At 37.7% G+C, this 72089-nt stretch overlaps 1 protein-coding gene across 1 annotated transcript; it reads right to left on the reverse strand.

The window, feature by feature from the left end:
- Positions 1 to 24602: 24602 nt before the first annotated feature.
- CAVIN2 (caveolae associated protein 2) lies at positions 24603 to 37841 on the reverse strand. The gene is made up of 2 exons (XM_019740759.2): positions 36913 to 37841; positions 24603 to 27006 (listed from the first exon to the last, which is right to left on the reverse strand). The coding sequence occupies exons 1-2, from the start codon at positions 37393 to 37395 to the stop codon at positions 26215 to 26217; spliced, it is 1275 nt and encodes a 424-aa protein (XP_019596318.2). The 5' UTR covers positions 37396 to 37841; the 3' UTR covers positions 24603 to 26214.
- Between the last annotated feature and the right edge of the window lie 34248 nt (positions 37842 to 72089).

The raw sequence follows: 72089 nt of genomic DNA on the forward strand, positions 1-72089 counted from the left end.
TACCATTGGTTTATCCATATTTAGTCACTTTCTGTCTTTCATGGGCCTAAGGAGTGATTTGATAAACACATTTCTTATAATCTAGCATAGTGCCTGCCTGGAGTATGTACTAAAAAATTTTGCTGGTAGATTAAGTTCAATTTAATCACAATTACTATGCTGTAGACTATAATCTAATGAAGGCCTTATGTATATGATGGAAATCCAAGCATGGGGGTGGTGGTAAGACAAATGGGAATTATAACTAAATAATTTACATATTAATCTCAAAAGCTGAATTGCCCAAGTCTTGGAGAACAGATTTTTTTTTTCTTTTAATTACTGAAATTTGGGAATTTGGGGTTAATTCAGAGGCATTTTCTATCTTAAAGCATGACACTTTATGACTGTGTGAATTTCGTCTGCATGATCTACCTTCAAAAAGTGTATCTTACATAAGAAAAACTCCAGTCATTGAAAGAGGAGATCCTACATGTTCTCATGAGTATTTTATGCTATAAGCTCTAGTATCAAGACTAGTATTCTGACTTAATAAATCCATTTCTAGTTTTAGTTGGAGAGAACATTTTTGTATATCTTGTTTGCGTTTAAAACAGCAGTATTCAAACAAGGGTCCATACAAACCTGGAATTATACAAGACTACAGGAACACAAAGTCATGAATGAATACCTTTAAGAGAAACAATTTTCAGATCTTCAGCCTCTATGTGGACTCTTTCCTAAAACTAATCTCCCAGAGAGAATGGCTGTGGTGGGCCAGTTATCCTTCCCCACTGTCTTTCACAATCACTCTATTCAATATAAGAAAATCATGCCTCTAACCCATCTCTAATCTTACCATAGTGAATAACAGTGATATTTGAAACTGCATTGGCTCCTGTAAGAGCAAAGCAGAGAAAATGCTGATAAGAATTACAGATGCATGCTGTACCTTATTTCCATATCTTTCCAGTAACAAATTCATGTTTTTCTGTCTGAGTCTATCTCACAAGGAATTTTAATTTATAGGTAAGGAAGGACGAGATGTGATTTATCATGCTTATTAAAATAAAAATGAAAGTCAGACCGTTTTCTGTTAGAAAGTTAGTCTGATTTGGTTGATTGGTTTGATAGTGACGACAAGCTTTGCCAATTAGTTCTATGGCAGACATTTTCTATAAATTTTATAAATTAAATTTTCAGTTTCCAAGTTTTGACAAATATATGTTTAAAGCATGTATCAATATAAAATATGTTGGTAAATGCATCATATTATAATTTAAACTAATAGTAAAAGTTTTAGAAGTTAATTTAAAAATATAAGAGAGGATACATAGTTTCTCAAAAGCTCATGAATTTAAAATGTTAGCTGATGGAAATACTAAGAGAATGTGTGGCAGTCTAGTTAATGAAAGGAGTATTCCAAACCTCTCACTTGAAAAATGATTTACAACGAATGAAATACTTTAAACATTAAGTAAATAGGTTCCATGGACAATAATTATATATATATATATATATATATATATATATATATATGTATATGTATATGTGTGTATATATATGTACATATATATAAAATTATATACATGTATATATAATTATATATATTTGTGTATATATAGATATATATTATATACATATACACATTATACAGTATATTTATATTTATATATATAAACACACATGAGTATATATACTTCACAATTGTTCAGGGGACAAATTATGGATTCGTTGAGTTTTTCATTGACAATCTGCTCTTTATCTAGTGAGCATAGGCTATCTTCTTCAGCAAAGTTGTCTCCCAAGCATTGAAAAACAAATCTATCATTTAAATTTTTTAATACTCTGGAGCCCCAGCCAAGAGAATAGTGTTTTAACTCCAGATTAACTACTCAAAGGTGTATTGTTTTCACTATAAAAGTAACATTTGTTGTAAAAATTTTTGAAAATACCAAAAAGCATAAGGAACATAAAACCATCAATGCATTGTCTTTAGATGTATGTCCTTCTACTCATTTTTCTATGTATAGAAATTACTCTCCCCTTTCTTGTTTAACCTTAGAATATTTCTGTTACACTTTGTAACTATTTTTAATTTTATCTATAAATCCTGACTCATTTTCCTATTTTGTTAAAGGTTATTCTACATCATTTCTAATGATTGAATAGTATTTTACCAGAAGGAGGTACCATACTTAATTAACTCTGTATTTCTCAGACTTGAGAAAATATATGGATCTTTTTCAAAGGAAAACTAAACTCTCATGCTCTTTGCAGAGTTGACTTATATTATTTTTATTATGTTGTTACTCCTCTATGTAGAAATATAAAGTTAGGATTAATTCTTTATGATCCTAACTTGTGGGCAGCTATAAAACCAACACAATTTACATTTAAATTTAGATGTAAAATCAATATAATCAAAATGCCAAAAGTCATTTAAGATGATAGTTGATGTTTAATAGTAGGATGATAAATGTTTTATATTTCTTTATGGGCATGGTTCATTTGATTTTGAGCCTGATGGGCCATCAACTGCATCATCTTGATTATCATCATCGTTATTTTTCCTTTTAATAATAAACTCATTTTAAACCAGTGATCTATTATTTTCATGGGTCAGTCAGTTTAATGGTGCACCTCAAAATACAATACCAACAAAAGTTTAAACAGAAATTCTTTACTGCTAAACTTATTCTTGTTATACGCAAAGATGGTTCCTCACAGTGTGAATGTGACATTGACAGCTTTTTGCCAAGTGATAACTCAGTCCTCCCACAAGTCTTCTCTGAACTGCCCAGTTATCTTTGTTGTTAGAGTATTTCATGGAGTTAGCCTTCAGTTGGCACTATTAAGATGACTATAAGCACAAATACAAACTTGGACATTGAAATCGTAGCTTAGCTGTTAGTTATAAATGGGTATACGAGATAGTCCAGAATGTCTTTACACTGACCCTTTTTAGATTATCATCAAAATAAAAACACTGCATTAAAAAAAAAAGCAACAAAAAAACCTTCTTTTATAACTCAGACCCTCAAGTATTAGTCTTTTGGAGGCCTACATTAACCACATTCTCTATTGCTTGATATCTGGTATATTAGTTTTCTATTGTTGCTGTAACAAATGACCACAAACTTAGTCTCTTAAAACAACACAGGGTTTTAAATATTAGAGTTCTGATGGTCTAAAGTCCTAAAATAATGGCGTTATCACAGCTACATTCCTTTTGGGGGCTCTAGGGGGGAAATTCTGTTTCCTAACTTTTTCCAGCTTCTAGAAACCACATTACTTGACTCATGGCCCCATCCTCCATCTTCAAAGACTTGACTCATGGCCCCATCCTCCATCACTCTATCTCATGTATCCATTATCTCATCACCTTCTATGTTGTTGACCCACTTGCCTCCATTCTAGCATAATCTCAAGATCCTTAACATAATGCCAAGGTCCTTAACATAGTCATATCTGTAAAATCCTTTTTACCATGTACAGTAAGTAACATAGTCAGAGGTTCTGGGGATACGGATGTGGAAACCTTGGGGGAGGCTGTTATTCACCTACCATATCTGAATACTAGCAACTTTCCTTATTATAAACAAGGCTGTGGTATTGCATGTTGTATTCATCAGCCATGATTAGTCTTTTAGGATAAATTTCTAGTGCTGGAATGTATAAGCCACAGGGTATGTACATTTAAAAAAAAACACAACATTTTTTTGATAAATAATGCTAAATTACTCTCGGAAGGTTGTACCAAATTATACTCCTGACAGTAGTGCATAGAGTAATTTTTCCTGTCCCTTGACCACAATGGGTATTATTATTTTTAAATTCCTTTACTATTTGATAAGAAAAAAAATCATTATTATTTTATTTTAGGGTGTTTGATGTTAATTATTTTGATAACATTGAACACTGAAAAATATATTCACTCGTCATTTGTACACAAGAATTAATTTAAATGGAAATTTTAGCCAAGGCTATATTGCTTATAAGGGTTTACTTAGCTATATAGAAATCACCTAACCTATAAATGATATCTTTCTGAAATTGCAGCATCAGAAAGAAAATGTAGAATGCCTTTGAACTAAAGTTCACATTTTGGAATGTTTTGGAAAGTGAGCTAATTATTTAGATAGACGCAAGGATGATACTGTTCAGGGAGGAATTGAAGTCAGCCCGGTGTGTTTTGTGTATAGAGTCATTAGGCCCTTTTAACTGAGACAGCCTGGTCATACCTAGATGCATGTCAGAGCTACAGAGTGTCACTTGTTACTGCTGCACTAGGCTGCAGTCTTCTTTCCAGAGAAAACATCTTGAGATGTTTTTACATTGTTGATAAATAAGGACTAGCTATTTTATCTGAGAGCACTATAACTTATTTGTGACTGTAAAAATGTGAGTGACAGAAAAACTTTTTAAATAGATAAAAATTTAAAGGATTTTTATAAATTGTTCATTACACGCTATTACATGCTCATTCAATAAAAACTTTAAATTCAGGTAAGCAAAAGGAAAAAAAACACACAACAGTCATGGTGAAAGAAGAATGCTTCTTAAAGGATGGTTGGAAAGCCAGAGGCCTGGGAAGTCAGTAAGACAGAGTCTAAAATGATAAGGCTGAACACAGATAAAATGTGTAGGGCTTTATAAATGGCTAGATTTTATGTACCATAAAGACTCTATCCTTTCTCCCTCCAAATAATTTCTAACTGGATTCCAACTTAGGAAAAATTGGTTCAATGCAAGATATTTAACCCTGTGGAAATCATGCTAAAATATTGCTATCAGAGTTTTGAAAGCCTACGATAGATATCCTTTCTTGTTGACTCTTACTGGGGCTTTGCTTTCCTTGAAGAAAAGTGTCAATGGTTTTCTTCCTTTAAGAGCTCCAGGAGAAGGCTGTTTTTAGCTGAAGGCTGCTGCTTTGCCTATCACTGCAGTGCTGTGTAGGATGCTTGGTAGAGAAGGCAGCTGGAGAAAAGGAAGTCGGAAAGTGAATGTGTGTAAGGAGAGAGCTCTGGAATAAAAAGAGAATGTGCTAGGACTTCCGCACTCAGCAAGTGCAGCTTTTTCAGGCACAGCAGACCAGGGCATCTCTAAGCAATTTCATTTGTTTGGTGTTGTAGGAAGACCTGATTTATTTGTACAATTTCAATTATATTGTGAGGTTAAAAATATGTTTCCTTGTGCATAGTAATTAACAACAGTCTCTGCAGAGTGGAATATTCCAGGACTTAGAGAATGTTAAGCATTTTATCAGCTGCAGCCAGCAGATGGTGATAGTGTACCATAAAAAGGCAAATAAATTGGGCTTGGTGAAGCTGGGAGGTTCAGTTTTGTTTTGCTTTGTTATTATTTAAGCCTGACAATACCCATCTATATATTCTGCGGGTGCAGTGTGTTTGAGCCCAGTCTGATCTTCAACTTGTTTTATGATGATATCATTATTTTTTACTGCTACAAATTAACTGTTGGTTTCAATCTACCCCATGATTCAGCTGCCTTCGGGTATCATCTTGTCAGTTATGCAGCTTTCTAGTTTTATGGCTGAGATCAAGAATGATTCCTTAAGGCACATGAGAAACACAATGTGTCTTTAGAATGAAATGTGGGAAACTGGATATAAGCTTTGCTACTAAGGGCAACTAAGGCCCCAGTTCAGTTGGAAATTTGAATGTCTTGACATTTACTCAGGTACATCATTCATGAAAGTATTGATAGTGAGCTACTATCAATGGAGTGAAATGGAGTCAGGTGAGTTCCAATATTATCTTACAGAGTTACATTCAAACATGTGAAAATGTAAAGAGGAACTTGTGGGAAACAGCAATGCTTCCAGATCCATAGGAAATTCTTTTACTAGGATGTAAAGCATCACATGATGTCATTCATTCCTTTTTCCTTACATCTAATGTTTTTTGAGTTTCTGCCAGGTGCCCGGTCTTGTTCCAGGTGCTGAAAAGTTCTTGTGAACTTAGCGGGCAGGAACTTGATTGCTCCTAATCTTTTCTTGAAGCATAAGGGCAAAAAGAGATTAAGATCCTCTTTACAGAGTTGGCAGAGCACCATTGATTGATGGTAAACTTGAAGGAGAAAGGGGTCATATTCCAGCTTGTCCCAGTCAAAGATTTCCATCAGCAATGCACTGTCATAAATCTGTCACTGAATTCTACTACCAGCTAGCACACTGTCCGAGGATATACCGAGAGACAGGAAGAAATCCCGAAAGCCAATAAAACAGGCCAGCCTGTTTTTCAAATGTTGAATGGATAGAGTGAGCATGGGTTCAAACTGCCTGCCAAATTATCTGGAGCCTACAAAATGTTTGTTCCTGTAGCTTCTTAAGTAATAGGATACCCGTTCCTGGAATTTGCTGATTTTTATCAGAATTAAATGTTATAGCATGCTCAATATGAGCCAGACCCTTTCCAGGTAGTATTTCAAACTTTATAACACTTATTCAAGAGAGGCATTATTACACTCTTTTTACATGTAAGATCAGTGGCACTTAAAAATGTTGATTAATTTGCCTGGTAAATTGCCAACTCTGGAATTTAAGAAAAGTCTGTGTGTCCATGTTCTTCCCACTATACCATAACGCCCTATCTGTTGAAGCAGTGTTTCCTTGTAACACTGTGCTATTGGCTAGAACAGATATGGAAGAGAGATAAAGGCAGCAATCCCAAGATTTGTGCTGAGAGCATGACAGATGTAAAGGTGTCAGGCAGAAGATACAATATTCAGGGCCCTGAGTGGTCCCATCATATGGTCCGCAGAGCTTTGCAATGTTGGGAAACAAAATCAGCCGACATGGCCTGGAGGTTCACCAGCAGAAATGAAGTGGCTTGTTCTGAGCAAAGGCTTCAGAGCAGCAGACAGACTGTGGAGTTAAAGGCAGGGAAACAAAGTGTAGTTATAACTACCACAGCAGGAAAATCTTTGCTTGAATACATGGTATAGAGGGTGGATAGCACTGCATCCATCTTTTTAGCTCCATTTTTAGGCGAGGATAACAACACGACTGGCAGAAGCATATTGGAACTCAGACAGCCACCAGTATTTATTTATAGAGAGAAAGTGCGCAAGGTGGGATAAACGCACAGAAACCCTTTGAACACTAACGTAGTGCAAATGGGTCCACTATTGATTCTTAGCGGAAGTGTTCATGTCTACCTCGTGAGCAAATACTACTCCTGAGACCACCTTTAACAAAATATTTAGTCTGACCTCTCCAGACTATATTTATAAGCTCATTTCTCTTTATGTTTTAGGGCTTTGCACTGAGTTGTAAGTAGTCTCTGTGCAGCAGTCCCAGAAGACTTTGGAAAGAGAGATTTAGACAATAGAAAATAATCCTAGGTGATTGTGCAGTGGGTTTCCATTGAAAGTTATAGAAATGCGGTAGGAGAAGAATGAGAAATTATAGGAAGTTAACATAAAGGGACATAAAAGGACATTAGGGTATAAAATTAGCTGGTGTGGCAGACCTTGAAATTCCAGGAAGTAAACTTGTCAGACATTTCCCAACTTGACTCCTTTTCCATATGCAGATGATAAATCCATTGTTACTATGGACATAGCCAAGTGTGGCGAACTACTTAGGGCAGTTTAAGAATCCATTAAAATCATTAGATTTCTTCTGAGCTAGCCAGAGTAATCAAATTTATGTCCAAGCGGAAACTAGTTCAGCTGCCCGTCTTACTTACTTTTCATAAGAATTTTTTTGAAAAAAAAAAATTATGCAAGGTCCACTCACAAATGCCTTCTAATGGTTCTTTAAAAAAATTCTACTCATCTCCAGTTAAAAATGGCTTCATGTTTATGTTACTGAAGGCCGTTTAGAAAAATGTGTTGTGACTTCATTAGAATAGTTTGTGAACTCAGATTACCCACAGAAAGGAATTGAGTCATCTGTGACTATACCATAAGTGATGTAAAAAAAAAAAAAAAATCAAGCTGCATATTTATTTGATTGCTCCAAGTTCTCAGTGCATTATCTGGATTGCTTGTCCATTTCTGTCTGGGTTAGTGTCAGAAGTTTTCAATTGCAAGTCCCTCCAGGGCAGGACTGATGTCATCTCCATCATTTTGAGAGCCCCAGGCTCCTCATCCAATAAGCATTTCTTGAGTGCCCATTAAGAGACAGGAGTTCTGTACTGGTGCACACACAGTGCTCTTCCATTTAGAGATGGCAGTGAAGACATTTTTTTTCCTCCATAAATAAACATATGCAGAGTTTGTTTGTTTGTTTTTTTTTGTTTTGTTTTTTTCTTTCTGTAAGCTTGTCTTTCCCGTTTCCTATCTGTAGAGGGTGGAGGAAGGAAAAAAATCAGGCCTGTTGTTATTTGAATCTTGAGGGTTCAATTCAAAGCTAAGGCTGATGATGTTAGTACAACTGGCTCAGTCCTAAGGGGCTTGCTGTTGTGTGCTGTGTGGCAGACATTTGTTGTGTTTGATTTTTCTTCTTTTTTTTTCTTTTTTTCTTTTGCTTTAATTTCCTTGCAGTCAGGAAACAAACACAAAGCATTATCTCAAAAAACACACCTCCTACAAACCACTGCAGCTCTTTTATACCTCGGGGACACCCACTGACATCAGGGAGGCACTTTTGGTCATTGAGCTGTCTTGAGCCTGTAAATCACATGATATTTGCAGCAGATTTAGGAGAACAGGAACCCAGATATATCAATAGCTGTCTTTATTTAGATACCAAAGGTCTATCAATCTTGGGCGCCTCATATGTTCAAAACTCTGTCTCTGTGGAAATGTTGTTGGTATGGTTATACGGACCGTTGGAGTTTTACCTTTTGATATAAATCATTTGTATTTGTAAAAACTGTTGTAGTTTTAGATCACTTAATCATCTATTCTGGACAATGTTGCCCTAGATGTTGCCAGATGAAGTACAGTCATCCCTCTCTATCCAAGGGGGATTGGTTCCAGGACAGCCACCACCCATAGATACCAAAATTTGAGGATGTTCAAGTCCCTTATATAAAATGGAGTAGTAATTGCATATAACCTATGCATATCCTCCTGTGTACTTTAAATCATCTCTAGATTATTTATAATACCAAATACAACCAGCCTTTGTAGTGACTGGTACTGCTATTCTATTCTCAGACTCATGGTCTGCCACAAGCTCTTGGCCAGAAATACCCATCATCTCATTTCTGCGCTCCTCTGCCATGTTAGAAAGGGCCAAGTTCAAACAACACTGGGGAATGTGTTTGTCAGAGAGATGTTAAGGTTTGCTACTTAAGCACATGGACTTTGTAGATGGATCACCTGGATTCAAATCCTCGCTTTGCCTGTTATTTATTGTGTGACCTTGAGAAAATTCTTTAACCTTTAAACCTCCCTTTTTCATCTGTAGCAAGTGGATTATACCTAGTAATAGCCAACATTTATTTAAACTGTTTCCATGTGCCAGATTCTATGCTCAGTGTTTAACATCTACTAACTCATTTAATCTTATACAACCTCTGAGGTGGGAATTATTTCTAACACTGATTTTATAAATGGGAAAACACAAACAAAACAAACAAACAGAAAAAATACACAGAAATACATTTTCTGGGAGTACTTAGCTAGTTAACGTTCTAGCTGGCCTTCAATCCCACTGACTAGCTTGTGTTCTAGAAGTGATAATACTTCATACTAGCGTTACATTCTTAACAGAACCTGGCACCTTTAAACACAAAATAAATGTCAGTTAATTCTATTAGCAAGGACGCAATTCCTCTGGATTTAGTGCCTTTGTCCGCCTAGTTTGTAATTTGCTCAGTTGAATTTCTGAAGAGATAAATTCTCTGTTATAAGACTGAACTCAGGCTCATCAAAGAGGTAAATTTGTATTAGTGCTAATCTAGAAAACTAGTCTAATCTTAGACTCCTGTAAATGCTGGAAATTTTTAGTAAGTTTTTACCCCTTCCCTTCTTCTCCACATTCCTCTTCTCACTTATTTTATGAATGCATTTTATAAATGTATTTGCTGATTCTCACCAAATACATATAAATATTGAAAGTAAAATCTTACTCTCTTGCACCAATAATACAGCCAAGAGCTGCCCTTTACTCTCACAAATCAAAATTCTAATCCCCAGAGATGATATACTTGTATAAATTTGATCTGAGTATGAACGAAACTGTACTGACCCCCAGTACTCCCTCTAGAGAAGGTCAGGTCACAATTGTAGCCACAAGAATGGCCACTGAGCCCCAATATAAATAGCAGTAAATTGGATAGGCTGACTGACAGCTTCTATTGCCTCTAGGCTAAATGATGTTTGGAGCAGGGTCAATGAAAGCTAATTATAACGTGAGGGTCTTGCGTTTGTTATACGTCGCCAGGGTTAGAAGACCTTGCAAGGTGGAATTTTGTTTACTTTGGGGAAATCATTTCTTTATGCATGTGGATGGAGCAGCGGAATAAGGGAGGAGGCCAGAGAGCGCCTTGTAATGGTTTATACCGGTCCTTTAACCGGAAGTCAATTTGCCATTTTCCTCTTATCCTCTAGGTCTTGTTTTGTGATATTTTTCTCACTGCAGCAAGTATTCTGCCTCTTCCCTGTCACAGAAAATGTGACTTTCCTTATCTGTAAGGTGTCTTAATTTAGTGGAAAATAGAATTGAGTCCACAGCCCACTCCCTGTTCCGGGAATGTTTTTCTCAAAATAGGAAATATATAATATGTAGGCTGGGTAGCTAGAATTAGGTTGGATCAGTATGAAACAGGGAGATTTGTTTGCTTCAGAAAAAAAATCTCCCACTGCCTTATCTGGCTGCTGAATTCAGGACAAATATCTGGACTCAGAGGTGTAAAAATCAAGCCATTCTGGGTGGATTATTATAATGATGAACCTCCCCATGGATTCCTACATGCCCTTTAACAAAGCCTTTTGTGGTGTAACTTGCATTTCTGGTTAAGATTTTGAAACCATTATATTTAATACCTTCTCTTCTTGATTAGGTCAAAAGAGAAAGAAATGGACTTTCCTATGGAGATAGGCAAATCTTTTCATTCTTTCCTTGTTTTTATAATGAACTCCAGTATAAAGCTGTCTGTTCTCTAGACATCCAGGTGAAATTAATCACCTTAAAATGGAGAGGAGGAAAGTTAGAAGTGCAAAATTTTATGGCTGATTTGTGTGTGTGTGTGTGTGTGTGTGTGTGTGTGTGTGTGTGGCTTCAAAACATCCATCTGGGTGAAGACTACCAAATTTATTGCTCTCCAGCCTAGGATTCTGATTTTCAATCTACCTGTTCGACAATAAAAGCCCAGATTTGTTCTGGCTGTTTCAGTACACCACAGAGCAACAATGAAAACGTGCATCACTCTATCTCCAGCACAATGTCTGGGAGAAAAGAAGGGAACATGACTCACAGCATGTTTGGAATTTCTAGTACCCCTAATCGAGAAATGTGTGTGTTGGGGGGTCACAAACCACAGTAAAGTATATTTTCTTACTGGGTGAGGGGTTTCCATGTAACAGCCTCATGGAATTCCAATAAAACTTGTACCTTAGGGAAAGACACTTCTTTCTACTTCCCCAAATCTCTCAATCGAAAACTTCACTCTTCCATTAAAAAATAACTGTGCTTTGTGATTTATAAAGTCTATTCACTTTTGCTTCAAGTTGAATGTTAAGGTTCTGCCTTGTGCCCTTAACTTAATGGATATTCTCAAAACTGGCAGCTTTTCTTTCATGCGGGAAGAAGGAATAATTCTGAATTAAGAGCACCAAAATAGGTTAAGAATACATTATGTCGGAGGCTGTAGATTGTTAACAAGCAAAGGAAGCACAAGTCATAGAGTATAATACAATTAAAGGCAACTGGGTAGGATTGCCAGCTATTCCATCCCCATCACTTCCCTTGCTGATGCCAGGGTGTCTCTTTCTAGTCGGTCTAATACTGACAGAGTCCTAGGTGTTTTTCTAATTTCTGAGTGAATCACAATTAGCGAGTATAGTAGATGCTGTGGGTGCCCTGCCTGGATCCCTTTACCAGGCCCATGCACTCCAGCTGCTGTGGGTATTGATTGGTAATGACCCACAACCAGGCCCCCACCCCCTTTCCAGAGAATAGCTGATGGAAGCTGCATCTCTCTAGAGATTATGATCCTTCAACTAGGGTCAGGCAATGATTGATGGATATGGGGCTACAAATGGCTGGCTCCCTTGCATCAAAGGAGTCATAATTAATTTTGTGTGATCCCAGGGATCAGGCCAAGACCAGCCTGTATATGGGCCACATCCTTGCTCAGCCCTTTCCTCTTCCTCTCCTGCTCGTCAGACCTTCCCTTAGGAGCTTTCCCTGAAGAGTACGCCTTTAATAAACTTCACGCATCAGAACTACTGTCTTAGACTTTGAGTCCAGGGTGTCCAGACCTATGACAGTGAGTTTGCCTATATATTTTAACCTTTTTTCTCCTGATAAACAATACAATAGCATTGTTAACAAGAATTCCACTGGAAAACAATAAACTGTTCTCTCCAAAATGTTGAAGTTTGTTCTACTGACCCGCAATAAGCCTTTGTGATGGAAGAAGAAAAGTTCCGTTAGTTCAGTAGTGTTCTCTATGCAGCCTTTCTCCATCAGCTTGCACAGAAGAAGCACGGTTGGCAAAGCTTCAAAGACATAAAGGTTGGAAATTCGAATTCAATGACTGATTCCTACTCTCTTCCTTCCAATTTTAGGTAGTTCATTTAGTATTAACTCGATTCATAATATTCCTTCGAAAAGCTTGGCTTTTAAAATTAGAATGATGTTCTGCCACAATAGGAGTAATTATTATGGCCTTAGTTTGTGGTAGTCATCTGGGTGACACAATAAAAGATCTTCACTTAGAATCAAACAGTCCATCCAAGTCTGAAATGGTGTGCATTTTCAGGGTCCTCTGTAATTAGAAATGTGATTGTGTAAATGTCTGAAAATCTGTACTCATTTTTGAAAAATTGGCCTGGAGCCCATTCTAATCCAGACAAAAAAATTTGCAAAATTTGAAGGTCTCCTTGTATCACTACCAGCTAGTGGCATGAAGGTGGGCTGATTCAGCAATTGGAAGAATAGTGATTCTAGCTGACAGGTGCAGTCCTGGAGGAAATGTCAGGTTGACCCTGCTGCTTACAGAAACAGAGCATACATAGAGGTGATGAGAAAGGACATAGGGAAAACATATTTTAACGACATTCTTTCTGTTGGGTGGGGCAATGTACATGATTCTACAGTGGAAGTTTGAAACCTTTACAGACACTAAAACTGTGCTTTGCACCAAACATATTGTCCAAATATGCTGACTGATGCACCAAATTATATATTATTGATTCTCAATATAATATTTTGGTCTAAAGAAATCAGCTCTTTGTTTCTACCATGTTATTGCTTACTTATAATCAATGTCTTGTAATGAAATCTAAAACATTATTTTTAAAGCAAGCAGGTGCTTGCTATTTTCTATCTAGCCATTTGATTTCATTTTGGTTTATTTTTTTCATGTTCACAAGTTATTTATTTTTTGCTGGATTAAGAGGATGTAAAGTTGTTGGCATTTAATCTTTGAATAGGATGCATCCATTTGAAGGTCACTACTGAAAAGTCAGGTAATTGTTTTTAATATTATATAATTTATTGTTTATTTGTGAAAATTACAGAATTTTACATTCTAAAACTATTCCACCAGGGATTCTGTTTCAAAAAGGCCACTGCTTTTTAAGGAAATAAAAACACATTTTGCTGTTGAATTTCCAGACAAAAAAGCTTGTAACTTGCTATTCATTGCTAAGAAAGTAGAGGTAATTATTATCGTCACTAATGCTCTTATTCAAAATCCTTTCTCACTTGCCATATGATTATCATGCCACTTGAAAGGGTTAGATAACTTAAGAAGCATCTCTGAAAGTTAAGTACTTCTTATTCTGTTCCATAGAAGGAAAGCAAGACTTTGGGAGTCAAAAGAAAAAGAATTACTTTGGAAAATCTGAATAATTCTCTACTATTTTTCCTATGGCTTTAATGCATTTTCTAACCACTTCTCTCTAAATGAAAAATCTGTTAAAGTTTTGAAAACAAGAATGGTGGTACTATTTGTCTTTAAGTTTTATTATCAGACAAAAATTGGGAATATAAAAGTGAACTTCAAATTTCATATTTTAATGTACTATGTTATTAGAATGTTGCTTTAAGTTTTATGTTTGTAAGATTTATTAAAAAGAAAGTCAATGGAATTAGAAATTTTAAAATCTCATGAGAATAAAATGTTAGCTTTGATTAGCTTATGTATCTCTAGTAACATTTTTCTAGGTCAGACTCTATCAGGGTAAAAAAATTAGTGGGTAAGAGGGAGGACACATACTTATAGACAATATCATCTCTGAGTGGGTTTAATATATTGGTTTAAAATTTAACGTTTTCCTTCAATTTTCTTTTTCTAATTCTTTCTTGCCCATTTCTACAAATAAACTATGATTTTTTTTTTAAACTGGAGCTAGAATTCTACTATCAACCTCTTTCAGTAGTTTGACTAAGTAATTGTTTGACCAGACTAATAATTTTTGTTATTAAGGCAGATTAATCAGCTGTGAATAAATAATTATTTTTGTAGATACAAATATGGGTGATGTATGGATAAATAGACCATTGATACAATAGAAGACTTAAAATAGTTAAGCCCCAATAATATATGGCCATGAAAATTTTTGGCAAAGATAATCCAAGAGATAGGTACTTCAGAAATAACTTGATAATATTAACATGCATTTATATGACTCTTAGAGCAGATTTTCTTCCATAATTAAAACTTTTGAGGCTAACGTAAAAATTAATTTGTATTCTCTGAGTTTCTACCAATTAATGACATAGTGAGGTCATCTAGAAATACTCAGTGTTGGAAGTCAGACAATCTAGCAGTGAAACTTTAAGTTTATGCAATTAATTTACTAAATGAATAAGCCACATCTGAGTAATTAAAAATTATATTCAAGTAGGAAAAAATACAAAAACAAAATAGCTACAAAAAAGTTGCAAATCTCCAAGTCTTTGTAACATGTAATGGTAATTACTTCATTGTGTATATAAAATATTTGTTAAATTAAGTCATATAGATTCCCAACAATGTAATGTAAAGTCTACTGCAGCTGTACTGAAAAAATGTGAAATTGTGTGTTGGCAAGTTACCTGCTACCGTTCCTCAGTTTTCCCCAGGGGCATCCCTAGGATGTACAGGGCTCCAGGGAAATCTTTTTTGTAGGGTCTATGTCTGTATAAAAAATTTGATTTAAAGAAAGTGTTGTAAAATTCATGGGCCTTTGTAAGGTATGGTAATTTTCAATAAAGTTTCAGAATAATGGATAAAGGAGAGCTATTTACACATTTGTTTATTGTCCAATCATTGCACGTAAAGATTCTTCTTAGTAACTAGTAGCTAAGCACTGCATCTTCTTGTTTTTTATTGTCAAATGCATGGTTCCTGGCTAATTTCATATCTCTCAAAATGTGAGAAAAAGGTAGCAATGCTGTTATTATTCACAATGCCATAGCTCTTCAGATCCTATTTGAATTGAAACAATATAGATCTTCTTGCCTCTGTAGTTTCTAACACCATTCATTTAATGCTGGTTATATCATTACTCATGAGTCTGTATCATCCATCATGCCATGAACACTGGTTTTCCATGACTGTCTCAAAGGTTGTTATTGTGCTTTGTTGATGATGGCCACAAATGCAAGCCTTATCCAATATATGCAGGAAGATGTTAACAATAAATTGTTTCTAGTTATGTCAAATTTAGTATTCAGAATTTTATAGAATCAACAGAGAATGATACATCTTCCAGTTATGTCTTCTCCCAAGCTATTTAGGCGGTGACCACAGCATTCCTAGAATATTATGTATGTCAATGTTGGCTTTATCCCTGCCTTCCACCACTTCCACCAGGAAGATAGGTGAGAACCATGGGGGACAAGGAGAATGGTCCCATTTGTTCAAGAAATGTCCATTCGTTGTCCAGCATGGCTTAAGACAAGCCTGGCAAAGAATGACATCAACATGTGATATAAGGCAAGAGAGGACATAGATTGGAAGAATCACTGGACATAGGGGAACAAAGATCTCTAAAGCTTTTGGAGGAGATGTGTGAGGTAACCCTGGAAAACAGCCTGACGTGTGATATGGAACCTGAGGAGAAAGTGGAATGACAGCCCTGGGAAAACCTGCATCTACCTTGCTCTGGTGGTACTATAGACTAGAGGTGGCATCTCTGTCCGAAGAACTCTTATATCAGCCCACATGCATGGGTCAAACCCAGGGGTTGGCAGTATACCATTGGTATTCCAGAGTCCTGAACTTGTCCTGTGTCCCTCAGAAATGTGAGTTTCCCTAAATCAGCATGCCAGCACCATTCCTGAGGCTCGATCTCATCCAGACTCTCATGGCTTTATAAAAAAATACTCTGTTGGCTAGCAGGGTATTTCTTGCTGAAGACTCATTGGGACATCTGGTTTACCCCTTGTATGGCATACAGACGTAGAGCTCTGAAAAGGAAAAATGGAGACTGGGGCCTGCAGGGTCCTGAGTTGATCTGAGTCTACTTGTCCAACGACACCTCCAGCCTTGGCTGGTCCCAGGCATTAGAAGGGAACTTAGAAAATTTCTTGGAAGGTACTTTAGAACATGGGGCTCCCTGAGGAGCAAACACAGGACAGGGTCCCTGCTTGTCTGGGATTTGCTCATAGCTTCTCTGTTGCAATTTGTCTCACTAGCAATTACCTCATACAATCGTGGGATTGGTTTTTAAATTGCTGCTAAGTTACTACTAAAGTGTCTTCCTCCATGTCCCAGTAGGCAACCTTTAGAGACGTGTATTTAGGATATTGTCCTGTAATAGAGAAGAGGAATTCTAAGATTTTAAGAGCAAATCACCCGTGCTTCTAGTATAAATTCATAAATTCATAAGCATTCATATTATGTTTAATAGTTCATGTTCATTTCAGAATAGTGAACCAAGCTCTGAAGAGAAACTTTCAGCTCATGGACTCCTCACACAGAGAAAACACTCATGGAAATTGGGGCCATTATTATTGCTTACTGTATTTTCATTGAAATTGATGAAAGTAGAGCAACTTGTCACTTCAGTAGAAAAAAAATGAATATATGTACTTTGTGGGAGCTTCAGAAGTTGCAAGTTATGACTAGTAATGTAAGCCTATTTTTTAATGTCTAGTCCCATTCAAAGAACAATGAAAGGTAATGGAAGTCTCTTTGTCTTTTTGTACTTAGAAGAAACAGATATGAAAAATTGGTATTCTAAAGCCATAGACCAAACACTATAGTTTAAGAATTTAGAATGACAATAATTAGAAAGAAATGCATCTTTTGTGGAAAAAAATGCATCTTTTGTGGAAGAAATAAAAGGTATTTTATTTCTTTGATGTTGCTATGGAGAAAAGATGTGGTAATGGTCAGAGGGTGGAACTTTATTCCTGTTCTGAAGTATAGATGAATTTCTGACTTCATTTTAGTTTTACTTGATTTATTTTGCTTTTTTATTTTCTTCCTCGTCTTTCTCTTCCTACCCTTCCCTCCCCCCTTCTTTTCCTCATCTTCTTATTTTTTGGTACCTTTCCTTCACATGTGAGGAATTTATGTTAAAATCCTTTTGTGTCTAAATAGATCACTTCCTCCATAAATTATTATTTAAATTTACTTTGGAGAAAAAATTAGTTGACACTCTTCCAAAACAGGGACTCCTGGAGAACCTATCTATTCTAATAGAAGGGAGTGTCTCAGGTAGAACAATGGGTCTAATGGAAACTCTCTCCGTAATTTAACAATCCTTGGAATAATGAATAATATCTTGGTTTTAGGGATAATTGGTTGCTGATCTCTTTGCTTATTCTATGTAACTATTAGAGAAATAAAATGCTATTCCTATGTAGCTGTGATAAAGAATAATGTAGATTTGCTACTAAGGAAGGAGCACCAAAAAGAGTAAATGAGAAAAGCTAGGTGCAGTAAGATCCTGGTTACTTAAATAGGAAATATCTCTCTCTCTCTCTCTCTCTCTCTCTCTCTCTCTCTATCTATCTATCTATCTATCTATCTATCTTTTATATATTTTTCTGGAAGGATATGTAAGAAAAATGTTGACCATCGCTACCACTGGGGTATGGTGTTGAAAGAAGTGGGTGAGGATTAACTTCAATTGTCATTTATTACCTTTCTGTATCATTCGAATATCCTTACCATGTTGTATTATGTGTTAGGCAAAATTATAAGATGTACCCAAGATTTCCCATCTCCTTGGAGTACATGCCCTGCGTAATCCCCATATCTGTGAATATGATGGATTTCACTCTTGTGATTTTATTATGTTATATGATATCATTTACTTTAAGAAAGATTATGCAAGTGTACTTGACCTAATCACAGAAGCCCTTTAAAGGCAGCATTTTCTGTGGCTGTTTGGAGGAAGAGGAGGAAGAGTAGGTAAAAGAGAAGTAGTAGTACTAGTACTAGTAGTACTAGTACTACTACTACTACTACTACTAGTAGTAGTAGTAGTAGAATAGTAATTATAGTCGTCATTGTCAGAGATTCAAAACACAAGAAGGATGGGCTGTGCCACGGCTGGCTTGAAGATAGAGGGGACCACCTGGTAGGGAATGTGAGCAGCCTCCAGCAGCTGAGAAAAGTCCCTGGTTGATGGCTAGCAAGGAAATGGGGACCTCCATCCTACAACTGCAGAGAACTGAATTCTGCTAAGGAGAATGAGCTGGGAGGCAGATTTTCCTCCAGAGCCTCAGACGAGATTTCAGTCCAGCCAATACCTTGTGACACACTGAGCAGAGAACCCAGCCACACCTTGCTGGGTCTCTGACCTCCAGAACTGTGGGTGCTGTTTAATGCTGCTAAGTTTGTGGTGATTTGTCAGACGGTAATAGAAAACTACTGCTAGTTTTCTGTGTTATTTTTAAGAAAATGAACAATTATAGCAGAGAGTATCTGGGCAAGAGGATTATGGGCCAGTTTTTCCCCCTACTTAAATACTTTTTGCTGAAATAGAGAACCACAATAAATGTTATTTTAAGAAACCAAACTCTTATTGTAAGGATAAGATGTACTCGTACAAAGTTGAATATAACATTATTGTACCTAAAGAAAGTCAAATTTTCTCAGTGATTTCCATTGTATATTTTTATTTATTCAACCCTGTCTTATTCTAGGGAAGATATTATGTAACATTATAAACTAGGAATGTGTTTTCATGAGGGAAAATTCCCTAAAATCAAACAAGCAAAACAAAACCAATTTGAAAACGTTTGTCGACAGAGTGACTAAACTGGCAATATATTCCAGGGCATGCTGGGACTACAAGAGGGAAGAGCACGTCTGTTTGGCTTGTCCCTGTCTATCCAGTGAATCAAGTATCTCTCACAGGTCTTGATATACAGTATGTGCTCCATATTTACTTGTTAATGAAAACAAATGAATGCCCTTGCTGTTAATGTTGCATTTTCAAGACTGTAGGTTTTCTTCATTCAGACTTACCCTTCCACTATTTTGTTTCATACTTAAGAGCTGAGAAATTTCTATTCCTGTGTATTCTTGAAGTCCACACACAGCTTCCTTCCATCTTTATCCTGGACATTTATGATATGTACACAGCCGAGATACAGTATCTCCATTAACTATCTTGAGTGACTATTTCTCAAATAACAATTTCCTAAAGGCTGAAGATTTATTTTTCTCTCAAATTATTTGTTCCCTCTTGCTTTGCTACTATAAGTTCAATCTTTTTTATGTAAGGGATTCTCCGCACTTTCCCCTTCCTCAACAGGTAATTTCTCAGTGGCATACACTTTTCCCTTATTCTTGTCTTATCCACAGATCTAGCATAGGGCCTGGCACATTTAGATGCCCAATAACTGTAATAAATGTTAATAAAAAAGTGAATACTTTTATTGGGGGAACATTTCTTGCAAAGAAAAACTGCCTGTGGTTATTGGATAATTCAGGTTTAACTGCTTTTATTTAATCTCTGAAAAGTCTAGTTACAAGGTAGTTAGGAAGGATCTTTTGGTCTCTGACAATAAATACAGTGATGGTAGAAAGTAAAATGAGAGAAAACTAAAGATTATAATGAAATTATCCCCAATGTATATCAGTCTCCCTTTCTCTGGTTAATTTTACAGACAATCCCATAAACTAAGACATTGCTTTTCTCCATTCATCCTGGGAGGGAGCTTCCTTTTATTATCTAGGGATTTAAAATTATTGATCTAAAGTTCCTAGGAAATTCAATTTTTCAACTAAGAATACAATGTCTTTCTCTTCATGTCACTGGGGTTCTGGAGACAATTCACCATGCAGTGGACCTTGGAGAACACAGCCACTCCATGTGCTTCTTTAGAGCTTCAAGTGGTTGCAAACATAATATTTCTCCCTAACAAAGGACATCTTGCCTCTTGTGCTAAATCTGTACCCATTTCCCCCCCCCAATTCTGAGCTCTGAAGGCTCAATTTAGCATCCAAAAATTGAGCTGTGTTCTTTCCCTTTAGGACCTCATTACAAACAATAAAGAGTTAAAGAATTGGAGTGCTGGCTGGCAATTTTACTACGATATATAACCAAGCAGAATGCAGACTTGCTTTTTGTCATTTAAAGAACTTCTAAGTTAGTGACAGGAGTAGATGTTTTTCAACTGGAACATAGAAATAGGATAGTCACATACTATGCTCAGTTTACCAAAAATACCAATCCCTTTGATATCCGAGGGGTCTGGTAACCCACAGGTAGCTAGCAATGCTAATGACAAGCGTGGTGCTTTTCCATTAGAGAACCTATAACCACCTTTCAACATGATTGGTGACTGTCTTCTCAGTGCGTTAACTATGCACCACTAACAGCAATCATTTTTACAAATTTAACAAGTGGCAAGAAACAATTTCTTACAAATTCTGGGATGGGTATTTTTGCATTTTGTGCTTCTGTAAGGTTTTTGTGCTTTTTCTCAAGGCAAATCCAATCCTGTTAGTAGCTTCTATTCTGTGTCTGTGCTCAGAGTGGGGAAGGAGAATTCCAGAGCTTTCATCTCTATAGACCAGGAGTCAGAAACCGTGGTCTGTGTGTAGGCTACATCCAGAGAGCAGACAGTTAGGACTGGCTTGCACCATATTTAAAAGGATTTGAATTACTTGCCAAAAATTAAAAGTGAGGAAAATTTCATGTAAAAATAATTCTGAATTTTGGCCCTTCTTAAAAGAAGTTGAAGTTTTGGCCATATTGGGCCTGATTGTCCAGTATGGCAACTGGAGTTGGGTAGTGGCTGCCAGTGTACCCCAATGTAGGGTGGCTCCTAGAAGGTATCATCTCTTTTTTGGGAATTAGAAGAAGGCACCACCTCTTGGTGGATGAATTAAAAGGATGCCCCATCAGGGAGGACGCAGCCACATACCCTGTTTCCTCGAAAATAAGACCTAGCTGGATGATCAGCTCTAATGTGTCTTTTAGAGCAAAAATTAATACAAGACAGGGTCTTATATTATATAATATATCTATAAATAATTATATATAAAATTATATATATATGTATTAAGACCGGGTCTTAATAATAAATATAATATAATATAATATAATGCTGGGTCTTATATTAATTTTTGCTCCAAACGATGCATTAGAGCTGATTGTCCGGCTAGGTCTTATTTTTGGGGAAACACGGTAGAACAGCTTTGGCACAATTGCTGCCATCTCCTCGAACTGTTTTACTCATGTGTGAGCCCTTTAGGCATCTGATTTGTGAACACGGCCAAAGACAGCTGGATGATTTTGTAGGAAATGTAGTCAGAGGCTAGTTCTTCCTATCCTCAAGTTTCACCCTACTTTCTGAGCCTCCATAATCTCCCCACCTATCCCCCATACTGATTTGCCATTTGCTCACTTTTTTCAGCCTATGAGAGGATATGTCCAGGCAAGATTTAGTGATTGCTCTAGTATGACACAGGGATATGACTCCTTTAACTTAAAGAGTTTGAGGCAGACTTCTTGTGCCATCTTTGAATTAGCCGATTTCAGTTATCTACCTCTGTTGACAGCTTGCCCTTATTGAACTGTGCCCCAAAGTGAACTCTGCAGCTACTGACAGTGGACAATACCAAGGAACCCCTCCGTGGCCCCAGCAGACCTGAATAATAGTTTTTCTGTGGCTCCCCAAGAACCATGAGTTTTTCTTCGTGTTCGTGTTTGACAATCATCAAAACTATTTACATAGTGCAGCTGTATACGATGCTGTATAAGGGGTGATAAAATGAAGTTAATTCTATACCATCTCACAAAGTATAAAGTGATTCATCATTAAGCATAGTTGGGGGATATAATTGGGAGTCTGCTTTGGCAGGAGTATGGATTTCAGACTGGGGTCAAGCACTGACTCTGACACTCACATTATGGGAACTTGGCCAAGTCTTTTAACTCTGTAACCTTCAAAGGAAAAATAGTTAAATTATAACATGATGAGTAAGAACTTAGAGTGGTTAAGAACTCTGGAATTCCCCCCTCCCTCCCCCCACCCCCCTTCTGCTACATCTTACTAGTTGGCGGAAATTAACTTCAAAAGTCTCAGGGGCAAAAACAGTACCTTCCTAATAGGATATGTTTGATTAAATGAGATGGTGTTTGTGTCTAGTGTGTGGTAGGTACACACTACCTGCCCATTGGAGTGCCCAGTCTGGTGTCAAGTAAGCTATTAAAAATGTTGGTTTCCTTTCCCTGTGCTTCTGTCTTACTGATTTGGGCACTAAGAATTTTAGCAAATGGGAGAGACAAATGGTTGCATTGCTCAGTAAATATTTAATGAATTGATTTTATGGTAGAAAGTCTCTGAATGTATGAATATCAAGCTGTTTTGCTAAATGTGTGGCTTCTTTATTGGGACAGTTTGTGTGGAAAGTTAAAAATAATTTCGGTGTTTCAAATACTGCAGGACAATCCAATGGTTAAAACAAAAATAAGAATGTGTCTTTAATAATGGCAGTTACAGCCTGTTCCCTTTAGGAATGAGTTCCTGGCTGCAGAAGTCTTTATCTCAACACCCAGATCAAGCAGAATACAAAGGTCATAATGCCAATTTTGTCTGAAACTTGTTTTTCAGTGTCAGAGTCCTGGTTTTTAGGAAAAGACTGGTGGTTGCTATGGAACTGTTAATAATGATTGCTGCCTGCACCTCCATTCCTCATACTCTCAATCTCCAATATAAAATCACTTAGACTTGGGCTGTAGGGCAGTAAACAAACTTTTGAGCAAGAATTAACTGAGCTTGGGCATTAGTGTCTTAATGTAGGAAATGACTTTCAATATAACCTTTACTAGAACTAGCAGCTTGGCTATGTCCAAGGAGCTTGTAGTTTCCTGATAGTGGACTGAAATGTATCAGGTTCAAAGCTTGATCTTCTGCATGAGCAGTACTAAAAGCAGAAACATTTTGGGCTTTCACCATACAATAAATGTGAAAAATCTTTATTTTGTGTAGAAATGGCCTTAGTGTGAGTCTTTTATTTTCATGTATATAAAGAAATTCAGCCATATACTAGATTCCTAAGTGGAAAGAGGAAAATATTCCTGTTGAAATATATATATCTCTATATTTTAAAAATAAAATCTTGTAGAAAAGTGATATCTTTGCTGTATTTTTGTGAGATTTGTGATCCACGTGATAGATGCTTCTTACTCTGAATTATATTTCTAACATATAGATCTCAGTGCTTATTAATGTACAACCAATCTTTGGGGGAAAACTAAACCAGTTCTTGAGCTCCAGGCACATAAAGTTAGAAATGGGTTATTGGATGGGTGGAGAGAAGATATATTTAATTTGGGGACTTTGCATCCTCACCAGAATGCAAATAATTCAACAATAATACAGAATAAATAGCTTCCATTTCCACAACTGCTCCTCTCTGTAATCCCTACAGTCTGCGTTTTCCAACAATTATCTGGCCTAATTCTGTTTTATTGTTTAGGATTTTAATGCTTCGAATGTGGAACATAGAATAAATGTTTGCCTATAAAATCTAAAAAGATGCCTGAGTGTAGGTTTTCACTAGATGATATAAACATTTTTGAAAAGGAAATGTAAACATTACATTAGCTCTGTGTCCTCCAACTCCTTGGAGGCAAGAAGTGATACCAACTTCGTAAAGGTTAAACAGGCATGCTTAGGGCCCTGAGCGAAATTAAGTCTTCTACTAAGTGTATGACACTGCAGAAGACAAGGTTTATCCGTGTGAATAAGCTGAACGTACGGTTCAATACATTTATGTTTGCAAGGCTACTTAAGGTATTATAAGGTCTGGTACCAAACAATAAAAATGCAGATGGAACTATCAAATTCATCAGGATGCTGCAATAAATTCAGATGCTCTCCAGAGCTGGCAAGGTGATGTCAAGAAAGTTAAACTTGAAGAATGAGACTTGGATTTCTAAATGAGATCAGGGAAAAGAGAAAGGAGAGTTAATAGGGGAAATCAAGACTGAAACAATCATATTACAGCTACATTTGGAGGAGAGTTTAAAAATCAATTCTTTCTGCTTGTTCTAAAATTGTTCTGCCAAAAAACTGACATTGTTATATACTTTTTATTTTGGTTTATTTAGTCTTCTTTAACACAGCCATTATTAGTTCAACAATCCAATACTAGGCTACATTATTGCAAAATAAGGACATAGCTATATAGGTTATGTCATCAGTACATTTGTTAATTTCATCCCTTTTATAAGACAAAGCAGTTTGTTAATACTGTCTTGGATTACTTGTATTTGTGAGGTTACTTATAGTGAGTGTTACATATTAAGGTAGGGAATTGGCTCCCTGCTACCTGTCTTTAAACTATAGTTTAATAGTTTTTTCCAAACATTAGCATTCTGTAATTAAAAATACACAAAGCAATATTTTAGTATAATGTTAGGCAGTAGCAAAAATTACTCTGTCTAAATAAATGTGCACATATACATGAACACTAGTATGCTTAAAAGAAGTTAAGAAACATTAAAATCCTATGAAATTAATATACAAATAAAATATGACCTGGAATGAAATTACCATTATGTACAAAAAAAGGAAAAACAGAAGCCTTCCTTTCCCAAACCTGTTGATTTTAACATCTTATAAACCTACATGACATTTGGAGTGTAGGGGTTATTTCAAATTTGAAAAATATTACACAAAGAATAGTATGATCCGACTTCCTAGAAAAGTCAGTATGTATTAATTTTGAAGATTTATGTTCATTCCAATTTTAAAGAGACAACATCCTTTTGAGCTTCCTTAGAGACATATTTGTAATTTCTTCTATTAAGAAAAAAAACGCAGCTTTAACATGGTAAAATGTTTTTTATACTATTTGCAAATGTTAGGAAATAAATACAGTATTCCAGGATATATGAACTTCTTTAGTATTGTTACATAAGGAGTTAAATAATTGAACTGATATTGTAAATATTCTACTTTTAAGCACATACTTTTTTCTGTCTTCATTCTCTTTGGCATTCTTTGTTTCTTGTTACTCTTATTTTCCAACATCTCCTTCTTAGGTTTTTTTTTTTCCTAATAGTCCTGACTTTTCTACATACCTTACATCATTAGCTTAATATTATAATCTTTCAATTTTTACTTCATTTTCAATAAAACAATCATTTCTATTAAGTGAATGGCCAACTGAACTTTCTCTTCTACCTTTTAAAAATGCTTTCTTCTTAAAATATAAAGTAGTTACACCTTTAGCTTAAATACATATGTATATTATATATCACACTTTAAAAATAATAATTAGATTCACAGAGTTCTGAGGAAATCCAATATATTACTGGTACACTATTCTGCAATCTTATGGAATGACAAAAAAATGAATCACATTTCATAATTAGTATCTTAAGTAGTATCTTACTAAGTCAAATTGGTCAGTGTTTTTCAATTGCTCCATATCCTCTTCTGGGCAATCTTGGAGAAATTCTACAGAAATAGAACCTAGGAGCACATTAGATGTGGAGCCCCTGACAGGTTGCCTTCATAGTAAATCTTGGTCATGTGTGTGCTGTTGCTATGATGTAAATGCCTGGACAGTAACCTAGTAGTGAGTGGCTAGTGCTGAAGCTGTGCCGGAGTTTGCTCTAGGCTCTAGTACCCGACCTCACGGAAGGCCCAGGCTGGGCACAGCCCGCCGTGTGGGCCGTTTAGGCCGTCTGGTCCACCTGGAGCACGGCTGGCTGCACCCGCTCTTCATCTGACTGCTCTGCCTCCTGCGAGGTTAGCACCAAGCCTCCCTCATAGTGCACCTTTTGGGCCTGTTCCAGGACCACCGCCTCCTCTTCCTCATCTTCCACGACAGTCAAGTCCACGTTGCTGTCCATGCCAGAGTTACTCCCTCTCGAGGCCGCCCTCCCGGCATCACCTTCCCCTCCCTTCCCTTCTACCAGGGCACCGGGGAGGGATGCTTCGGAAAGGCCCTCCGCAAATGAGCTTTCCTCGTGGTCGTTTGGCATCTGCTCGTTGCTAGGCATGTCTTCTGACTTGCTCTCACTTTCTGCAGCGGTTTCTCCCTCTCGGACTTTCTTTCGACCGAAAGTTAGGGGAGAGACCTTGAAGGGGGAGCTTTTCCCTGAGGATATTTTCTGGTGATTGGAAGTGAGAGATTTCTTAATCTTCTCCCTCCTCTCTACAGATACAATCTTTGTCCCCAGCTGGTTCATCCTTTTCTCGATGTTCTGGCGAGAAAATGCTTTTTTGAGGCTATCCACTTTCCGGAGGCTGGATCTTTTTATTTTCTCTGCCCTACTTTCTTCCATCTTTTCCTCTGCACTGTCTTCCAGGGCATCTTCCTCGTGAGGCAATTCGTCATCCGATGAGAGATCTACTGTGTGCAAGGTTTCCTCCAGGGACTTGTTTTCATCATGTTCCTCCTTCCCTTCCGCTGGGCCGGAAACTGGCTCTTTCACAAACACACTGGCAGGGATCTCATTTTCTTCCTGTAAATATGGACAAGGGAGATTTCATGTTAATAACACATTTCACAAATAGTCCTGAACTGCTGTCATTTTTGTGTAGATGTGTTTTTGGCATGATGGAAACCACATGTTTGTGGCTTCAGTTTTCTAGAACCTGAGGAGTTAATTCTAAATTGGTCAAGGCATTAAGCCTAGGCTGGATGAGGCCAAGAACTGCCTATTGGGAAGATTATGAGGGTTATCTGGCAAGCGCTCTATCAGTGACAGGCAGAGGGGGAAGTGGGTTGTGGCTCAGATAGACCAGAAAGCTGCTTAGATAAAGCAGTTAAAGTTAAAGTAAGTTACTGTGAACCCTCTCTCCTACCCAGCTCTGTTCCTGCCAAAATCTCACTGCAAAAGAGCCTAGAGATCAAGCTGGAAGTTAAAAGATGAGGGCAGGGGAGAGAACCGGGAAGTCCTCAAGTGTCAGACACCGTGTAAAACCTTGACTAGGTTCCCTCCCCAACTAGAAGTCAGAAGTAAAGTTATGGTCAACCTTGGTATCTGTTCAAAAGTACACGCTAATTTTTCTGATGACATAATTTTAGAGGAAGAGAAGCATGGGCCAGCCTTACTGGGGACCCACTCACAAATCCTTGTGGTTTAGATATCCTTTGTGGATGTTAATAAGAGGCCATACTATGGCCATTTGTAGAGTGGTAAAGGGGAATTAGGCTGCCATGCATGGCTTATCAAGCCTCTATTGTTAAACAGGGTTTCCTGGGGCAAGAATACTTTGGCCTCTACCTAGAGCTAAGAGGGAGGAGGGACGCTCAGGAATCCCCACTGCCACCCCCACCACTATTCCCAGCACACCTCTTTCTCCAGCTTCTAGGCACACAGGCAAATATCCGCCCCTTGCCATGTCTCAGGGAGTGGAGCCTGAGAGCTTGCCTCCAGAATGCAAGCAAGGAAGATGGTTCTCCAGTGTCGCTCAGTTGGGAGACTTGAATTTAGACAGACTTGGGTCTCGCAGCACAGGATCCCTCTGACTTTTATATTTTTCTTTGAATATCAGAAAATAAGAGCCAGCCAGCAAGACACTTTCACATTTTCATCAGAAGAAACAGCACAGTAGAAAGAATGTGTGACAGGAGGCCCAAGTCCCAGTCCTTGTATTGCTAAATGGCTGTGTGGCTATCCGCAAATAACTTAATCTCCTTGGGTCTCGCTTTCTTCCAAATATGAACAAGAGGATTGACCTAGATTAGCAGCTTTCAAACTGCACTCCCAGGGACACTAGGGGTTCTACAAGCAGGCTGAGGTTGGCCAGCCTCCAGGGCCCAGGCACCCTGGCTTCAACCAAAGCTGTGATGTGACTGGATTATACTGTGGACTGTCCAGTAAGCTTTCAGTTTGAAAAATAACTAGATTTAGTTCACTGAAAACTCTATCTGGAATCTAAGTGCCATGCAAAGTTGATGTCAAGAATAAGAACTTCCCTCCTCATTTTGCAATTTTGATGGAAAAATTGGGGTTACGATCAAAACCATGACCCAAGCGTGAGTCTGCCTATATTTTTTAACTTCTTGCTACAAAGACTAAATGAACAAAGTTTTGATATAGAGAAACTTAAAAATTCCTCTCCTTGTTACCTTTGAATGATATAGTTATGATACTCTGAAAAGACACTGCCCCGTGTCTCCCCCTTATACACACACACATTCATACAAAAACCCTTTCCGTAAACTGGTTGGAAACAAAGGGTAAAGTCCTTGAGTAGAAGTAAAAAGCAGAATGTCTGGTTAAATAGAATCCTTGGTAGAGTGAAGAAATCATAGATTCTGTTTCCCAAAGCTCTCTTCACACCCTCCCATTTTGAATGTCAAAAAAGTGTTAGGAACACAGTATAAAAGACAAAGTAAAAAACTGAAAGAAGGATGTGATTCCCATGAATCATATATGACATGGACTTTTACAGACAGCAGCTCTCCCATGTTTCAAGTTTCAACTTGTTTTTATTTCATTGGCACGTACTCCCCATGAAGGTGGGAATTTTTCTCCCTTGGTCACTGTTAAGCCCCAGTAACTAGGATAGCTCCTGGCAGCTCAACAGCTATTTGTTGAATGAGTGCATGCTGGATAAGGTGACATTCTAAGTCAGTCATGAGGGTGGCTAGAGTGGAGACTGTCCCTCTGTTGGCTGACTTGAAGACAAAAAAAAAAAGAATGGGCTTCACTCGGTGCCTAGAAGGAAGTTTGCTGATTGTTGCTGTCACTGGGAAATGAGGAGAACCTAAGGCTTAAGGGGTACAGTGGTTTCCATTTCTAAGGAAAGGGTTTTATTCTCAGTGGATGAGCATGACTGAAAGAGGGACAGACTGCAGGAATAGTGAGGGCTTTGATGCTTAGTCCGAAAAAAAAATTACTTCTGGGGTTTGACAAGAGGGTTGGGAAAGTTTGACAGGAGTTGCTTGCCGGAAAGGAAGAAACCAAGAGCTCGGCGAAATATCATTACAAGTCCTTAGTGAAGAAGGCAAAATTCATGTGAAAATAAGTCTTGGTTATCAGAGAACAGGTATATTTGTACAGTATAATCTCTCAGAGTAATTGAAGGGTTACTCTGCTAACTTTCCTTTCTTCAACCTCGACAAAAGGGAGACATATTAACAGTACTTCTAAAAGAAGTAGACTAACAATATTACATCTTTTCTTAAATGTAAATTCATTATTTAAAAATGCTACTGTTAGTTACTGTTGAATCTTAGACTTGTCTCTCTCCTCATGTGTCCTTTGAGGACAGTTTGAGGAAAGCGCATGACTGGGTGAATCAGAAGTGATCTGTAGTAGATACATATTGCATATACGAGGGCAGTTGTGGGATCGTGGGGAACCCAATTGAACTCTTTTGTTCGATTCCAGGGAAATTTATACAAGTGCTCTTTGATGCCAGCTATGAAAATCAACCCAGCAGGAACAGACATAATTCAGAATGAGTTGGATGTGTCTTTATGCAACTGGAAACAAATGAGATACATCTTTTTGCTTAACTGCTATGCTTCTGCTGTCATTTTAATTACTCAAGCAGTATTTTGTATTCTGTCTACTGGACAGTGTTTATTTTGTGGCTTCTTTGGGGCATCCACTCTGAAAGTGAGCCTTTTCCTTTCATACAGGATTTTGTGAATGTCTAAGCACGTGTAGGTCTTACTTTTTCAGCATGTTTGTTTAGAAGCAGAAAACTGACTCTCTTTAAAAATCTCTATTCTTGAGCAAAACATACGCATGGTATTTGACTATGAAGTAACTATTACGATATTACCTGAACTTCAGACAGTGGATCCTCTGTAAGCACTGTCCCTCAGGTGCCCAGTCTCACCTGCACATGTTTTCCTTGCTCAGGACATACACACCTCAAAGAAACACTTGAAATTTCACCTGCCTATAGGTGAGGTGACACTTCTGCCTTCAGCCTACTGTCATAATGTTGATCTGCTTTCTATTCTGATTCCAAGACTGATGGTTCTTTCAAGGAGGAGGATCAAATATACATCTTCAATTCTGTCACTGCTTACTTATGCTACCCATATATTTACTAGGTGTTGTGACACCTTGACATGGCATTAAGAATCCTTTGTGGGTTGCATTGCTACTTCCTTGAATAGTTCAATCCAGTAGAGGACCCCAGCACTAGCTAACTATTTGCCCTGCAGATTTATTTTCAAAAAGATACTCAGGCTCTACTGATGCAGCTGTTCCCGGTTCTGACCTTTCACAGGGACCCGTAGGGATTTTTCAGAGAAAGAGAGAATTAAATAACACACTTCAAACATATATAAATGATATGCTTGCAGCATAAAAGAGAAAAAGAATGATAAGAACTCTTGAGAAGTGGCATTTTTCCTTGCACTTCAGCTTGTTTGCTGTTTATATTAATCCTTGTGCACTAATTATCTCAATTGTGCATATAGATATCAACACAGAGAAACTTGCCAACATGCTGGACACTTCTTGGGTTGGAGCTCATGGAAGTAATAAGTAATAAGTTTTCACTCGCTCTCTCTCTCTCTCTCTATATATATATATACCATATATATATATTATATACATATATATATATGTATATAATATATATATATGGTATATAAAATATGGTCTTATTTTAATATACTATAAGACCGGGTAAAATATAATATAATATGATATAATACAATGTAACATAATATAATATAATATAATACCGGGTCTTTAATATAAGACTGGGTCTTATATTAGTTTTTGCTCCAAAAGACGCATTAAAGCTGATTGTTTGGCTGGGTCTTATTTTCAGGGAAACACGGTATATCTATATCTATATCTCTCTATATATCTGTATCTATATCTCGATCTATATATCGATATATAGATATATATTTTTTTCTTTAAGAGAAGGAAATTCTATGACTAACATGGGAAAAGGAAGCGACAGTAAGTCATTGAAAAGCTTGAATAAGGAGAGACAAGCCAGTAGTTTGCTCTCCTGTCACTAATTTATCATCCCTATTGTTAGAAGAAAATAACAATGGCTGTCATATTCCCACAGGGATGTGGTGGCCTCCTGAAGGGATATGAGGATCATAAATTTGTGTCCATGAAATGTTTTAGCCAATAATCTCTAAATACTAGTTATTAAAATGGAACTGTGCCCACCTGACATTCTGATTTATAGGTCTCTTTTACACATTGATGGTTTTCTCCGATTTGTATTTCTGAGGTATAGATTGTCAAGTGGATAAAACCATTGATTAGAACTGCACCCCTAAGGCAGCTGTTGGTGGAATCAGCAAGTCATAAGACTAAAATGCATTAGTTATAATCCCTGAGCAGTCTTTTACATTCTGGAGGATTTAAAAGTTTCATTATTTTTCAGTGTTATCAAGGGTTCAATTCTTTTTTAAGATCACACTGGTTAGGTATTCTTTGTTACACACACAAAAACACAAAACAAAACAAAAAGCAAATCACAATGAATTATTTAAAAGCTGATATAGAACACTCAGTAAACATGAACTTTGTCATAGTGGGATTATAGTGTTTATTTTTACTCATTTCACAATGCAACTGTGTAATTTCTATTGTTAATAAAATGAAACCTTGCCATTCACTTTGTTTCTCAGGGCCTCTTCTTTGATATCAAATGAGGTTAACAAATTAAGGTGCTTTCCAGCTCTAAAATGTTTGATTCTGTGATATTAACCTAAATCCCATGAATAATAATTAACAAAATGCAGAAGTGATCTCACAGTATTCTTGCTAATGCGAAACATGTTTTTGTTTCATGCAAGAATCAAAACTATAGGACCTGAACTGCATTGGAGAATATTTTCGATTCAATTCAAACAAACATAAATTAAAAAACAACAGAAGGGGCAACATTTACTTGTAAAGTCTGTATCTAAGAAAGTTTCATGTTTTAATATATGAGAGAAAGAAATGATTCTTCTGAAGAAATACCAACAATAATCAGTTATTCACTTAAAGTGCCTGAGGGAGTGCTGACATTCAGCAAGTATAAATAATAACAATAAGAACCAGTATCTTGTTTATCTCATACACTGAAAGGGCACTGGATAAGTAGCATATCAAAACCAATATCCCATTATGGGAACATTAATCAATGTGATATAAACATCAAGAGTTGTCATATAAAGGTGTCTTTGATTGTCTATATCCCATTTCTTCTAAATCTGTACTAATTTAGCAGTTTTCAGAGCAGTGGCTTTGGACAGAGACAGTACAGTCTTGACAAAAAATCAATTTTAAAATAGTCTGAGGATGTTACACTTTTAGCACCTTTCTAAAACTCTGATCTCATCAAAGGAATCCAAATGATGAATATTTGAACACCTTTATAGGCTTGATTCTCCACGAATGTATCCACAGCAAATATCTAACCTCTACCCTTTTCACCCAATTTCACAATTTTATGTGGATGAAAGTGTAAGCTGTCCATGAGTACTCTCATTTTCTTCTCTGGATTTGAAATCATTCCCAAACTGCTTTTTCAAATAATCATTACTAGAACCTTAAGAGGACATAAGTGGGCATCGCACCCTCAGGCAGGGTCAGTCAGATACCTGTGAAATTCTAGTCTCTTCAATCAATAGAGAAAATTTCCTTTTACCTGTAAATTCAATGATTTTCCATAGGAATTCTATTTTTAGTAAAAGATAGCTTTTACCGGCAAAGAATTAGTCTTTAGCATTTGCTTTTTAATCAGCAACCCCTCTGAGTCTTATTTCATTTACATTGGGTCTTGTCACAGTATTTTGAATTCGAACATTGACCTTAAGCTATTGTAAAAAAATGTAAAAAGGAAAGCTGCTAAATTTAACAAGGATTTTACAATTTATTTTAGTGCTCAAAGGGAGATGAATTTTCTCCAGTTTAGATACTACTGGCTATAATTTGAAGTAATTGCTAAGGCATGAGAGGTTTAACAGTTACAACAATGTTGTAAGTGCAGCACAGATTTAAATAAATAAATAACGTTTTAAATAGGACAAATTAAGGACAAAGTTTGGGATTTTAAAAAATGCAAAAGTGTTAAGTATCTAGTAGACCATCCTACCAACCAACCAAAAAGCTCTTGCAGATTTGGGGGACACTGAAGAACTTTATAAGCTAGAAACGCAATCTTCTAAACACTACAGTACTAAACACGCTCAAATCAGGTGACAGATTTTCTTTCCTCACTGTCTTAGTTTCACATGAATTTTTTTGTCTAAGACTAGAAAACCAAGGGGTTTACTAAGGGAAAGACCAGCATAGTGTTCAAGTGAACTGAAAGTGACAAAAATAAAGATGTAAAGTGGTGTCTGCTACTATATCAGCCCTCCTCACTTTGCAGGTCTAGGAAATATCCACCCTCTGCCACTCTGTCAAGACTGTGCTGCTACCAGAAGCATCTATTTAGGGTAGACTTTTTGGACAAGTCCTTTGCTTTCATGGAGCAGTGGTGACATAATACTGATTTCAACATGGTAGTTGTCATGTAATGTATGGCAGGGTGTGGGAGTGTTTGAGTGTGTGTGTGTGTGTGTGTGTGTGTGTGTGTGTGTAACTTTTAATAAGTCCCAACTGAAAAAGCATAAGCATAGCTGTTTTAAGATCTTGGGTAGGGTGGGGTCAGTTTTTATCCAAGAGGCATATTTCTAACCAGGCAAAAGTGTAGCGTCCTCTCTATACTAACACATTTCATATCCACATAGGAGGAGCTTCTATTTCTGAGTTCTGACACCATGCCAATCACTAACCATTTTAAATATGTTATTCCATTTATTCCTCATCCTAGGAGAGAGATACGAGGGAGGAAGCATTTATGTTTAAGAGCACACACTTGGAATAAATTAAATGTGAGTTCAAATCCCAGCTTCAATGCTTGCTTACTATATAACTTCAGACAAGATACAAACATCTCAACATCCTCATTTGTAAACTGGGGAAAAAGCATAGAAAGAGGGTTAGCAGAGTATGTAGGTCTTATTATGAGCTCGAAAGTGTTTTGCATTTATTAATATCCTCATTGTACAGATGAGGAAACAGAAGCTTGGAGAAGCTACAAAAGGTGCACAGTTGGCAAGTGTTGAAACTAGGATTTTAAGCACTGTTTTATGACAAAATTTATCCTCTCGAACCCTGTACGGGACCACTCTCGAACACAAGTTATTATTTTATCCATTGGCATAATTACAATCCTAGAAACCCCTACTTTAGGGAGGATGAAGAGAAAGAGCAACTTTTCCACTGAGGAATTGCACTTGTGTTTGTTTTTTCAAAATAATCATCATGCAATGCCTTGAGAGTTGAGATTTCTAATAACCTTCAGGCTAATAAAGGATCTTACATGGCTTATGAAAGGTCCTGTTCCCTGCCTCCTAAACTGCTCTTTTTTAAAATAAGTGTCCTAGGGGTCTGGCTGCCTGCTAAGAGGCCCAGAATGGAGCCTGAACGTGTTGCTTTGGATTCCCTTAACTTCCACTTTGGTCTTGAGCACTCGTTTCACCTTTTACTCACTATAAGAATTTCTACCATTTCTGGCTGCAATTTCACGCCTGTCAATCCACTGTGACAAAACAGGAGAGCACTGCAGCAGGGCTTCTGCAGCGGCATGCATCTTTAAGTTCCCCAACAATTTTTTTTTTTTTTAAATGTCAGATTTATAATTCTCTTGAATTTTTAGTCACGCATCTTCTCCATCCCCTCCCCTAATGTCTACAAGAACACCCGTGGCAAAACAAAACAAGAACCAATCCTGACAAATTGGGATTTTCCTCTACTCGATAAATACTTGTTTTTTCCTCCTTAACTGAGGACTAGGACAAGAGATAATCTTGATTCACACAGGAAAGAGGGAAATTTCCTTTGATGACAGATTTAAACGAGTCTGTACATGTGTGGTTTTGTTTGGAGATCAGTATTTAATTTAGAAATGCCTTGAGAACTAAGATTTCTGATGTCTTTTAGGCTAAAAAAGTAAGGATCTTCTATGGCTTTAAGAAAGGCACAGCTACCATATCTCTTCAGTTCATCTGGTGCATGAACAGCTATTCTATTTGCATTAAAAGCTAAAAAATTTCAGGGCTGCAAAAGCCTGCAAGGTATAAGAGGACATCAGCTGCCTGAAGCTTTACAACATCAAGTGCAATTTGGGGAGTACAAAAAAGCAGCCAGATGAGTCTTTTCTTTTATGGGGGAAGGAGGCTTAGGTTCTAACTTGGCAGAGAGGATTCATTTAGAAAAAGAAGGCTCCCTTGGTTTAAATCCCAATTTCTAAATCTCTCTTGGAAGATGAAGGCTCTTCTTGTGTGCCTTTCACAATCAAACAGTTGGTTATAGCCTCTCCCCTCCATGGCTTTGAAATCCTCTCCTATTCACATGGTCACAACAAGACAGCCCTGGGGCAGGGATGGCAATTGCTTCCTTGGCTCTGTGCTGGCTGGGTTCCTCTGGGCGGAAGGGCTTCCAGCATTAGGCAGGGCTGCCCTTGGATTCGCAAATGCCCACCACTTGTTGGAACAACAGCCCTACGAAATCTCCCTGTCCCCAAATAGCCTCTTGCTACATTAATTGCATCATTGAGGCATTAAAAAACATTAAGTGGCCTTTTTACTCTAAGGCAACCATTTGAAGCAGAAAATATTCAATACTAGCCTTTGTAACTATAACTGATAACACTACTTTTATTTTATTTTGCAGTTGTGATCTCTGTGAGCAAAGAAGTGTATCTAGTGTGTTTTTAAAGAGTTATGCTCTATATTTTTAGTGCATCATTTGCTAGAAAAGAACTCAACATTGCTTTGGCCAAAAGAATCTTAAAAGGAAGAGGCTAGTTCAACTCTAATGGAATCAGTCTTTAATATTTGGCTAGTCCCCAAAACATTGATAGCCTTTGGACAAAGGGATACTTTAAAAAGCTATGAGTTTAACTTCTTGATTGAAAAAACCCCCACAAAAAACAAGTGAACAAAAACGTCACATGATTACCTCATTTCCACAAAGAGTTAATAAACAGCCACTGAATTAATTAATATGCCCTGTCCAGCTAACAGCTGCAGTCAGAGCCCCAAGTTCATACTGCAAACAGACAAATGAATTCGACGAGGGCGCGGTGCACCTGCTCACCTTCCCAACCTTATGAAGTGCATCCAGGTGCTCCTTGACAAATGACCCCCGGCCTACTAACCCCTGGAGCATCTGCCTTGGGATTAGGCTGCAGTGACCTGGGAAATTTCCACAGTGAGTGCAGATTTCACATTCGCCTGATGAAGGCAGACAGGGACAGTGCCTTGTGAGTGTGATCCCTAACAGGCAGGACAGATGTACAAACGGCTGTGAGAGCCTGGCCGACTGAGATCAGGAATGCAGAGGCATCCCAGCTGGGTGGGAGGAAAGGTAGGGGGCACTGACCTGGAAGATGAGCACTTTGAAATGGTTGCGTCTGAGGAGCTGGGCGTAGTTGTTCTCCAGCCGCTTCACCTGCGCGCACTGCCTCTCCATGCGCTCCTTGACTGCGCGGGTGTGAGCGCTGACTTTGCGGGACTTCTCCAGGAGCTTGCTCACCGTGTTGCCAGTGGAGGCCTGGTACTTGGAGAGCTTGGTGAGGTCGTTCTGGATGCCCTTCACGGAGCCCTCCAGGTTGATCTGCCGCTGTTCCATCTTGTGCTGGTTCTCCTGCACGGTGTCCAGCATGTTCACCAGCTTGTCCAGGAGCGTGAGCACCGTGACAGCGTTCACCTGTGTGTTGTCCCGGATGGTGTCCTCCGTGCTCCCCAGGTGCAGGCTGGGGCTTGGTGTGGAGGAGGGCACTGGGCTGGGGCTGACTGGCCTCTCCTGCCTCAGGTCAGAACCTGGGTGCTGGAACTTTTCAGCTTGTGCGGCATCCTCCCCCATGGCTGGACAGGTGGGAATTGTCTTGCTCCGGCGAGAAGGACGGTGGTAAGGGGTACAGAGCAAGGCCCACTGGTTTCAGCTCAGAGCACCGCTCTCCAGGACTGGCAGAGGTTTAGACAGGCAACAACTGGCTACACTGATATGGGGAACTGCATTCCAGTTGCTCTTAAAAGCCCTGCTCCACCCAGTGGGAAGTGAAGGTTACAGAACTGAGAAACAAACCAGGATTCAGAAGTATGCACACACTTCCTAGCTGCGTTCTCCCCAGCACAGGGAACTTTCCTACAGGTTTAGCTTTTTCTTTCCTACTCCTCTTCCCTTTTAAAAGTAAGTTCAATGCCCTATTTCAATCATAACTTCATCTAGGGGCGGAGAAAAACATGCTAACTTGGCCCAGCTCCACAGCCTACCATTGGCTAAAGCTAGTAAACTTTTCTCTGGCTGCTATGCTACAGATCCAACAGAGCGCCTGTATTTTTCTTTCTTTTTCTTTTTTTTCCTTTTCCTGGATACAAGTTATTGTAACGGAAAGTATTGTTTGCATTTGCCCTAGAACTGACTGATGGACTGCAGAACGCCTTGTGTTCTGCTGGGAGGGGCCAAGTTTAAAGGATACGTGCAGCAAGCTTGTATTTGTTAGTTTTTAATTTCTGAAGGAATGGAAGTAACCCTGATAATGACAAAAAACAAACAAACAAACAAACAAAACAAAACAACAACAAAAAACAGCCCATTTCTTATTACCCTTGCAATTGGCGAAGCAAGATTAGTCAAAAGAGACTGAACTTCAAGGATGTTAAAACATGTAAGGCGGTTATGGACTGTTACCATGTAATAAACAGAAAATTTTTGAATGACACCTTTTTTTTAAAAAAAATTAGAATTTCTTTTGAGAAGTAAAATTGAAAGACGAACCCTACCTCCCACAGTAAATAAAACCTGGTCTCTTTAAGAACCTACCATGCCTATTTGTTTTAACTAATTTTCAATTCTTACTGAGAAATTTTCTAAAATGCTCATCTCTGCAAGGCATTTATTGACACGTGCCCAAAGTATAACTGTCAGGCAGGTTGAGCTGGAGTTTCTGAAGTGCTTCTAATGTTTGACATTTCCAAATTCCTGTTCAGTGAAGTGGCACACCTGTTCTAAACCATGGCCCTCCTCAACCAAGCCCTTGGGATGTGGGGCTTATTTCCTAAAGTGACTTCACATGCTTGAATTGGTTTTAAATGTATTCAGCCTCGAAAGTGCTTTCAGCAGGAAGTTTGCAATAGGCCTTCTATGAACAGTTTCGAGAAGAACAAAAGCACGCTCATTTTGGATCACGGATTGATAATGGAAAAGTGCTATTCTTCAATGGCAAACTGCACACCTAAGTCAATCAATCATCGGTCATTGGTTGTCACGTTTATTGAATTTGTGAGTTTCCGTTATCTGCTCAGGTCTATGATTTGATGAACTATTCAGAAGATACTAATGCAGCATGATCTAAGACCCTACCATCAGTGAGTATACCTGCTAGTAAGGGAGATGAATTAAAGATATTTACTGAGTCCCTTGACTTCCTCACACAGCTGGTACCCCAAAACACACCTAAAGTGAATATTTTTAAATTAGGGACAAAATACATGAAAAGATTTGGTTGGGACTTTATCTTTAAATAATGTGAGAAAATTATTAAAATTAACTTACCTTAATTTATCAAAGTTTTGTTGACCAATGATATCTTAGATATTAGAACAAAGGATGAATGAAGTGCTGATTTTGGAACGCATAATTTTGTCACAAAATCGTATGGTATGATACAATACCATTTTACAATTGACTTCTGTGGGTAAATTGTAAAGAGAGTCATTACTGCAAAAATTTTTGAGGGCCTCATCAGTTCCCCAAGAGCCTCTCTTAAATTTTGACATTCAGATCATTCCCTTTTGAAGCACTTATTGTGCCATCATCTGTGTGGATTTTTTTTCTTCTTAAAATGTTAACTGTTCCAGCTGCAGATTCTCATTTGTCAGAGGAGTTTCCCATGATTCAAGGGCTTCTCTAACATTACCTTCATCAACTTCATGATTTCTTACATATTTTGAAAGATTTGCAATTTCACATTATAATCACTTTGCCCTGATTTTGCATTGATTTGCACAGATTTTGCATTGCATTGTTGGATATTGTATAATCAGTTAGATGAATAGAGATGTTAAAGACATGGGGTTGAGGTGGGAAAAGGAGAGAGGCTATTTGTTAAACAGGAAGAAAGTTTTGCAAGTGGGCTTATTTATTTTAAAAAATTAATTTTAAGTAACACAAGTAATGTGTCATAACAGTTGTCTATTGCTGTGTAATAAACCAGCCTAAAATTTGGAGGCTGAAAACAATAACAATCATGAGTTTTATTTACTCATGGTTGTGTGATTGGCTAGGCAGGGCTCAGCTGGGATGTGTCATCTCCACCAGGCATGCCCTTTCAGCTATGATGGAATCCGAGATGGTCTCAATTGCATGTCTAGCTTCTTAGATGGGATGACACCTAGAATGTGGGATTTCTCTCTTCTGGATCTTTCAGCCTCCAGGGACTCTCCCTCTGATCTCTCTAGCAGGGAAGCCAAACTTCTTTACATGCTTCAGAGTTACCAGGAAGTGGAAGCAGAAGCTGCAGGGCCTCTTAAGGCTAGGCTCTGGAACTCTCCCTTTGTCACTTCCACTATGTTCTATCAGTCCAAGCAGGTCACAAGCCAAGCTCTGATTCAGGGGGATAGGTAATACCGTGTTTCCCTGAAAATAAACTGGGTCTTATATTAATTTTTGCTCCAAAAGACGCCTTAGGGCTTATGTTCAGGGGATGTCATCCTGAAAAATCATGCTAGGGCTTATTTTCTGGTTAGGTCTTATTTTGGGGGAAACATGGTAGACTCCTTTATGGAAGGAGCAGCAAAGTCCCAAGATAAAGGGTAAGTAGCATGGGAAAGATTATTATAACCATTTTTGGAAACAATCTACCTCAACATAAGTACATTCTTCTCTCAAAAGACTGTTACAGATAAAGCTGAAAGCCCTTTCAGTCACCATTTTTATTTCATTTCCTTTCATTTCTTGTCAGAAGTAATCATTTCTATGGATTTCAAGTATATCCTTTGGAAATTATATTTATAAGTGATGAATTCATTAGTGAATAGTTTCATGCTGTGACATAATTTGCTTTGTTGCACAACCTTACAATCATGGGGATTAGGAGGAGCTATATAATGGAAACCTATCCTGTAACCATGTAATAGACTGTGACACAAACTCTAAAGGCACCAAGAGTTCATACAAGGGGAAAACAAAGGGACTAAAAGAAATCTCCATTGATGAGTTAGAATTTGAGACAGGTAAACTTGAGCAGCCACACTCACCAATTAGTTGACCTAAATTAAGTTCTATTTCTGTCTGAGAGAAATGAGTGAAATTCAGCAATCAACTCTTAAAAGAAAGTTTTGAAAAATTAAATCAACCTATTATATACTATCATGTTCCTTAGAAGTTAGGTAGTGGGATTGAGACTTGATATGCAGACAGCAGATAGGAGGCTGCTAGAGGTTTTGAACATGTGAGAGTGGTTGTTTAAGAAGGATTAGGAAGCAACAAAATGTAGCAAGGATCACTCGGTCGGTAATATTTGTTGAACGTGAAATAAGTGCTGGGCACTGGGGGTGCAAAGATGAGTGACAGATTTGCTACCTTTTGAAAGCTCCCACTTGACTGGGAGAACTAGGCAGGTTGACAAATGTTGGGTAGAGAATTAGATGTGTGCTGCTGGAGTTAGGTTACATGACATTAGTCACATTAGTCACAACAGTATAGTTGGAGATCTGAATCCTTGAACTGATTAGTAGCTGCCTACTCTTACCTCAGGTCTCTAAGTCATATAAGCACAGAGTTCACTCTAAGACAATGCCTACTTTATTGCTGACTAGAGCATCAGTCCCAATTCTTTGTAGTTTCCCATTCTGGATCATTAGGAAGCCCCAAGGCTTGGTTAACCCTTCAGCATAATTTCTATACCAGACACAGCTCAGTGGTTTCCTTGGTTGGCTTTTTCCATTTAAACGCATGTGGAAATTCTGACTTTCTTGGTCTTACTATTCTTCCCACTGATAAGTGGACTCTAATTCCCATTTCCTTATATCTGAAATAGCTTTAGTGACTTGCTTGGCCAAATAAAGTGTGCCAGAAGTAACATGCTGGGACTTCTGAAGCTATGACATGGGGAAGTTTGTAATTTGTTCCTCGGTTTCTTGGGACACTAACTCTGGAGGAAGCCAGCTCCATGTTAAAAATCTGACTCTGCCGAGACTACCATGCTGTGAGGAAGCACAAAGTAGCTCCATGGAGAGGCTTGAGGAGAGAAAAAAACCTGGCTAGGCTCAATTGTGTCAGCTGGCTGTAGCCATTTGAGCACTTCCTGTCCCCTTCCCTGCCCATATGATGCTCCAGTCATTGTGGAGCTGAGGTGAGCCATCCTTGCTGAGCCTGCCTGAAATTCTAATGTGCAAAATTGTATGCGTACTAAAATGAGTTTTGTTTTATGTCACTAAGTTTTGGGGTAGTTCGTTATGCAGTAATAGATAATGAAAATGCAGCTCTGTAAGAGTTATTATTGACAATCTAGGTTTGTTCCCAGAACTCCTTTATCCAATACTTTTTATATGTATTACTGTTCCAAAACTTAACTCCTAAAATAACATTACAAAAGAAAATGAAAGACTTGCGTAATTACTCTTACTCTAAGAAAAACGTAACTCTGAGCTTGATACCGAAGATGGTGGGATGAGCATAAACTAAGATAAAATGAATTTGGCAGAAAGGAAGGTGGAGATGAAGGATCATCTAACAACATCTGGCTTCACTGCATCCTGCAGTGGGTACAGATGAAAGTGAGGGTACAGTTTGGAGAGGGCCTGAAGGTCCTGCCTTTTCCTTATCCTTTGCCGGGGCAATGGACAGGAATTGTGTTCACTTACACTAGAAATATTAATGATGAAAAGCACATGATTACATGAGTCTAATCTCTCCCAGCCAAAGTCCTCACATAACGTATCCATGATGTTAGTGTGAAATATAGCAGCATATAAGGAAATCCTATATAGAGGAGTGATAACGCTGAAATAATGAATAGTGTTGACATAAAAGTTGATGCCACTCCCCATGTGCTGTCATTTAGGAAATGCCACAATTTTTGGAAATTCTAGAGGAGCCTGCATTCTCAAGGCCTCCTCTGCCTCTTGGACTCCAATTCCCCTCTGTGCCATTTCTATCCCGCTCTGCACCTGCCCCGCTGTGAACCTCAACCCCTGCTTTAAGCATCATGGAATCTACTCACGCAAAGCTTTCGTTAGTGTAATGAGTGTTAATGACACTTCAGAGCCACAGTCATGAAGATTGCTGATATCATACTGGTTTCTCTCCTCCCAGTTCCGTGTCTTTTTTTGCTCCTCACCTCCATTTCCTATTGCATGAAGGGAAATTTTATTCAGATATGGGATCTTGGGTTTCATCCTCTGCCCTAAGGAGATATGTTGTTATTATCATAAAAGACAGTTTCCTACTTTCCTAAAAAGAATTCTGGTGCCAGTTAAGATAACTAAACTCTTTACCATCTTGTTTTAGTGTCAAGATCAGAGACAGGGAGATGAGTTAGAAAACATTGTTCATTCATCATTTATCCATTCATTCAACAAATATTACTGCACAACAAGTAAGCAATGAGAATATAGCAGTAAATAAGAGACGAAGTCCCTGTTTGTATGGAGATTATACTCTGAGGGGTAGGGGTGGAGACAGGTGATAAATAAAAATACAATGTAATTTCCGACAGTGATAAGTGCTATGAAGAAAAATAAAGCGGAATAAGGAGTCAGAGGGTGATGAGCCTGGGATCTTAGGGGTGGGCAAGGAAGTCCTCTTTGAAACAAGGTTATTTAGGCAGAGATATGTTGCAGGAATCCAGGTGAGAGGAGAGGGACTTCTTCTGTAGTAACATGCTGTTTTTAACACAGTGGTAGAATTTTAGGCGGGCACATGTACATCCAGCCAAAGATTATACTTCTAGTTTCTCTTTGAGCTAGGTGTGGATATGTTACCAAGTTCTGTTCAAGGGATGTAAGCAGAAGTGATATGGAGCACTTCCAAATGCTCTCCTTCAAAGGATTAGGTGTGTGATCCACTGATCCTTACCCCTCTTTCTCCCATAGTTTTCCTAGGAGATGGCAAAGCTGACTTGGATACAGAAATGGAAAGCACTGAGTTGAAGATTGAAGATGGCAGCTCTTCCTCCTCTTTCACTCTTGCTCCCCCAAATCTCTCTCTCTCTCTCTCTCTCTCTCTCTCTCTCTCTCTCTCATTGCCCCTGCCCAGGTGATTTAGCTTGCACAGAAAATAATAGTTAAATGCATGGACTCTCAGGTTCAAATTCCAGCAAGGCAGTGTGACTTTGGACAAAATGCTTTCCCTTTCTAGGCCCCAGATTCTCATTATAAAGCAAGGATAATAATAATTCTTTTTATTATAAATTGTTATGAAGTTGAAATCAATTAATGTTTGTGAAATGCTTGGACCAGTGCCTGTAACATGGTAAGTAACATATGTGTTAAATACATAAATTAAATAAATAAAAATTCTTAACATAATTGTCTAATTTAGCTTCTTGGCTTTGAAGATGTAATTTATTTTTTTCATAAATATGTTCATGTCTTGTATTGCATATGTCACATTCAAAATTAATACTTCTCTGCTATCTCTTTCTGACTTGCTCATTACAGAGCACTTTGTGGCATATCCAGAGGAAATATGCGGGGGTGCCTCAGCCTTCCCTACTGATAAATTAATCAACTACTCTAAGTGAGTTGCTACATGCTCAGCACAAAGTTAGACTCTTAGACAATACAAAAAAGTATGTATCAAGGTCTTCATCCTGGAGAAGCTCGAAGTCTTGGGAAAACCAAGATTTACGCACAAGAAGCAATTAGAAGACAATACAAGGCAATACCTAATGAGGCCTCGAAGTTGTCCCTTTTCAGTCTCAGGAAACCCCTTAACCTCATAGTAACCTTAGCATTTGCTTTTCTCATTACAGAGCCCTAAAGCAAACAGGAATTGAGGCAAAGAGATTTAAATTAGAAGAGTAATTTAGTAATAATGCTTTTCTCATAATATGGTGCTTTTCATGTATATTGTCTCAAGATACTGTAAAACCTTGAAAAACAATATTTGAAGGAAGTGGGAGGAAATTCTGCTGTTTTTTTTCGTGTTTTTTTTTCCATACTGATGCTTGGGGAGGCGTAGGGCTCTGAACAGAACTGTGAGATGAACACATTAATTTGGCACTCTCTCCTTTCCTCAATAAATAGACCTTCTACAGCTGCCTCTGATTCCCCACCCCCCACACCCTGCTCCTGTTTATTGAACTTGAATCTCCCCTATGAAGAAAATTATACAGATTCCTTTGATCCCATTTCAGAGTTTAATAAGTCTTATTTTTAAATAGGTAATTTTGAGGTCTATTTTGTGAATTTGTTCTCTGAGGTATCATGATGAATGAACGCTAAGAATTTTATCTGCTATTTCAAAAAGAAACACCAAAACAAAACAAAACAAAACAAAATTCAAGGACAGCAAAAAACTTCTCACCCTGCTTTAGAGGAAGTTATATTAATTTGAAAGCTTTAAAGAAGGAAATTCCAAAATCATTTTGGTAACCAAGTCCGGTATTTGTCAGGAAGTTCTTCATAGATCATTTAAATCCTTATTGTAGCAATATAAAACCATTTCCTTTCATTCTGTTCTGTTTTTTGAGTTAATGAACATCCACATAATGGATTTCTACAAATTACCTATTAATAATCTTTCTGTAATTTCTACATAGTCGTGTTAAAATTTAGGATCCCTGATTAATTTGAGACTGTATCTATCTAGAACCCACTGATATAAATGCCTTTCATCAAAAATATTTTGGCAATGCAACACATCTTAGCAATAAAATATTTTTGTAGGTGAATAATGGTGGTAGCAAGAAGCACTTGCCTGGTGGTTTACATTTAGAAAGCATTTGAAGTATCTTGAATTATCTCTGAATGCTAAAAATGTGTGATTCCAAATTCCTCTCCCTCTGGGCTCACACTTGTTGGCTTCAAAGTACTGTTGTCTTAGTTGAAGGCATGGCTCTGTTCCAATTGAAAAAATAAATAACTACTGAGTGGCCAGAAAATCAGGTAACGAGCATAGGTGACAAGTGCCGAGGGAGTATGGGTTTGGCTGGCTGTCCTTATGTCCATGACTGTTTTATTAAAACATATTTTAAGTATCTCTTTCTAAAATAATTTTAGGCTGTTGCATAGACACATAGACACATAATATCAGGCTGGATTAATGGCAAGTATGATGGAATATATTATAATGTAAAATAAACTTAGTGTCTTCAGGCCTTACTTTCCTCATTTGTAAAACTTGTCCATTTGGTTTCTAAGGCCTTTTCTAGTGATAATATTTTATAATTTAATGAACACTTTAACACATTTCTGCAGAGTAATTTTGCTAGTATTGTCTCAGATTCTCCATTTTAAAAACAATACTGACAAACAAATGTGGATCTGGGATGTCCAGGAGGGAGGCGCCAGCCACTCTTCACCAAACTTCTCCTTCCTCCTCTTGGGGTAAAAAGGGGTCTAGGTCCTAGCCCTCCCAGCCCTAGGGATGACCTACAGTTGGGGTCGAGGAGGCTCTCTCCCTGCCCATGAGTCTTCCTGGGTTCGGGTGGATGGGTGACCTCTGACCTCTCCCAGAACTCCCAGCTACCATCCGTGCTCAGCTTACACCTCAAGCCTAGCACATAATGCACCTTGAATAGAGGGAGAGGAGGGCCCATAGATCTTCCTAACAGCCTGAGAGACCATAGGTACTGCCTCTCCCTTTGTTCTTTTTATTTAATAAAACAAACAAAACAAAACAGGCAAAAAATAAAATAAGAAAATAGGAATAGAAAGCTAAACAAACAACACCGCATATTTTCGTCACTGGATCTCACCTCTGCTCACAGCCAAGGTAATTTGACAAAGTATGGAATTTGAGTGGACTGGGAAGTCAAAAGACCTGAATTGGAGTTTCAGTTCTGACACTAACTGGATGACATTGAGTACTCAACCTAGAGGAAACGAGTGTCCTTGTTTGTAACATAAAGAGTTTGACTGGATGATCTAATTCAATTCAGTAAAGATTTATTAATGGTTTCCTACATCAAGACCCTTTAATAGGACATAAAGGTGGAGTTTGAGATACAGACATGGAGAAGCTCTCAATGAAATTCATACCCAATGGGAAAAAAGTCACGGTTAAGCATTGTAATAGGAAACAAAAAACATAAAGTTCTAGGAGCACAAAGGAGGCATGACATGCTTTTGAGTTTTCAAGTGTTATGAAAGCTGATGTTCACCTATGGCTGAAGAGCCTTGTAAGGAAAGTGTACTTGGTCTGCATTTTAGACACTGTAACTAGTGTATACAGTTCACTGCAGCAGCTACTTTAGAACCCCAATCTACTATGGTGATTAGGCATGTCCATCTCTCACTGCTAATTGCTCTCTACAGGGTGTAAGAGAAATGAAAATGTGGGAAGATGGAGTTTTTCCAGCGCAGGGATTGACCTTTAAAAGAATCAGGGCAGAGAGAGGGTAATGAAGCCAGTGGAGGAAACTGGTGTAAATATCCCTGACATAAAATTGAACTAATTTAGTTTAAATGGGAGAAGCCCAATGTAAATTAGAGAAAAATATTGTCTGAATTATAGGATCTTTCTTTTGTAACGCAATTATACTATTTTCAAGTATGTATGGTAAGTTGAACTGATTGCTACAAAAGCATTTCTAAGTTTAAATGCTATTGGAATCTTCTTTTAATGGATAGATAAGTTCTGATTCATTAGCACTGTCTTTTGAAAGCATATAATTTATGTGTTAACATATTTAAATTAAAATGACTAATCAAGCTCTTTAAATTTTATGATGCTCATTTGTTTGGTGACCTCCATTTTCATTTAAACTGTCCAGAGGTAATATTCTAGTTTACAAAACTTTACGCATTAGTAAGGTTTGGTCCAAAGTCGTCTCACTTTGGTTCTTGCCTACGACAAATGGTGCAGTTTTAGTACAATCAGATCTGAAACTGTTATCTCTAGAAAAAAACTGTCATTAAAAGAGTTATCAAAGAGGGAATTCAGCTGGCTGCATCAGGCTGTCATATGCCATCCGACGGGCATGACTGATGAGCTTCTGGAAGCTCTTCTTGGGCACAAAAACATTGACAGCCATTGGGAAGATGGAAGTAAAACAAAGTAAAGGAGAGTTCCTCACAGAGTCTGCTCAAGCTTGGCTATTGGTTAGGAAAGAAGGAGGTCACATCCAGGCAAGAACTAAGGAGAAGCAGTCTGGATGCAGGAACAGCCAGGGGCAAGCAACTCCTGGGTGGTTTCCTTGAAGAGCATCTGAAAACATGGGAAACACTGTAAACTTCCTGGGCCAGCTTCAGGAGCTTATCACAGTGGTGTTAATATGTCAGGAATTGTCATGAGCTGACCTCCCACTTGGCCCCCCCAGAGTCATGTGGTCTAAAATATCTAATTCTCTGTTTCGTAGGTCCAGAAATTTAATCTTATCTACTCATTCTTAGATGATAAGGTTTAGGGGAAATTGACTCATGCTATTAAACTCACAACAGAGTGATTTATAAAGGATATGTAGCAGTTAAAGAGAGAGTGACCTGCCATAACAAACTACAGTGGTCATTTCCTCTATTCCTGGCTCCTTGTCGTGGAGGTCATATCTTCTCAGGTACAAACTTACATGTCTGAAGGTAGCTCAGTAAGTGCTGAAATAAAGCAGAAGGTAGGTATTACTAGAAAATATTTTATTGAGATGAGATTAAACATACGTACTGCTCTTTCACATTTTGGCCACATTTCTCTCTGTTCTCCAATGAATGGCAGTGGCGGTATTTTCACAAACCGTGATTCCCCGAAAATAAGACCTAGCCGGACAATCAGCTCTAATGTGTCTTTTGGAGCAAAAATTAATATACAACCTGGTCTTATTTTACTATAGTATAAGACTGGGTCTTACATAATATAATATGACATAAGACCCGGTATTATTTTACTATAAGACCGGGTGTTATACAATATAGTATAATACACTATAATATAATACTGGGTCTTATATTAATTTTTGCTCCAAAAGATGCATTAGAGCTGATTGTTCAGCTAGGTCTTATTTTCAGGGAAATAGGGAATCTGTTGTAAATAATAATAATAATAATAATAATAATAATAATAATGGAAGTACAAATGGACTTACCATAAAACCAAATATATTTCACTTAAAGGAATGTGCTTTATTCTTAGATTATGTCATTATTATTTTTGATGTTAGACATCTTGATTTTAGGGAATTATTGTACTATCTTTGTAAATTTTATTTTTTAACTTGGCAGAATGAAAATATTGGCAACCCTATGAGAGGCAGGTTCTAATTATTCTTTTTTTGGAGGGTGATTTATGGTCCCATAAAATCCCAAAATCTGAGACTCACTGATTTAGCAAACTGAAATAATATCTGTATATCAATGACTTTTAATTTTTTTTTACCAAGATCCACAGAAACACATTATCACATCAAAAAGTACATGCAACTCACACATACATAAATATGTATATGTAAATATTTACAATAGAAATAAAGTTTCACAAAATGATGCTTAATTTTACCTCATGAAATACACTGTAGACTATTCTATCTCACTTGTTAAAAATGTCAGTTGCTATCCAAGAGTTTGATTTCGTGACCCACTAATGAGTCACAATCCACAATCTGAAAAACATTGCTCGAGACTCAGAGCCCTCTTGTTCAGGGACATAGCTGAATAAACACTGACAGGTGCTTCCTTTGTGGATCTCCTTTTTTAGGTTCAACTCAGATTACATCCCTCCTGTTGCACATTTGTTGCCCTGGAAAAGATTACAATACAGTTGATTAAATAAGAACTTTATGCTAGTCATATCTCTGTCCAGAGGCTATTACCGTGACATTTTGCTTAGATTGAGAAATATTCTCTAGTTCATTTGGATTTAGAGGTCACATTGGTGTTTTGTTTGTTTGTTGTTTTTTTTTTACCACTCAAGGAAGTCCCCTGGTCTCATGAGCCCCACATTTACAAAATACATCTTATAGTAGGTTATTCTGCAGACTAGCAATTCCCATCTGTTTTAATTGATTCTGTTGGCTTCAATTGTAGAGCATGCCATTTTTGTTACCACTCAATTTCAAGATTTGGGGAAGGACAGGAAGGAAAATATCTTACTCCAGCCCTTGAACACTGACCAAGCAATATAAGACAGAGAAAGAATCCAGAAGGGAGGAGAAAAGACAACTCACACTAATTAAAGAAATGAATGGTTCAGAATAAGTTAAAATGTCCAGATATAATTAGTTCGGCTATGTAAACCTGCCACCTGAGTAATGGAGAACAGAAAACATGCCAGATAGTTTGTCATGCAGGGTCTCAGCTCCCGCTTCCCGCACAAGAATGCAGGACATGGTGAGACCAAAAAGGAACACGAACGGAGCCATAGATGGGGGAGTCATACCACTATATTCTCGCTGGCGGCTGTGTTGGAGATACAGGAAGCAGGAGCCACACGATCCGTAATCTGCCGTCTGCTTCTTTGCCAACCAACCAACCCCACTCGCCAGCTGCAATCCGCGCCTGCCAGCCTTGCCATGGCAGTTATATCAGTGGCCAATGGCTAACTGGTTACAGCTGATGACCAGCTAGTTAGAGCGGATGGCCATGTACTACCCGAGCCTGCACCTTTCCACGTGAGGCCGAAAGCCCAGAAACTGCTCTCTGGGACTCTGTCCCCACATAGGTTTTGTAGTTATTATTCCTTTATTTTGGATCATAGGCTTGGTGCCAGGGCAGCGGTGCTATGTGATGGTTCAGAGTGTGGCTGTGGTGCCAGATTGTCTGGAATCAAACCCATCCTCTGCTGTTTACATCACAGGTATGTACTACTGATGTCCCCAGGGACTGAAACCAGAGAAGTACCCTCAGACAAGTTTCTTGACCTCTCTGAGATTCCGCTGTAAAATGAGAAACACTAGGAGGGTTACTATGAGGATTACTGAGTTTACATATGTAATGTGCTTAATCTGCATGGGATAGGTGTTTACAAATCTTAGTCACTGCAATTATCATATCACTAGTGGTTTACAGGTTGAGTTTGAGTTAGTCACCTGGATTCAAGACCCAGCATCTTACTTACTAGTTGTATAATATTGAGAAAATTACTTAACCTTTCTAAGCTTCAATTTCTTCATGAGAAGATTGTTCTACCACTACTACTACTACTATTGCTACTACTACTGCTATTACTACTATTACTACTACTACTGCTGCTACTACTACTTAGTAGTGTTGTTTAACGTTTCACGATTTAATGACACCACACAGTGCCTGTTATATTGAACATACAAAAATATTAGCCAGCTAGCCAAAATTACCAATGTGTTCTCATTTTGTATTTATTCAAAATAATACAGTTTTATTAATACATTAATTGAGATCCTGACATATATCAGAGGTCTTGGAGAAAGTACAATTTAATAGCTCGTTTTCTTCATGTTTTCCTAAAAGGGAACAACATTCTACCCCAGAGGAATCCAACAAACATGAAACTTAGAATAAAGTTGAAGGATTCACTTCAATTCCATAATTATCCTTTTGGATTTCCATTATGTGCTAAGTACTGTGTCCTATAAGGCAAATTTTGCCTGGCAAAGGTTGAAGAAAAGTCAAATTTAAAAGGGTACTATAATTAGAACTTTAGACAATGGCACTTAAACTGATTGATGTCCTATAGTACCCACTCTACCAAAGCACATTTTTTAGGCAGTTATACATTTATATTAAATTAAACATTCCTTGAGCTTATGTAGTAGTGTCTGCATGTGGCTCTTAGAGTTAATTCTGTAATGATGTGTGTGGCCAGTGTAGCTGAGGGCCTTCTCTCTTCCTGTTTTCTCGGCCTAGAATGTTCTTCCCATTTATTCTCACATAGCTGGCTTTTTTCTCATCATTCCGAGTAGTCTTCCCTAGCCATTTCACCTACGCTTTAGCCTCTCTCCCCTACCACTCCATTGCCTTTTTAAAATTGTATATATCACTAGCTGAAATACTATTTATTTGTGAGTTGCTTATAGTCTGTCTACCCCACTAGTTCTAAAGTTCCATAAGAGCAGGAATCTTGTCTTTTGTGGGGACAGAGTCCCAGAGAGCAGTTTCCAGGCTCTCGGCCTCCCTTGGAAAGGTGCTGGCTCGGTTATTAGATGGCCATCAGCTGTAATCAGATGGCCATTAGCCACTAATATAACTGCCGTGGTTACGTTGGAGGGTTGGTTAGTTGGTAGAGAAGAGGACAGCATGTTGCAGATTGTGTGGCTCTTGCTTCCTGTGTCTCCAACCCAGGTGCCAGAGAGAATATAGCGGTACGACTCCCCTATCTATGGCTCTGTTGGTGTGCCTTTTTGGCCTCACTATACCCTGCGTTCTTGTGCAGGGAGCGGGAGCTGAGATCCCGCATGACACCCCACATGACACTATAATATTCACTGTCTGTATTACTTTTTTATTTAAATTTAACAGCTTAAAACAACACTCATTTGTTATGTCAGTTTCTGTGGGTCCAGCATCTGTACATGTATTATTGGGGTTCTCTGTTCAGGGTTTCACCAGGCAGAAATTAATCTTATCTGGGACTTGGAGTTCTCTTATTTAGGTTGCTGGCAGAATTTGATTTCTTATGGTTGTAAGGCCTAGGTCCCTTTTTTCTTGCTAGCTGTCAGCTGGTGGGATATTCTCAACTTCTAGAAGCTGCCCAGGGTTCTGGCCATGAGACTTTCTCACAACATGTCAATTAATTTCTTCAAGATCAGTAAGGGAGTGTTTGACCGCTGGATCTTCTTTAAAGAGCTCACGTGATTAGATCAGGTCCACCTAGGATAATTTTCTTTTGATTAACTCAGAGTCAACTGGTCTAGGGACCTTAATTATATTTGCAAAATCTTGTCACTTTTGCCACATAATGTAACTTAAATAGGGGAGTGGTAACTCATTGTATTTATAAGTGCTACCCACATTCAAGGGATGGGGAGTATACAGCACAGGTATACCAGGAGTGGGAATCCTAGAGGCCAGTTTATATTTCTGTCTACCACACTGTTGTAGCTCCACGGCCTAGAAGAAAGAGCATCTGACACTTAGTAGGCATTTAATACATACTGGTGAATGAATGAATAAATGCCAAGGAAATAAGTGAAAATCAAGGAGTTAGTGGGAAGTGAAAATAAAATATTGCCTTTGTATTCTGATATATATTTAGTATCCTATATTGAATTGAAAACATCATGTGATTTGATTGTCCATTTAATTTACTTTCCTCACTGAAGGGCTTGTGACTATTACATATGTAACAGGAAATCAAGTGCTATTTGTTGCATTATGTTAGCAAAATTTCTATAGTATACTCTTGTTGAATTATTTTGCTCAGTGATTCCATGGAGATGAAATTGTTAAACCTAAGGATGCTAGAATGACTTACACATGCAAGTCCAGCATATCATCAGCAAATCAGGAATATGAGATTAGAACTTGGACTTTTGCTGTCAGTTCTTCAACATTTACCAGTGTACTGTTTTCCTAACATCAGAGAAGAAGAAGAAGGAATCTTTATTTCTAGGAGAAATAAGCTAAATCAGGTTCCAAAAGATGTTGTCCTGACCATATCTGAGATGCTACATTGTGAAATGACCCTCTTATGGAAATGTCAACAGTCCTATTACATGAAACATAAACTCCAGGATGAGGCAGGCATAGGATAGATAGTGTATTAGTCGCCTTGGCTGCCATAACAAAATACCACAGACAGAGCAGCTTAAATAACAGACATTTATTTTCTCACAGTTTTGGAGGTTAGAAGCCCATGATCAAGGAGCCAGCACATTTAATTTCTGGTGAGAGCTTTCTTTTGGACTTGTAGACTGCCAGTCACCTTCTTGCCATGTCTTCACCTGGTATTTCCTGGATCCATGTATTCAGGGAAAGAGAGCAAGCTCTACTCTCTTCTCCTGTTCTTACACGAACAACAAGCCTATCATTTAACCCAGTTACCTTGTTAAAGGTCCTATTTCCAAATACAGTGGCATGGATGAGTAAGATCTCAGGTTTTGGATTTGGATCACCCACATTTGAATTCCAACTCTACCTCTTGATTGCATCAGGGTCAAATCCAATTTTTGTTGGGTCTGGAAATTATATACAGTAGTATCTCGGTTTTCGAACGTTTCTGTTGACGAACATTTCGGTTTATGAACGCCGTAAACCCGGAAGTAAATGCTTCGGTTTTCAAAGACACCTCATAAGTTGAATATGTCACAAGGCTTCCGCCGAGTGCAAGATCCTGAGGCTTAATTGTGGCCTGTTTTCGAACATTTCAGACCGCGAACGGCCTTCCGTAACGGATTACATTCGAAAACCGAGGTACCACTGTATATAATTTTGGAAGCCCTTCTTACGATAGAAAATATAAAATTAGGCACAGAGTCTTGGAAGGGGCCAATGCAAGTAAGGGGCTCTGAAGCTTAAACTTCATTAATTTTACGGCAAGTTCACTTCTACTTGCCATACAGCCAAGCAAATTACTAAACCTCTCTGAGACTTGCTTTCCTCAGACGTAAAATGGAGATAATAGTTATTATATTTAAGTCACAGGGGTGTTAAGGTGCTTAAATTAAATTGCAACTAATCAGCTATCCTTGTTAGCTATTATAACTGTTGCCTTTCTGATTATTGTCATTATCATCATCATTTATTCAGCCCCTTTCAATTCACAGATGAGGAAATAGACAGAAAGCTGTACAGGACTTGCCCTACATCATGCCAGAGTAATCCTCTTGACTCTTGGTCTATGCTTCTCCCAGAGCTCTACAGAGATGGCCTTTGTACTTCTCCTTCCCCAGTGTTCATGTCCCTAAAGAGTATGTTGGCATCATCATAAGCTTTGCCCCCAATGTTTACTCTATGGCTATTATGGAAAAATAGCAGTTATTAATTTGATTAAATTTAAGCTTTATTTTTAGTTTTATATACATCCAACGGGGTTAAGGTCTATGAAATAAAAATCTACATTCATTGCATCCAAATTTTTATGATTTCTAATTGGAAGGCTAAGTTTCCATCTCCATTTGGGATGAAATTATGACTTGGAAACAAAGAAGTTTCTAATGTAATCTCTTCTGGGAGTGACTCCCAAGTTCCCACATGTGCAGCCTTGTCAGGGACATTAGAAAACTTTCCTGGGAAAGATCTGAGGAAGCAGTACCAATGACCCCGATCTTCCCCTTGGAAATTTGTACTGGATGACAGAATTTGGCTCTTCTCCATTCTTCTCATGGCTCCATGTGCGTGAGAGTCTTTCCATGTGATCTTGACTCTGGAAGAAATTTGTGCCTCAGACCTGGTTTTTAACACTTAAAATACAGATAATGTTGATTCCAACATACCTGAACTTTTTATTCAGTGACCCCACCACATGTATTATAGCTTGTTCATCAGGGCCGAACAATCTAAGTATAATTGGTGTAGGACCCAAAGATACTAGTCCTTAAAATTAGTACAGTGTTAAGGACAAGCACTATTTGACTCAGAGCTCTCGGTCTTTGGTCTCTGTATCTGAATGAAAATAATACAACCCTGTGTAAATATTATTTCTCTCATTTTCAAGTGTGGCTCAATTGCAGAATTTTTGTGAAACCATCAAAATAAACTATGTATTAACTTAATAGCATGTACAAATGTATAGGACATGGGTCAGCATGGATTTTCCTGGCTCTGCTCTTGGCTTCAAGAAGCACAGGTAAGTTATTTAACCTGTAGTTCTTATGTATGTACAAATAATGAATGAGGTTTTGAAGTTCCTAGAGGAAACATGTCACATATATAAGGAGGTTTTAAATATCCCATGATTTTTAATTATTATGATTATTAATCTATCTATCAGAAATAATGTTGCTAATGTATGACTAGAAAAGCAGTGCTATATTTTGTTTGTAGGATCTTCATGAGGATACCCTGGTCCATCTACCAGATCTGCTATTTGTTAAACAACCATGGACATATAATAAAACAGAACAGTTAGGAGAATTGTAGTGATAGCCAAGCACACCTGCCAAAAGGCATCTCCCCTTTCTTCTCCATCCTTCATGGTGGGCAATGGAGAGGCAGGTGGACTCTTCCTCTGGGCTCTGCTCCTTGCTTAATATCCTGCCTGCAGGCCCTCTGCTCTGCTGGTTTCTGGCATCCACACCTTTATCCTTCAGCTTTAGTTTCATATCCCTGTTTACACTTGGTCCTCAGCATCCCAGTTCCTTCTTTCCAGTCTCTCTTTTTTCGCCCAACCCTACTTAGTAGAGATTTTTATTGGCATCAGGGCTTAACATATTTACCCTATTCTTTGTTTTAACACCTTATAATGTCTTGAATTAAAAGTTATTAAGATGGTAATTTCCTGTAGACATAAGAGAACACCTGATCATGATGACAATTAGCCTTTTCTTTGTAAACTTTTTGTATAATATAGAAAGACATGAAGAATGTTTTCCTTGGTCAGTAAGACATCAAAACATTTTTAAAAAATGTCTGCATGGATCCAGATATGATCTTTTACCAAGGTTCCTTATTTGGTGCCCATCATCACATTATATGCTGATATTTGCCAACACGGGACTGTTGACTTCTTAATATTTATGAGCAGAGTATTGGGTCCAGGAACAATATCTTCTTAGACTTGAACTTAGAACAATCATTCTCAATCATATCATTATCCAAAAATGTGTGCTAGGCACTCTTCTAGGTATTTGGGATAAACCAGTCAACAAGACTGACAAAGGAAAAAAAAAATCCCTACCTTCATGGGGTTTATTTTCTGTTTAACTTGTTTATATATAAAAATATAGGTGGATTTCTATACCTGCTTGCATCCTACAGTTCTACCTGCATTTTGCCTTTGGGAGGCAGCAGTTTGTGTTGTACTGGAAAAAGTGTGCCTCCCAACAAAGTGAAAATTATGCCACAGTCTGACTTTTCAAACAGGATGGGCTTTGGCAGGCTTCTCTGGAAACATACATGCAAGATACCTTTCTATGCTTGTACAGAATAGCAGTGTGACACGTCTTTCATCTCAAGCAAGGTTGTGACACTGGTTGTGAAATGCTACAATCCCAACTCAGGTTTGCATGAGCAACATATAGACAGAGTCAGCTAGAGCCACCATGCAGCATTTTCATTTATTTTTCTTTTGACAAGACAGAGTTCAAACACAGCTAAATAAAACAAAGTTCACTGTTACATTTCCAAAAATAATAACTTTTACTATTTTTAGTGGTAGGAATAAAGGACTAGATTTCAGATAAAGCATGGAGAATTGATTGTCAATGCATAAGAGATTTGGAAATTAAATAATTATGCTTGGATTAAAAAAAGACCATTAACACACATAGGACATGGACCAGCATGGGGTCTCTGTGTGTGTGTGTGTGTGTATGTGTGTGTGTGTTTGTATGCGTGTGTGTTGCTTAGGAAATAGAGGAAGATTGGGTTTTGAGCTGGGAAAATGGAAGGTGTCTCCTGGCTTCAGAACCAGTATCTCTCAGATGCTTCATTAATGCACAAGTAGCTGCTGGGGCTGGATTTTTAAATCTCTGAATTAGCTGAAAGAATTGTAAAACTCACATGGAGACAGACAGTTTACAATTGACAGAAAATCAAGGGAGGCTCCTATAAGTTGTGTGTCCTAGTAGGCACAGGGAACGCGTTGAACTTACCAAATGTGCTTCTGATAACTCAGTGACAAAATCTGCCTGTGATTATAACATCCTACCTTCCAAACACTCATTTTTTTTCCATCTTACGTCCCTATTAGCTAAAACCCTTAGCACCACGGAGCAGTGAGGAGGTGGTTTCCAGCACAGGCTGTTCTGAATCTTTGAATGCACCTGGGCTGTGTTCCTGGTTGGATCCTCCATGTCCCAAGTCCTGACGTCAGAACTGATTTCTGTCAGGTCTAATGTGCCTGAAAAATTTATTTCAAGGCAGTTTCCTCTTCTAACACATCCCAGGGGAATTTCCCCCAGGGGGTGTGAGGCAACATTAGATTGTGACTCTGATAAAATATTCCCATGGTAGAAGAGTTTTGTATGACAAGCTGCACTTTACATCTGTTGTTTTCCTTATATAGGGTATTTTTCACACTGAATGATACTGGAACGCAACCCAGGACTCTCGTCTTAACTCCCCTGCAGTCTTGTACTTCCTCCTCCTCAATGAGATCCCGAAACACTTAGTGACATATGGTAGTCTCTCTGTGAAGTGTGTTGAGCGCAGTTCATTTGCTTTCTGACTCTGGAGTATTGTGTTTCATTTTGGGCATCATATTTTTTAAAGGGGTATTGACAAACTGAAGCTCAGCCACCAGAAATCTTTTTTGGAACAAGATAGGAACCAAATAATTATATTCATGTATGCATTACTAGTACCTGCATAAAAGAGGGTTGTAAGACGGCGAAGAGTCAGCAAAGTACTATGAGAAACCATTTAAAGAACTGGAGGTGTTCAGCCTAGAGGGATTTTATTTATTTATTTATTTGTTTGTTTATTTATTTATTTAATTTATTTTGCAGGGACCTACTGGCCATGATCCAAATGTTGGAAAGGTGCCATGTGAAAACGTAAATTGTTTTTTCTTTTTCTACTTAGTTCCAGTCAGCAGAACTAGAATCAATATGTGGGATTTATGAATAAACAGATTTTTAGTCTATATAAGGACGATCATTCTACTTGTTAGATCTGTGCACTGATGGAATATATATATATATATATATATATATATATATATATATATGTGCAAGCAAAAGCTGAAAGATCTTGTAAAGAGAATTTTTGCACTGAATAAATAGTTATATCTGACCTGTGAAGATTCCTTCCATTTAAATATTCATATTCTATAATTTTCTGAATTGGGAGTTTCTTGTTCAATTTTCATTGATAAAGGCTTAAAAAATGTTTTTTTATTTTTCTTTTTACATCCCTTAATAGGGTAAGATAATTGAGCCAACTAAGCTATTCCATGGCTTTAACAAAGTTCGTCTTACATCCATCTAAAAATTTTTGAGTTATTTTCTCTTTTGGAGGATATACTCATATATTAAGAAAAACTTACAACATCAGCTAGGTATCCATAGATTGTCATTATAGCCTGAACAACCTCCTAAGATTTGAACTGAGTGTTGATATCTTGTTACTTCCCTGCTTGTAGAACTAACCTGAGGATTTTGCCTGCTCAGTATCCATTCCCATTTCCTCTGGGTTTTTGCCTCCCTCCCACTACATGCAATCTTGTTGGTTCTCTCAAAGATCCTTCCTTGCTTTTTCAAGGCTGAGGGATGAGACTGACCCACAGTTGGCCAATCAGACTCTTCTGGAAATTGGAATGTTGAGTACTGTGACACAGAAGTGAGAAAGATTGGAGCTGATTATTTCCCTACAGAGTAGTGGGAGGGGAAAGCCTTTTAGCTCTTGTTTCCTAGATCCACATGCAGATAGATGGCAAGTTGATCTCACAAGTTGTGTGTTTGCTGTGTAGCCATATTGCTTGTTTGTTAAATGAGGAATTTATATCAAGATTTGGAGTGCGACCTTGTATGTTTTCAGTGAGAAGGAAAAATGATATGTAAGCGGTGTCTTCAATTAAGCATCATTTGGGGAGAGATTTTCATGGCCTCATTTAACTAGAGGTCTTAGGGTGTGAGAATTCCTGCTTCCTGAAGTGCTGGAAAGTTAAGGTCAAATGCTGGATATGTTTCAAGTTCTGAGACAATACCAGCCGATTTCAAAGCTGGTGTTTGTGTGCGTGCATATGTGTGTGTACAGAACCGGGGAGGAAAGGCATCCTCTAAAACTTTGCTTTGAAAAATGCCAAATCACTGAGCCACATATTTGTATGGGAAAGATCCATGTGTTTGGATGAAACCTGTCTCTTTCGTAAACACAAGTCACAGAGAAGCCTGACTTCTCTTGCCCTGATTTTGAACTTTTGTTCGCATTAAGCAATTTCCCTCACCTTGGCTGTTGTAATTCCCTTTGTAGTGAAATTCACAAGTACAGTGACCTGGCAAGAAAATGATGGAAACAAAGGGTGTGTTGGACAAGATTACATTTTTCCTGAACACTCTGAAATGTATGGAACGTGAGTCATCATTTTCTGTTGGAAACTTTTATGACCTTTACAGAGTAGGTCAAATTCTTCCCAAGCTGTGCTTCTTCACACCCCAGTGCATGATAGTAAAAGGGCAAATCCTAGGGAGGCGGCAGCAGACTCATATTTTTTTTTTGCAATCTGTTACACATTATTGTTTTTTGACACTTTGCTTCACATGACAGTACTAATGGTGGAAACTAAGGCCAAGTGTGATGAGAAACTTGGCTGGTCTGCCTTGCATGACAATTTAAACTCAGGTGGGGTAAACCCTGAGCTCTGATAGAATTAGGATGTTAGAGAAGAGGAGGAAGGTCTCTCTGAGGGCTTGGGAAAGTCATTAGTTATAGGGGAGGCCCCTGAAGGAAGAACGCCACATACCAAATTGTGTTCCTAGTCGTTTAACAAAACTGAACTTGATTTGACAAACCAAAACTAAACAGGCAAAAGTATTGCAACAATGTCCTGGCCAAGGGCCACTTTGTAGAGGGCCTCAGAATTCTACAATTCGGTCAGCCCCAAGGTTAGCATGGTTTGACCAATGATGTTAATAGAGCAGAATCTGAACTATCAAGAAAAGTTTACGTTGCACACACTATACCCTTAAGAATACAAGAATTGGAGTGTGGAGTATGGGAACGGGCTGGGAAAATTCACTGAACAATTAAGCTTGAAATGAAGAGCTTGGCCATGGAAGAAACCAACTATGTCAGGCCCCCTGTTTTATTCTATAGACATACTTCATCTTTCTAAAATCATTTAGAAATGTGGAAATCTACACAGTGAATTTTTCTCATCTACAACTTATACCTTTAAGGCTTTTGACCACTTTTTACTTTAACAAATTTTAACGCTAATCTTTCTAAAATGAACTACACACTTCTTTGCTTTCTTAAAAGATTTAGTTAAGATAATATAACATTTTCATTTTTCTATGTACTGTCAGATACTTGGCTGTCACTTCTCATGGCTGCCATTCCTGCTTCTAGTAGACTTTCTCCCCATGTCTAATTTGCTGATTCTAAATGGCACTAGCTAAAAATTCACCATGGATAAGCTTAGAAATTTTGATGATATATGTCTCTGAATGGAACAGAAGAAAACTCTTAAGTCAAGTGCATGAACTTTAGTGAAATGAGTTTGGTGACATATATTTCAGCTTGAAGACCTTTAAAGATGTTTCTCAGAAGACATTTTTTTGTCCATCTGTGGTTCTCAGTGGTGTCTTAGACATTTGAAGTTACCAGATAAGTGACCCTCAGATAAGTAAGGAGTCATTGGACTGACTGTTCTTCAAAGGTTAGAAAAAGAATCAAATATATCTATTGCCCAACTGGGAGTTGGAGTCAGCTGCAAGAGTTGGTGGCAAAGTCATTTAAATTCAACAGCTTAATCGCTATTCCCCTGCTGACTTCCTCTGAGTGAATGCAGAGGAATCTTCCACAGTGAAGATGCTGCATCAGCATGAGGAGAAGCAGCAAACAGCTTGTAAAGATGCTACAGGTTGGAAGTACAGTGTTTGGATGTAACAGACAAAATGGGGAGGGGCCTTCTGCAGAGGGGGGCTGAGGGAGTCTGTGACCATTACTGAAAGGTGGCACTCTGGCTTTTTCATTGGAGTCATCTGTAAAACTGTGAATGACCTGGTCTTTGGAACCATGTTTATCAAGGACTCAACTATCCTGTAAGACTTAGAGCATCTTGAAGCTGGGAAGACGTGCCCCCATCCCAACACTTTTATTTTAGAATAAGGAACCTAAGTTCAGGAGGACAAGATCTGTGCCCTCGGATGCTGGCACAAGAATCCAGAGTTTGTGACTCCAAAGCCAGTGGTATTTTTTTCTTATATGATAATGTTTTTAAATGTAAAACATTATAAATAGAACTGAAGGTTTTCCACTAGAAACAAACCTATTGCTAGTTTCTCGATATGAAAATCCTGAGGTTAAAATTAGGTGATTTTTCACATTTGAGCAAAAGATGACAATTGATCATCTGTGGTATAATGGCAAAATGATTCAAAAAGTTGTTTTTGTCTTTTTTATCTATCAGTAGATGGCAGGAGATACCATCAAATCAAGATTTAAAAAGGGAAGCAAGTGACAAAAATCAGTCATTGTTCCTTGTATTACTTGGAAAAATCGGTATTGGGGGAGTGAGCATGCTGTTATGTTGGTACGGGGGAGAGAGTAATTGTGAATATGGATTTGAATTCAATTATTAGTTTCCTGATTAATCTGGCAAGATTACAGTTGGTTAAAACAATAGTCAAATGTTGGAACTAAATTGACTCTCTTTTGAAGAGACACCTGGAGAAATGATTCATCACTCATGTTGCTAAGATTAATTGGGCATTATAATTGTGTTAAGTGGATTCATGCACCATGTAAGAATCCAGAAGCTTTTCTTCTTTTTATTTTTTTGTATTTTTTCTTCAAACAGAGAAGAGAGAAAATAGAGTTAGCTAGCTGCAGTGTGGGTCAGGGAAATCTAGCATCATAACAGGCATTATCCACGATTATGCAGATAGAGCACTATAGTTAAACAACATAAGTAAACACAAGGATGCTTTCCAGATGCCTAAATGGGCCCTGGCCCCAGTAGCTGAAGATTTTTCTATCCAAATAGGGGTCATTTTCATCAAGATTAAATTTGATTTTACTTACTGGTATTTCTAAAGTGTAGAATTCTCTTAGAAGCCCCATGTAATCTCCCTTATTTGGAGATTACAGAAAGGTGAAGAATCTGTGGAATATTCAAGAACAGAAAATTTCAGTTTTCAAGTGTGTTATTCCATTTTTATTCACTTAGCAATGATATGATTCTTCTCTATGGTATAAGCATTTGAATCTTATACATTCTGGTACATAAAATTCTTTTTAACTCATTATTTGAATCTTATTTCTTGGAGAGTTTTTTTTTTTTTTTTTTTTGAATGCTACCCATTTATTGATTTTTTTTTCTCTCTTAGACAACAACTTAACTGAAAACAATATGTAGATTATGAAGTCAAACTGTAAGAGCATTCATTTACATGGGAATCAAGTTAACATCAACTTTGGTGAATGCCAACCTGGAAATCATCATGGGTGTGGCTCAGGAGGCTCTCCAGGTGGGGGCTGTGTGCTGTAAGAGCATTCAATCCTGGAAAACAGAGATGGAATTGGTTTGCTTTTATGTGGACCCTACTATTTTTCCTTGTAAATTTCTCCACTGGGAAAAATCTTTAACTCAAAAACATATTAAGTCCTCCTTTTTAAAAAAGTCCAACTGTGCCCAGTACCAAAATATCCTGTCAAGGACTATAAAAAAACAATCTTCCCAGTCTCTGTGGTATGTCGCCTGAAATTCCCACATTTGTCAATCAATCAGTGTTACTGAGCTTGGCATTGTGCTGTTGCACTGGTGGAAATGCTCTTTTGGGTCAGGGTACAGTATCTCTAGATGTGGGAAACTAGGTGTGAAGCATAAAGTAGGCTGAACATCTTTTTTACAGTGATTTTTAATTTATCATATGCTGTAAATCTAATACAGTATTCTATTGTTCAGTAACACCCCCTTTCATACTCCAAAGTGACAATAAATCACATGGGCATCCTATTCACTGGTTGTCTGCTTTTCCTCTGTTCCCTTTCTAGAGACTCTACTTTCCTGTTTTGTGGATACTGAACTCTACTGAACTCAACTGCTAACAATGCATGTTATAGTCTCATCAGATTGTCCCCTGTATAAATTTGTTTACAACAAAGAATTCTATAAATTCTTTCACATAGTAAATTATAAATGACTAATAAAGCTTAGGTACTATCTCTCTTAAATATACATTTATTTTAATAGAACATAAACTTTTAAAGCCAAAGAAATACATCTCTAATCAGATAATTATGAAGCACTATCAAAAGTTTGAGACTACCCTATTTGCAAGCTAACAAGTTTGACTGTCACAGTTTCATGGATTCTGGCAGAAGATATGAGATGCCTAGGTCAGAGATAATGGCAATATCAGTAGCCAGATTTTGGCCCTAATTCTCACAGAACAGTGTAAAAGGGACCAGGTGATACCTGCACATGCAGCACGTGGTGTCATGGGAGACGAATCTGGAACTCTAATATTTTATAATAGGCAGTAAGCATGTCTGCCTTTTGCTCTGGAGGGAGGTACTATATATTCCAAGGCTGTTTATTAAACAAACACACTAGAGAAGTGTCATGCAGGGTGACAGGCTGGGTCTCTGGTCCCGCTCCCCACATAGGAATGCAGGATATTGTGAGGCCAAAAAGGAAGACCCATGGAGCCATAGGTATGGGAGTCATACCACTGTAATCTCACTGGAGGCTGGGTTGGAGACACAGGAGGCAGGAGCCACATGATTCGCAACCCGCCGTCCACTTGTCTCTGCCAACCAACCTCACTTGCTAGCTGCAATCCGCCTCTCTGCAATCCGGTAATCCACACTCCGCCACACCAGGACCCACCACTACACCACTACCTTGCTAGCTTAGCCACAGCAGTTGTATCAGTGGCTAATGGCTAACTGGGAACAGCCGATGGACAACTAGTCACAGCTAATGACCGTCTACTACCTGAGCCAGCACCTTTCTATGTGAGGCCGAGAGCCTGGAAACTGCTCTCCTGGGTCTGACCCCACAAGAAGATAGGAAAAAATAAAGGCATGCTGAAACATGAGAGACCGATGGAGATTTGTCTCCCAACAATAATTGCAGATCGGTAAGAGGATTGGGAGAGATCATTTTGGGAATTTGTCTTTGGCAAATAGTCAGTCTTACTAAAGGCAGTCATGTACTTTGCTTATGCATAGGTCTGACTTTAGTTTTCCAAATCATCCCACAAAGCTAGTTTTCCTACTTTTAAGTGTACTATTTCTATCAATGCATATATATATTTTTTTCCTCATAGTAAGAGTAATATTGCCATTATATAAAATGCAAAAAAGTACAAAGAAAAATATAAAACGTACTTGCAATCTCATTACTCAGAGGTAATTTTTATTAAAATACTAGCCTTTTTAATGTCTTAATACATATTTATTTTTTATTCAAATAGAAATCATGTTAGGTACAGTATATAATAGTATCTTGCCAGTTTTGCTTATTTACATACTAAAAGCATTACTTGAAGACATGAAATATTTCTTTAAATTATTTTAAAAATAATTGCATAATAGTCTAGCATGAATTTTCCAATTTTGAAAACTATTCCTTCCTTCATTGTCAGAAAATTTGCTACCAAATCCTGTTATGACAAATATTCTGGTACATAAATGCCTTTTAGTGCCTTCATCTAGATTCTTAAAAGAAGGATTATTGGGCTACAATATCTAATTTTTTTTTAAAGTTCTTGACTTCTATATTGCCGGATTTGTTTTACGAACGGTTACATCAGTTTAAACACGGCACGATCTTTGGAGAATGATTTTCTCCCCAAATAGTCATCATGGGTGAGTGTTGAAATTTTAAATAATGCTTTAATAAGATTGTTGGAAATATATATTTTACTTAGCATTTCTGATTATTATTGAGGAGGAACTATTTTCTTTTGTGTTAATTGGTAACTTGTATTCTTTTATAGATTTATTCATGTTCTTTGTTCATTATTCTAGTAATGTTTTAGTCTTTTAACTAAAGAAAAGCTTTTCCAAAACACTTCATGTAACATGTCGTGTACTAGAATTTTGTCAGATATTTCCCCAATATATTATTTCTAATATGCTAATGCTAGTTTTGGACATTTGGAAATTTAAAGTGGTCTAGTAAAATAATTAACCATTATCCATATGATTTTTATTTCTTCTATTGTTTAGAAATTCCTGTCCACTCATGTGGTTAAATATTTACTATATTTTTTCAGGTATTTTATATTTTACATCTATATTTCTAAATACATTTATATATATAGTCAGGGACATCCCCACCCCCACCCCCAAACAGCCAATTTCCCAACAGTGAGTGAGCTATTCCTTTCTCAGTTATTTGTGGTGCTTTTTTGATCATGTACTAATGTTATAAACTTTAGGGTGTCTATAAAGATTAGTGTTTGAGGTGTATTCTTCTCTCCCCTCACAAATGTATTATTGAATGAAACATCTTGTTTTGGATACGGGCTACATTTTATTGATGCTTGTCTCTTAAATACTGGCATAGATATATGAGAAATATTTCATTTCATTGATACAAATTGTATTGATACAAAAAAAGACACAATACTTATTAAAACTCCAACAATTCAACAAAAAAATATTTGCAATCAAGAAAATATTTAAACGGTAAAGGTAAAATATATCATAATTTTTTTCACCAACATTGCATTTTTAATTTTTAAAAAAAGTTTGAGAAGTGAAACTTTAAACTATATTCTTCTAGTGTGAAGTAACCTGCTTTACTATTCAGTTGCTAACCATTTAGAGAATAAAATTGCTCCATAAGTGGCACAATGCATTTTTTTGTGAAAGTGATAGAGGTAGAAGGGATTTCCTTGAGAAACAGTTTACATTCTGGCAGTGGTGTCAGTAGGGAGGAACAGAGAACTAGGGAAGGATTACACTTTTTTTTTTCTTTTTTCTACAGATCCAGATAATAATAGGCAAAGCCTGGTTTCACACATAATCAATGGGGGTGAGTTATTTTGACAGAAATTTGCCATCCTTCACTGATCATGTGGTTCTCCAGATAATAAATATTTTAAGTCAGTGCATTGTTTGTAATTTATTAGGCAGTATGAAATAATGAAAACAATACAAAAGTCTAGAAATGAAAATACTTAGACTGGTGAAATAGAAGGTCTATGTAAGTGGTAGAAACTTTCTAGAGTTTTACTATTATAGGCTAGTGAAAGAGAAGTACATAGTTATTAAGTAGATCTGGAAATTTTCATTTCTTTGAAAATTATCTCCCTCTGTGTTTTCTTATACGTGTTACATATTTTCTCCAAAAGAAAAACTTAGAAAAATATTTTTGTTATAAGTCTGGGATGTAGTTTTATTTCTATTTCATCTCTGTTTCCCTTCAGGTCTAGACAATACATCTCTAAATTCAGATTTTTTTTTTAATGAGGATCAATGTAAAAATTACATTCTTCACAGAATACAGAAATACCAGGGTCCATTAAACTCATTGTCAATAAATTCAAGTTATTTTTTTCATGCTTGTGGGTCACTGGCTACTGAAGTCAATGTTGGAGGAACAAAACGGCTTCAGAGATGCTTGGGATGTCAGAGTAGCATGTTCTCTGACCTTGTAGGACTTTAACGGGGTTTCAAGTAGATCAATACACATCTTAAGGGGCTTCAAGCAGATCAATATACATCACAAAGAGAGTCAAGTGGAGGCAGAGAGGAGTTTAGCACAGACTCTAAACCCACTTGCTAGAGTCCCATCCTGGCTCTGCTACTCAGCTTGGAACTTGTATAAGCCACTTCTCTCCTTTTTAGTTTCCTCCCTTGTAAGATGGATAAGAATTCTACCCATGAGTGTTATGAGGATTATATGAGCTAATCTGTGTAATACACTTCAAACAATGACTTGCACAGACTAAGAATTTGGTATAAATGTTTGTTAAATAAATAAAAGAAACTTCTCAGGAAAGATATGAAAGCAGGTGAGGGAGAACTGGGCTCAGGGAATCTCCAGAAGCTTGTCTGAAATGGAGGATTCTGAGATGGGGAAAGCAGAGAAAATAGTCTTGAGAAGATTTTGCGGTCTACACAGTTTACCTTCACTTCACAGAGTGAGACTAAAGCTGTAATTACCTAAGTGAAGTGATTCTGTGTGCAGAATGTGAGTAAGAGGGAAGACAGTGAAGCTGAAGGGCAGCAAGAGAGAGATCTTGCGAGGCTGCCTTTTTCGTTCTTGCTATCAAATCTCGATTGCTTGTGTATTTTTAAGTCACTTCAGATGCCTTTTGAAAGTAGGTGAGCTATATATTTGCTCATTGAATAAAGTAAAAATGAAGTCCAGTTAATAAATAGTTAAGTAAGTTGGGCCAGGAGATTCTAGTCAGGCTGAAGAGGAAGTGGATTTAGGGGTGTTGGGATGACACTAATATTTAGATTGTACACTGACTAAATGTGAAGGAGGCAGCAGACATGTTATCTTGAGGTACTGGGCTCAAGAAAATGTAGGTACAGACTACAGTAATGGTAAATGTATGGAGATTTTGAACAAGTGAAAACAAAGAATGTACTTTTAATTTAAGTAGAGATGTTTTCAAAATAATAGGTCACATGGGATTGATGAAGGCAGAGGAAAGAGGAGAGGTGAGAGCATGATGAGCTATTTTAATGTTGTAGTGGCTTTGTCCTCTGCAGCAAACATCCAGAGATGCAGTGACTACAGTCAATCACTTAAAAGAAACCACTGATGGAAATGCTGTTTTAATGATAACTCCTGGTGGCAGTGAAAGTATGGTTTTAAATTAAATTTAGAAATGTCCTCAAAACTGCTCCTTCAAAGACAAACGACCCTCTTATGATGTGTCTAGTTCAATGAAACAATGGATGTGAAAGGCTTTGCAAAACATTAACGTGCTAAATAAATGTTGGTGTTATCGTTGTGTACTGTGTGTTAGAAAACATTCAGTAAGAAGAGATTATTTTTGTGAACTAAATACTCAAATATGGGCTGCCTGACAGCACTGTGAAGCAGAGTCATAACTGATGAACGACGGTGCCCAGAAAGAGTTGATTAATGCGTGATTTAAAGAGTTGATTAACCTGGAAGAGTATACCATTGCTGTAACCCCACAGGGTTTTTTGTTTTGTTTTCTTCCATTTGCCCTGTCTTGCTTAAACTATTTTTCAGTGAGTTAAAGACATACTTATCAAATTTGATGACAAGATTATCATGGGGGAAGTAGCTAATAATATACATCAACCTTAGGAAGTATACAGCTATATGAATAAATGAAGTTTCAGAAAGGCTAATAACTTGCCCAAGATCATTCATATAATGGTAGACAGTATTATATGGGTAACTTACTCTTCAGCTAGATTAATAGCCTGGTAGAGTGGCAGAGCTGAGATTTGAAACTAGGCAATATGAACGTAGTGAATGTACGCCTAAATCACTTTGCTTTATCATTCATTCATTTACAGTAAGTCCTCACTTAGTGTTATCAATAGGTTCTGTGACTTTAAGGGAAATGACATATAACAAAACTAAGTTTACCATAGACTAATTGACATAAACAAGAGATAAGTCCTACGGCATCACATCAACTTTGTAATGAAAAGACATTGAATGGAATGACGTTATTCAAGGACATGTTGTATTTAACAAACACAAAGTACTTATACTTACACAGGGATTGATCTGAGCATTATATAAATGTTATTCAGTTTATCCTCATAATAACCTGATAAGGTAGATACTATTATTATTTTTCATTTTATTGTTTAGACACTGAAACACAGGAAGTTAAGTGACCTGCCCAAGGTCACACAACTAATAAGTGGATTCAAACACAGGCAGTCTGGCTGGGGAATCCATCCCTCTGACCACCATGTTATTCTACCTCTGCTCCAGGCTACACACTATTTAATACTGTGCCCAGCTTCACACAGACAGATCTGAAGTGATCCTGCCCTCTCCTTTCACCTGGGAACCACAAAGTCTTTGAGGTTACAAAGGAAGCCGTGAGCATTTATGATTTAGTGGATGCTCTTTTGACCTACCTTGGAGCATCCATGCCTGAAGGCATCTTTTCTGATGCCACCAATTTAATCTTAGACTCTTAAATCCTTGTCTGTGGTTCTCAGTGCCAGACAGCATTTCCTCCTGCATAAAATACATCCTCATTCTCATTACATCTCCCCATAAAACTTTCATCAATTTGAAAATTGTAAAATGCATTCCTTTTTATGCAGACATTTAATCTATGGTTAAATGACAATTGAGCAATATATCCTCCTGCATACTCAAATACCATCCCAACTCTGCAATTTGAAAATAAATTGACAATCTTAAAATTGGCATGGGTTTTAAGGGAAGGAAATATTCTCAACCACAGACTTTAGAGGATGTTTATCTGCAAAATGAACTGTAGGACACACTTTGGCTTGATAAACAGATTCCACTTAAGAGAGGTTTCAGATGGAACTACCAGCTTAGCCAACCTGATTTGAACGTATCTGTGGGCCAAATGCTGTATTCCTTTCTTATATGCATGGATGAACCAGAACTTTCAACCCCTCAGCCTCTCAATCTCTCACTTTCAGAAACAGTGAAGTTTAAAACATAAAGGTGTTGTTTTTGCTTCACACCCAAATGTCAGAGCAAGATGTTTTGATTTCTCTTGATTGGCTCCAGGTGATGTTAAGTGGAATGCAGAAAATTATCAAAATCAATCTATATTCAATGGCTTTCTTTGAAATTACAAGATCTGAATTAAATGTAAAATAAAATTATTTTTATTCTAAGTTTTCTTCTAAGATTTTTCATAGCTCTCACTGTACAAAAGAGCAAGTAAAATAGTATTTTTAATTTTTCCGTCCAGAATGGTGATTGCTATAGCTTTAATATTTTCCAAAGAAATACAGTATCTCTTAAACAATGTGACTCTTGCTTACTGGATTTCTTAAGGATTTAATTACTAATTTTCCAAGGGTTATGAAAGTTCCCCACTTCAACTCATCAGCATAGTGACTTACATATTAACAATAAAATGCAGAGCATGAATCATAAAGAATCCAGCTAACACTGAGAATAGTAATACAAGACCAACCATAATTGTTAAGAGATACTCAAAATACTGCTCTCAGAGAACTTTCAAGCACTGGGACAGCAAAGGTCTTGATCAAAATCCAAATCTAGTAGAAACTGGAATATTCTAGAAAGGAAAACAAAACACAGAGAAATAAAAAATATAATTCTGAAGATGCTCTTTAATATTTTGCTACCTGATGTGTGATTGTCAGACCAACAGCAGTGACTTTTACCTGGGAGTTTGTCAGAAATGTAGAATCTTAGGCCACACCCAAGGTGCTTGAACCAGAATTTAATTTTCAGCAAGATCTTCACGTGATTCATACGTACATTAAAGCTTGAAAATCATATAGAGTGTTTTTGAGAATGGAATTATGTGAGTAATTGCTGTTTTTAAAAAACAATATCACATGCCAAGAAAAAATGCTCTTCCTAAGTTTACAATGGAGCCATCATTTCATATGGGAAAAATCCTCACATTCTACTGCTCTGGAAAGATAATGACTGATACAGAATTATTTTTTTTCCTGCAGGAGCAAAAGGAGTTATAGGAGAAGAAATCTCACTTATCATTTTCGGTAACAACAAATGCCAGCTTGACCTGCATTGTTATTTCTGACACAGCACCTTGCATTTCTTGTCACGTTACGCTGGTGGATTCTTTTCCTTCCTATTTTATTTTTGGGTCACAGAAGGAAACTGACCTAGAGGTTGCCGCAGGCATTTGGAAATATGGTCTTCCTTGTCTGTTCTATTCGATCTGAGGTATCTGCTGCAGCAGTGCTCACCTGGGTGATTTTAAGAGCTTATCAGTGATGAGACTGTTGAGATACCCGAGCCATCAGGCAAGCACCTCTCCCGTGACATGATAACTTGTGGTAATAATAATATGAAGCTGTGATAAGAGATGTGGGAAAAATAGAAATCAGAGTGCTGCCCTGAAGGGGAGAGGTGAAGAAGGAGGGACTAAGTGAGGAGAGTGGTATTCCTAAGTCACGTGGAAGGATGTGGAGCAAACAGATCTTTCTTTGGCAGCACTAGTTGTGAAGAGGAAATGGCCATCACTCACTCCCTGTTCCTTCTCTGCTTTCTGACAGCATGGACAGCCCCTGCTGCCACACATTCCTTGATCTATCATCTTGCAGAGGGCTTATTCTGAATTTACTAGGAAAGAAGAAGTGGCTGTTCCACATTATACTTTTAATGGTTCACATGAGCTAGAGGAGTAGAGGAGTGCAGTTGGCTTTTTAACCTAGGAACCATTTTAGCAGTGAATAGAAAGAACTGGAATCCCGGAAGCCCTGGGTGAGGAAGTCCACTGCAACAGCGTCATTAATGCTATCAGTCAAATTAGCTGGAACGCCATTGCTTGGAGAGGTGGATGTTGTAGCTGGGACCTCTGAGTAATCCCAGCTAATTTTGCTATTCATACGTTTTGAAGGATAGGATTGTCTGCCAGGGTCAAAATGAACTTGCACAGTATAGCTAAATTTTTTGTAAATGCAGCGGAGAAAATGTGGCCAATTTAGACTAGGAATAAGCACCCTATAAGCTCTGTGTCAACCTTTTCTTGCCCCAACTATATT

This window comes from Rhinolophus sinicus, linkage group LG01, assembly GCF_036562045.2.
Source record: "Rhinolophus sinicus isolate RSC01 linkage group LG01, ASM3656204v1, whole genome shotgun sequence".
NCBI lineage: Eukaryota > Metazoa > Chordata > Mammalia > Chiroptera > Rhinolophidae > Rhinolophus > Rhinolophus sinicus.

Excerpts from the sequence above, each read along its gene's own strand:
- CAVIN2 (XM_019740759.2), bottom strand. The coding sequence starts at position 37,395 with ATGGGGGAGGATGCCGCACAAGCTGAAAAGTTCCAGCACCCAGGTTCT. Across the intron at positions 27,007-36,912 it reads TCAAAGTGCTCATCTTCCAG|GAAGAAAATGAGATCCCTGC; the intron begins GTCAGTGCCCCC and ends CCATATTTACAG.